General features: G+C 40.5%; 1 protein-coding gene across 1 annotated transcript; it reads left to right on the top strand.

Moving 5' to 3' along the window:
* Window positions 1-32,503: 32,503 nt before the first annotated feature.
* TRIB2 (tribbles pseudokinase 2) lies at window positions 32,504-51,902 on the top strand. The gene is made up of 3 exons (XM_088527195.1): window positions 32,504-32,924; window positions 36,986-37,278; window positions 50,203-51,902. The coding sequence occupies exons 1-3, from the start codon at window positions 32,655-32,657 to the stop codon at window positions 50,669-50,671; spliced, it is 1,032 nt and encodes a 343-aa protein (XP_088383321.1). The 5' UTR covers window positions 32,504-32,654; the 3' UTR covers window positions 50,672-51,902.
* The last annotated feature ends 20,187 nt before the right edge of the window (window positions 51,903-72,089 follow it).

Here is a 72,089-nt window from a genome sequence, read left to right as displayed (position 1 = left end):
GAAATCTTAGACCCACCAAGATGAGACTTCTAACCTCTTTCCCTCTTGATGAGTAGTCTGACTTGAAGGTGCTGGGCAGAGGAGACTGAGGTGCCTCTGCACAGCTCTGATGCCTGCCCTTTAGCAAACCGTGAGCCAAAGGGCCGATTTCTCTGAGTTCTGTAGCTCAGCTAAGCTCTATAGCTCACTGCATGACGGCTTTTGAGGACAAACACCTGGAGCACTGTGCAGGCAGTCCTGCAGACACTTCTTAAAACATCTGCTCTCCCCTACTAAATTTCTTTGTTACTTAACTTTTCAGGGTTACAATCAAATCTAAGACCAACCCGGGCTGCTCTTCTAACTAGTATCAGAGCCCTTTCCCATTTTATTCTGGAAGATCTTCCAGAAGTACCTGCTCTTAGGATGGCCAGGTTTTTAACAGTGTTAGCTATTTTAAGCTAATGAGGGCTGGCTCTATGTAAAGGAACATTACACCTGCTGGTATTTAAAGTAACACTGTCACTAAAAAAAAGAAATGAAGCACTCACACACGCCTCTGCTGATCTGATCTCACGTGCACATAGGCTACTTAACATCTCTTTATGACATAGCAAGCAAGAGCAGCTAACCAAAAGGAGCTGATCATCAGTCGTGCTCAAACAAAATTGCTTTTAACATTGCACAAAACTGGTCAGTCAGCAAAGTTTGTGGACAGCAGTTCATATTTCTGTTATAGTACTTTCCTGGGTCTGGATTCCATCTCTTCATATTCTTGGTCTATTTGGTTTAACTGAGCCCAGTTACATAACTGTTCTTTTAGTCAGTAAACTTAAAGGTCAGTCTAACATAACATCAAAATCAGGATTATATCATGTGAAATAATAGCAAAACAAACTGAAGTATTTTGAACTGTTGAGCCCATGTGATGCAGCTGAATGGTTTCTCCTCACTTCCCATCTATAAATGCCCTGTGACTTACTTCTTGGGAAGCGGAGAAGGATTTGTGCCACTATTCAGAGTTAATGCTTAGAGCTGCCTTTAGCTTCCTGAGAAAGGAATGGTTTTCAGATTACTGGAAACTGGGGGGACAGAATATGCAAAAAAATACAAGAGAAAAAACAAGGAACAATGGTTGCTAGGAAATTGAATAGATTCAACAGGCATGGTCATGCTCTTTCAACTCTCAAAAATTTATCTGAATGAAGTATTGGACCACTTCCAAACTAAAGTAACAGTAATAAAGTAATACAATCATGTGCCTCCTATACATTGCAGGGATCATTTCCACTACACACATTCCAGGATGCCTACATTTACAGGAACACTATATTCACCTTAATTTTGGCACATGCTTTTCAGGCTTCTTAGATTTACCTATATGCTTAAATACTTTGCAGTATAAGGAAATAAGGCATGTTAATCTAGAGAGACATTATTTCTTTCTATGAGTCTTGTAGTTCTAGACTTATGGACCATGTGTCACATGCTCTAGGTGTCCCTGCTTGAGCAAGGCGTATTGGACTAGATGATCTCTAGAGATCCCTTCCAACCTCAACCATTCTGTGATTCTGTGAGAACTTACTTGTTCATTTGCCAATGAAATTTTAGAGATGGCTGTGAGCAATCACAAGCACAGGAAAATAAGACAGAGACATATAGCTTCAACAGAAGAATGGAGAAAAGACCTTAAATAGAGAGAACTGTAGAGATAAACTCAATCACCGTCATTGCTACTGGTTCTGATACAAATGTGAAGCACATTTTCCACATGCGATGCAACATTCATCTCCCAGCATAGGCCAAACACTGTTACATTATGCTCTCAAAATCACTGATGTTAATCTAGATTAACATTACATTTATTTCTTTTTTTTCATGGACATAGAAGTTTGTTACTTTTTCACATTAGTTCATAATCCAAACATGCTTAATATCACATTGTATTAAGGACAAATTCATATCACCTGAGATCCTGTTTTAACTTCCTGTATGATGAGGGTCAGAATTTCAGTTACCCCATGGCAGGGATAGAGTTTTGGATGACTGTGATTTTCAAGCACTTGACTTAAAGTTGAGAAAAAACATCTGATGGTAGGTCTGCTTTGTCATTTGTTTTGATAAACAATAGAATATTTTATTAAACTAATGATTTGAAAAACCTATAATGCATTGTCTACATGTGAGATTTTTAATGATTCAGCTACAGATCATAGCTATTGTTTTTGTTCCATCTTATCAAGAAAGAGATGCACTTAATGGAGGAAGATGATGACAATGAGCACTCTAGAACATACCAAACTGGGTGATTCAGCACAGCGTCTCCACACACTGTAATTAAAAGGCAGGCAGACACATATTTTCAGTAATGTGAAGGAAAGTGTTTTCTAATTACTGCTTTTTTTTTTCCAGTTGGAATACACTTGTTTAACCTAAAGTGCAATCTATCCCTTCCTACCATGATGTGTCATCAGTGAATTTGAAGGTTTATTCATGCTCTGCTACACTCCCCCGGCTATTTCATACTGAGAGTTCTGCATTCTGCAGAATTGCCTCAGCCAGTATATTGAGATATTTTCAGTATCTTCTCTGGAAAAAAAAAAAAAAAAGGATGGACACATGGACACATTCATTTGAAATTAGGTCTGAGAGAGGTTAATGATCAGCTCCCCTGTGGAGTATATGCATGATCTTCCTCTATTGACACCTCTCTATGTAGGTGAAGTGGTTTGTTCTCATATACCCTTGCAACGATACATTTACATACAGAGCCTACTCACCATCCATATCAACTCCGAAGCATTTGGCACCATGTCTCATTATATTTAATGCTAACACTTACGTTATAGCAGGATATACCAGGAATACAGAGCAGTAGTGTAAGAAAGATCATTGCTTGCTTCTACTTTCTCTCCATTTCTAGCTTTCTGTCACTATATTATTCAGTGGCATACAACATTTACTTTTATTACCTTTTAACTTCTATTTCTACACAACATATTTAAGCTTTTTTTTCTCTGCTTTTATTTCACCATTTCCCATTGTACCAGTTGCTGTTTAGTCCTGGGAAGGTATCGTTACTGAGATAAAGTTTTTTCTTTGACTAGTATTTGTATCACATGAATACATTAAGGGTTGGATTCAGACTTATTTCTCAGAGCTGCATCTTTCATGACGGAGGGCCCTAAACTCTGCAGAAACTTTTATTCACTAGATTTATTGAAGAATCCCTTTACTACTGCTAATTCAGGGGATCTTGAATTTGCAGCCTGTTTCCAGCGTGGGATGAGAAGGCCCATGAAATACTTTCTAGACTGGGATTAGGACCCAAAATTAAATTCAAGAAAGGGCAGTCAGCACAAAGAGAAGTATACCAATTTAGTGATTATTTTCTTCCCCCAAGTGTAAAATGACTGTTCCTTTTAAGCTAGGGGGATTCTCTCTGCTGTAGTTTAAAACATGTAGAATAATAAGACATAGTCAAAAAAGAGAAAGGATGAAGAATTTTCTGAAGAGGAGGGGAGTTCAATATTGACATTCTAACCTCTATTGATAGCACTGAAGTTTTAGCAATGGCCTAATAAAGACTTTAATTTTTGGAATACTTCGCTTAAAAATGATTTTACTGAGGAATGCATAGTGGAACTTAAAGTCTTAGTAAAGATAATTCCCATTATTAAATACTTTTCCTGTCATCAGTGAGACTGAATAAAGCCTTAGGTTGCAGATGAGCCTGCACAGATGAAAATTTTCTTGCAGCTTATTTTGCTTCTAATTAATGATAGACTAAGAGAGCTCCTCTGTTTGATGAGTCCACATAGCGATGTTTAGGTCAGAGTTTTTGTTGAAAAAGCCCCAGGCCATGGAGTTGTAGCACGTAGATGAGGTGAACAGACCTCTGCTGACTTCTTGTGCCTATGATGTTTACAGTCAGCAATAAATATTAAAAGTTATCCTGACAGGTCCACAGACAGCCCCAGATCTTATCTGCAGTGGGGATTTGTTCTCATTGCGGCCATGGGTAACCACCCTGAGGAGCTGCCACACGGGCGCTGTCTGCAGAGCCCATAGAGGAGGCTGGAGGATGCATGAAGGTGAACAGAGACTGGATGAAGGTGGACGGAGGCTGGCTGAATGTGACACAGATGCACAGAGGTAAATGGAAGAGAAAAAACACACACGAACAAGGACAGAGGTCCAAACTGAATCTCTCTCTTTCCACAGACATAGATTTACCTCTTGATTCATGATTTTTCCTGACAATTTCCCTCCAGATCTTTGAAACACTGCAAGTACCTAGCTCTGAAAGCAGGCTTAGTCCTGCTGCTAGTGAAATCATTAGAAATGTTGCCACTAACACTGATAGGTGCAGGACTGGGCCTGTAGCTGACATGCATCATGTTTCCTGAAATATTAGCTGGACCATTAGTTGCAGAACACCGGAGTCCCTGCCAATCCCCATTCCTCCTGAAGCTGTTTACGCACAAAAGCAACCAGCCTGGCACTTCTGATTTGCTTCAGCTTATCAGCAGTTAAGGGTCTTCACAGGCTTTAGTTGAATGAAGTCCATAAATAATTGTTGTTTCTCACACTCAGAATTAAGAGCTGAGTGGAACGGATTTTGTTTTTGTTTTTTAATTATAATTACCTTATTCCTGTCTTCTTTAAAGAATGATGGAAGTGAAAAGTTGAAAGATTTTACATTGATTTTTAAATCATAGTAGTATTTGACAGCTCTTGGCCTTCTTTTATGGATAGAGAAGAATCTACTGATGGTCTCTCTGCTAACTGTGTGTTAGCTCCTACCATTTAACAGCTAAAGGCTCAACATACCAAGGGGCTTTCTTTCTCCAAAGGGCTACTGAAAGAAAATAGAACTGAAGAAGAACACCAAAAGGCTAAGAAGTAAAAATCCTGCCTACTACCCTTTCCTTCCTTAAGTCCCTAAACAGTCTATTTTTGTTCATCTCTCCTGTGAGCAAGTTAGGTGGAATAAATGTGTCTGTGCAATGATAATACAGACAGCACCATGTATCATTTCATCCCAAGGGAATGAGCATCTGGTGCATCACAGATTTGTCAGGAATTAGGTTGGAAGTCAGAGCACTATGTTTTTTCATCTTGTTTGACTTAAAACTCTGTTTTGTAATCAGTGTAACAGAAAGGCACCACGGAGATGATGAGATTAGCCATAGACAGGAAAAACAATAGTACACATGGTTCTTTGATGTATTTCTATTTGAATTAGAAAGTGTCACTTTAACCATTCAGAGGTCTGCGTATAACATCTAGACTTAGCAATCATATCGGCCAGCACTTGAACTTCTAAACCAAACAAAAGTAAACTCTGAACAATTTAGAAAAGAAATAAAGGATTCATCATGTTGTAAATCACAAGAAACATGGATCATATTAGGGCTATCAATCACGTCAAGCATATGAACGAAAAGGAACAGTTAGTAACAAAAAAGAAATGTTTAAAAGAAGATGTCTAATGAAAGTGTGCCTGCTATTTAATTAGAGTGAGTGGAAGTGAATCAAGGCAAATACTACATACGACTTTACACTTTCCTGTTTTGTGATTTCTTGAATCCTGGCTTATGAACACAGAAGATCATGGAGATCTTCAGTCTGTGGAACATAAACTGGGATGTATCACCCTAGAGGAACTGCCACTGTAGAAATGCTTGTTTCGACATTGTTAAAAGCTGAAAGTATTTGGCAGTGGAGTAAAGCATTAGGAATTCTTTAAAACCCATCTTTTGATCCAAACTTGTGTTGTAAATAACACAGCAGCTGCAAAGGATTTTGAATTTCCACCATTAACTTAGTAGGCAGAGATTTTTCCTTCTGTAAGTATGTTTAAAAGTAGCTGAGTTGGTTTCACAGAGTTTATATATATCCCCAAAGAAAATTAAAGCTAAATATACGTTTTTCCTTCTTTTAATTTTGTATGGGCTTGCTCCTACGCACATTGCACTAGGAAATTCTTAAATAATTAAATTTTTGCAAGAATGAGTTACAGAATGAGGGTTAAGGTTACACTGAATTGTTCCTTTCTATTGACAGTTTAATGTCATGTTATCAGAATTCCATAGGGAAAAACAAAAGGAGTTTAATTTGGAATTTTACAAGTTTTATATTAAGGAAACATTACAGATCAAAATTATACTCTAATTCACTTACTGCTACCTAAACTCTGAGAGATCAGATGGTCTATTAGAGAAAAGAGATAATACTCCTCATTCTGGAAAAAAAAAATGCTTTAGGCTGCATCAGAAAGAAAGATCTGGAAGTTTAATTTAGACAGAAATCCTAAGGCTGTACACCCTAAAGGCATGAGCCAGGGATGAGCTGAGCTTTTGCCAGTTCTGTTTCTATCCATGCTCAGATGCTTTTTCTCTCAGTGCTAAGAAACTCAATACCTGGCTCATGATTAAGCCCACTAAGATAAACAGCCTAGAGAAATTCTTTTTTGTCTCCTAAGGGATTTCTCTATTAGTTCAAACATTCTCCTAGCAAAGGCAGAGCCTTTACTTTTACTCAGTGGCTTAGTGTTCAACTCAACAAGTAAAGTTCCTTTGCTTATGGGAAGGAATTAAGGCCTAAGTCACCCCTTACTTGGGACAGGACACTCACCACCAAATTGTAGATTGTGGTAGTGTGGTTGCATAGCAGACTTATCTCCCGTTTGGTCTGCTGCTCCAAGAGTATCAAAAAATAACTCTGAAAGCAAGCAAGAGTGAGTTACCCTCTAGCCCCAGCACCTACAAGTAACTGCTAGTATAGAGACCTCACCATAGCTTTTATTACAAGAATGTTAAATAAATAGTCCCTGGAGCAAAGATTATAACCCAGGCCTTCCTCATTCTCTCAGGGACCAAGACCGTTGATTCAGACACACCTGAAGAAGGTGACTCCTCTGAACATTAGAGATCTCTCTTCTTTTTCATGGTCAGGTGGTGATCAAGGCTGAAATACTTCATGGTCCATTGAAACCTTCAGGAATAGACTGTTTGAGACATTAAATGTTTCCCCTCTCTTAACTCAAGTTCACTTATCCATCAGGAACAACAAATTACCTCACAAGACATAAGCTTTGCGGTACAACACCTCCAGCTACTCCATTGGTAAAGCTTAGCTCTTTCCATGTCCAAAAATGAAGAGAGACAGGTACAAAAATGTGATGAAGCTGTACAGGAAATGTAATTGCTGTTGTCAAAGTTTTACTTTGATCCTACAGCAATCAGAGATTAAATAGATCCTTTTTTTCTTCCTCAAAAATTGAAAAAAAAAAGTCTTCAGGAAGAGAAGGCTGGGTTTCAGTAGGGTGCTAAACTCAAGAGTGGAGAACTGTGAACCTGAGAAGAAATATAAAAGATGGAGTTTTATTTTCCTGTTTTCTGAGATTCATGGATCAAAGTTCTCAGTTCTCAGTATGGTATATTTAGGACAACAAATAATAAGGTTTTTTTTTCCCTTTGCTCTGAAGATTTTGTCACAAAAACCTGTTTTGTGATACCCAGCTCCTTGCCCTTCTCTAAATTTGCCAACGCATCATCACACTCTTTAGTCTAATTCTGGCTTTTATGATTTTACTCTGACTTACACTACAAAGCAAAAATTCCCCTGTTACATTACACTTCCTTTTCCTTTTCCCTTTCCTTTCCTTTCCTTTCCTTTCCTTTCCTTTCCTTTCCTTTCCTTTTCCTTTCCTTTCCTTTCCTTTCCTTTCCTTTCCTTTCCTTTCCTTTCCTTTCCTTTCCTTTCCTTTCCTTTCCTTTCCTTTCCTTTCCTTTCCTTTCCTTTCCTTTCCTTTCCTTTCCCACTGAAAGCACTTAGACACGCACCTTGCTAACTGCATCAACTATTGAGATAGTTGTGATGGTTAGCTTAGATCACTGATATAAAAGGTTGGAGGTATTGGGTGTCTAAGTTGTTTCAGGTCCATTCTGACCATAAGAAAAAAGTAAGTATTACTTGGAAACTTACCTAAAATAAATACATGCCTAGATCTGAACGAGGACCACACAACAAAAAACACTTTTTGTCAGAAGGAAGTACTAGATATGGGGCATAAGCTTTTCTGGTTACTGTTAGTGGATGGAGTAAAGGTGTAATTTGAAGCACATCAGTGGAACCAGATTAGGAGGTAGCCTTATTTCTTGTTATATTTTGCCAATTAAAAACAAGCTCCACAACATCGTTGTAGATAGATTATGATTCAAGAGCACTGCATTCCATTGGAAAGAAAAGCAAATGCAAGGGAGATATAACCTGTTTAAATCTTGAATTGCCATAACATTTATCCCTTGACCTTTCTGATTCTCAGCTGAGAATCAAAAAGGTCGCAATCCTCTTTACCTTTATTTTAAGGTAAAGTCAATAAGGCTATGCCAATTTTTGCTTGATGGGTATCTGGCTCACTGAATATGAGCCTAATGGTTTCAGAAAACACTTCAGTCTTGGCAGTGCTAGTAAATACTGTTGCATGTTAGTTATGTATACCTCACACACTTAGCTCTAACTTACTGTAAATAGAATGAAGAGTGCCTTGTTGCTGAATAATTTATTACATGTTAAATATGGCCCAAGGCAATAGGATTTTCAGGTTCCACAAAGGCCTTATATATTTCCTGCTGTTATAATTATGCAAGGGAAATACTGACAGTCTGAATTATGAAATATAGATTATCCATTCAGCAGCAATTCGAAGATATATTGTGCATGAGGGCAGTGAGAAAAGACAGAGGATTTCAAACATTATTTGCGCTCTTATGCCAGGTATACAGTATCCATTGTAAAGCCTTTTTCATAGCAAAGTTACTGAACATAAAGAAGCCTTCATTTACTCCAACAAGTGTACATGGCTGACACTACTCACTCCTATGCCCTTTACAACCACATTTTTTTTTCACTTTCAACTTTATTTTGTTTCCTAGTCTCAATTTTGTCTTCTTTTAGCACTTTTCATCCAAGTAGTTCAAAGAATACCCTATAACCACTAAGGACTCATAATACCTCTCTGATGTAGGCAATAGATATTTGGAGATTTTTTACCAGCCAGAATGTATGTGTGTATCTGAGGTGGAAGGTAGCTTCTGAGAGGCAACATACCTCAAGATTGCTCTGAAAATTCATGTTACATTGATCCAAATCTGCAAAGTGCTGAGTGACAGATTCTCAGTCCAGAAAAAAAAATAGTGCTTGTGCTCAAATTAGATGTGTGGATTTATTGGAGCTACTCATTCTTAAAATTATGGGTGGATTAAATGTTTCAATTTGCACCTCAAAGAAACAACTTTTTAGGATCATTTGTTCCTGAGGTCTCAGTGAGACCACAAGAATATACCTTCAATAGGCATTATAGGTATTCAATAGGCATTATAAAATTTAAAAATACATTATGTAACAAATGAAGAAATTATGAATAAAAGGTGATCTGATTTCCAAAGTAAACTAATAAGGTGCCAGCAGGAAAACATTGCAGGCCTCTTGATTCTTACCTTAAATACTGGGTCATTCTCCTCATATATATGTTTTAAGAGATTTATTTGCTCCTTTTTATATCAAAGTAAAACCCTCGATTTTAACGTTGGAAAAAAATGAACTATCAGTCTGGAGACAGATGTGATTTTCAAACATGCAGATTATAAACATGCAGATTTTAATATATTTTCCTCTTGATTACTCAAGAATGACTCTGTGTGTGTGTGTATATGCTTGTTTTACAACAGGTAGTTAATTTAAGGCTTTCAGAATACCTTTGGTAGGAAGTTTGCTAACTTTGCCAGATCCTCTAAAAACATTCCTGGGCAAGTGGAATTATGAAACTTTCCTGTGATATTTTTCAGTGATGTTTCATGATATCTATGGAGATGATGTATCATCAGATTTCTATATTTCAGAAAGATGGAAAAAGAAATGGTTTGACAATCAATGACATGCCAACATTTTAACACAAAAACTACTTGTGCTGAGTGACATTCATTATCTGTATGCCAGATCAAGTGCACTTTGTTCTATAGATGGCATATATGTGCTCTTAGTCATGCAGCCATAGAACTTCATCCTCGCTATAGCACTGTACGAAAGGGGAACAGGCTGCAAAAGCATTTCTAGCAGTTATAATGAGGGCAGGTTTGATTAAGTGTAATTGAATCAGAAGTGCACTATAGTTACGGATAGGAAAGAGTCAGAGCAGCCATTCTTGGCACCTGCAAAAAAACAGTGAAACAAGTGTCATTTGAATAAATGGCAGATTTAGGGAAGGGGGCTTGATTGCCCCATACAATCTCTCCATTATTCCTTGTTCATATGCATTATGATTCAGTATTTAATTATATTGATCATTTTCCTTTTTCTTTTTTCTTTTTTTTTTAATTTTGCAGAATCACTGTCTCATTTAGTGGGTGGTGCTCAATAAACAAGGCAGCTGCTCAATATTCCTTTTTATCTAGTTTATTCATTGTGTGTGGTCTCATGCCTTATTTAGTTTGCACAATCCCAAATCGGCCCTGGGTCTGGAATTATTCACCAAATAGTATGTGATTATGCAATTAAAGACTGTATCAAAACACACAAAAGGGTAGAATTAGGCCTGCATGCAGTTACAATCATGTTTATTGGATCCCCCACATTTTGAGTGAATGATTTTTTCACCTTTGTGATTTTCTTTCACGAGTTTTGTTTCTACTTTTACTAAAATTGTGAGGAAAACCTTTGCACGTCTCAGTGACTAGAACTGAAAAGCTGTGGCCGGACTTGTGAAAGGTTTGCTGTGTGAGGCTAAAAAGCCTCAATTCTCCACACATGCCTCAAGACTTGCTTCGCTGGGTCACCGCCGGATGCAGCAGGATCATTCTTTCCAATGCCATTCTTCTCACGGCGCCTCCCGAGGAACAACATCACCTTTGCTGAAGGAGTAAAAGAGGCTCCTTGTGGCGCCTACCTAATATAACTTTGCTCCTTACGCAAGGAAAGCCACAGGGGTCTGGACAGCGGTGACACATCCCATTGAGCTCCCGCTGCCAGCTGGGGGTACCACGAGTGCGATGGATCCAAGATCACAGGTTGGGGGCTGTGGGTTTCCTGTGACATCCCAGCTTCCTCACTTGGCAAGTGAAGGGTATAATCTGCCCCACAGTACCAGAGATAAAAGCTGAATCCTGTTACCTATTTCATTTCCCCTGTGGTTTTCACACGTTTTCGCCTTATTCCAATACATAAGAGATCACACTGTTAGTAAGGCTGTTTTTCATGCTGATTTTTTCCCCTTCATTTAATCCAAGTCTAATTATACTCAAGAATGTCTAATTATATCCCCTAATAGCAGGCTAAATAATTTCCAACCCTCCTTGGCTTTTACCCTGTTCAAATATTTAAAACCAGGGCCAGGATCTCCTCTCATTTCTACAAGTCTCTGCCAGCGAATAAAATTTAGCTCAGATCAATGGAGCTGCAGACTCACGCTAGCAGCGGCGTGGTGAGAGAAGAGGGCAGGGTCTCCTGCGCGTGGATAAACCTAGCGTACACTCACCTCGGTTATTCACAACTGAGTCGGTTCAGTTTGGCAATCCTCCACAACCCAGATTTCTTCAGCCTTGTGGGGCCTGGGAGGGGGAGCAGGAGGATTAACTCCTCAAACGGTAAACTGATTATTTTGAATTTCACGTATAGAGGCCTCGGTGAATGAATGCACAGAGTGCTCCAAACGCATGCCTCGGAGCACTGTGTTGTGGGCACTACAAAGGGCTAATTGTCAATGAAATATTATCACATTTGTTGCATGGACTGTTAACCCACAATTTCTCTTGCACTGGGGTACAGCTGGAAATATCACCCTTGTTCTTGCTTTACATGACCTGGTGCAAGACACAGATGAACATTCATCTGACTTGTGTGGAGCAGCCTGTGTGCTGGCTGCCGCTTGCATTTTTTTTTCTCTTTATGTTGGCTGTCTTCCTGCATGCATTGCACAATCCAGTGTCCTCTGCTTACTGCCACTGCCTCCTCTTCCTCCTACTGTACCTCCAGCCATGAATAAAGAATGACAGCTGGAGTTCCCCTGTCACTTTTCTCATTTAACAACTGCATATCTTCACCCCAAACCCACTCACCCAACACTCCTTGCTAACAGCCTAGACTTGGTCCACAGGAAAAAAAAAAAAAAAGTAATCTCATTGACCTGACATTACTAGGAAGGACTGCAATATCTAATACCAAAGCTGAAAAGAAATGCTAACGCTAAAGGAGGCTTTTGCTGAATTAGAACTAAAGACCCTGCTCTGAAGCAAACTCTGCAGTAAGTTCTTACATTTGCCGCTGTTTGTTGGAGAGGGGAGGGTTATTCCAAAAATTGAATCACATAGGAATCACCAGCGGAACAGGGTGTGGAGGAGAAAAAAAAAAAAAAAAAAAAGGTTAATATGATGAGATTTCTAGAGCAATCACAGGAGTTCCTTCCAGGTTTCTGGTCCTCAAGCATGAATGCAACCATATTGCTGCAGGTTGGGTCAAGTCTGCAAGAGCAATTCTCCCAGATTTTTCCCCTTCTCTGATGCTCCCTTTTCAGTGGGCCCCTTAGAGACAGGTCCTAATAAACCCAAACATATCACCTCTGATTAAACAACCCCTGAAACACAAATACTAGAAACCGAGAAAGTATGGTGGCAAAATACCACAATACATTTGTGGTACTCTGATATACTCTCCTGTACTTCTGCTCTTGGCCATTACTAGAGGTAGAACACCAGCCTATACCTCTTTCTGGTGTGACCTGGAGCAGCTTTTTTCACCATTTTTGTTTAATTGTATGACAAATGAATTTCCGGAGGAAGGTGTGTGGCTTGCACAGGGGGGAAGGGTGCACACCTACTGCTGTGTACAACTAAAACCCTCAACTCTCCTGAGATTCTCTCTCTCAAAAGCATTTCAAGCAAGGGAAGAGGAGGAAGCAGGAACTGAGTGACTTCTTTGTTATTGTTGTTATTAGCATTGCTATTACTAATGTCTATTTCTTTTTTTTCTTTTTACATTATGCAGTCCCACAGTTGACTTGTTCTTTCACAGAGAATCCCATGAATAACTTCCTTCTTTTAAATTAGTTGTTCTCTCCCATTGCTTTCGAAGGGAAAGAGGTTGCAGTGCTGACGTTACCAAATGTTATGCTTGCAAATGCTTTAATCCCCATCACCAGTCTCCTGAAAAAAACTTACTTATGAGAAATTTGCTAGTCCAAATATGTAAATATATAGAAATGTGCCACTATGGCATCTAAGTATCATGGAATTTGCCACATGAAGAAAAAAATAACTGATGTGCTTTTAAAAATAAGTTACACTTACTTTGAACTACAAACATCACTACATTCTTATCCTAATTGTATTGCATTTCTTTATGCCGTTGCAAGGCAAAGCCCAGGGTATTGGGCACACTGCCAATCTTAACTTGGTTAGATGCCTTTCATGTTAACTTCACCTCTGATTTTCCTCTGTAGTAAGGTTTGGGTTTGGAATACTTGCTATGTGTTTGCTGTTCTGTTTGTTTGTGTATATTGAACTTCAATCTAACATCATGCAGATGTTCTCCTGGAATTTCTAGAGAATCCTGTAATTCTTTTAGCTACTTAGCATGCCCTGAACATAGATTTCCAAGTAAAAGTCTGGAGTGACTCCTCTCTTAAAGGTCTGCTTTTGGTTCTACAGCATTTCCAAAGCCTGCAAAGGCTAAAACAGATGCTTTAGTCTTCAAGGCAAATCTCTGCAGGTCTGCAGGCTAAGTTAGTGACAGCTGATGAACTCCTGATATATCCAATAGTTTTATATGTGGATCACAATAAAGCTTCCAGCAACAGAATATCCAAAACTTCGAACCCTGTATTAACTTTGCACGGCTTTCTTTTCCAAAAAAAAATATTTCTTGTATTCATTCTGCTCATCATTTTTCTGGTTGGCATGGTAACTGCCTAAAAATGTGCTAGAGACATTACAGCTCTAAGCTTTTCTTGTAGCCTATGATGCTTAATCAAAAAGTTTGCAATACATCCCAGTGCTGTAAGTGGTGAAGCTAAAAATATTGCTCTCTTCAGAGCATAAACAACTGCAACATGCTTTCAAAAAGAGTCTGTGCTTATGGTGAAACAGAAAAACACCGATGTTTACCCCCTTATCCATTTGTTCATCTTAGGAGCATGCAGTAATCCTGGAAATGTTAATGTCTGGTATTGAATAACTTTTTCCTTTACAGCACTATATACTTTTAAGACTAAGGTAAGTAAGTCTGTTGGCTGAAAGAGTTTTCTCTCTTTAATACATGACTTAGTATTTAAATTTGTTATTTAAAGATGTGATACTGCAAAAGCAAAGCTACATAAAGATGAACAGTAATACAGCAGTGGAAACTTCTATGTTCGAAGAGCTACAGAATTTGGTCCTAGCCATTGTAACTTATTTGGATGACAATGTATTCTCTTAAAAAATTACCAGTATTGTAAATATTCATTACTTCTAAGGAGACACAGATGGAGGCTTGAAGTCAGAAGATGGGATCTATGAAGCCATGACCACAGTATTTGATACAGAAACAAGTTGTGCTAATGAATGGCTTAATTGCACAAAGCTGTCTTTCAGAAATATCCATGCCTCTCTAAGAGATGGTACTGAACCTAGAGATATCATAAGCATAAATTGTATGAATATGGAACATAAGCCCATTCCCCTTACTTGCTTGAGTGAATTCCTTGCATTAGTAAGATGCACAGAGTGGTTCTAGCCTTTGCTGCAGGACATAGGAGCAAACTCTGTATAGCCCTCACATGGTCCTTTTATTTATGCAATGATTCTGAGAACTGCACTAGTAGCAAATACATTAGTTTGGAATACTATTAAATATGGGTCTGTAAAATCAGATATTGCGCCACAGCTTTCCTAAAAGATGGTGATAGCCCATATTCCTACATCCTGAGCTGGTGCTATGCACTCAGTGTAAGGCCAGGCTTCACATGAAGCTTGCCAACAGGCAAGCAGAGATGTGCACTTTTAGACCGTGTGTACTTTATTTATAGAATTATGCTGTGATGGCCCGATCATGCATCGCCTATCAAACAGCAAAAGTGCTACAAGTATTTCCAATGTGTTTCTCTTCTCCTAAAACATTGGTTTTTTTTCTCTTCTGAGATATGAGATTAGCTATCCCCACTGAGAGTAAGAGAGCAAAACAGAAATGTGTCAATCATTATAAAAAAATCGCTATGAATTTGTCTTTGTCATTACTAAAAGATTTATTTCACAGCTGTAGCTTCCTGCCTGTGTGGTTTCACTGAACTCTAGCAAGAGCCAAGCTAATGCTGAATTTTTAATATAATTCAACTGAAAAAAATGCCTGAATTTACTGATGATGAGACACATATCTAGGATAGCTTACTTTCAGTTCACAGAGAGTTCACTTAATTTTGTCTCTCTTGAATTGTCCATAAACTGATAAGAACTTCCTAAGATTTTCTTTGTTGCTTCAGTTGCTAGAGATTATTCCATAGATAATTGATCTTTTTAAAGATTCTGAACATAGGTCCAATTTGATTTCTAAAAGTCTATCTACAACAAATTTCTGTTCCCTAATCATGATGGACATTATTCTAGGGATTCTGGCCTCTCTGCAAAGCATGCACTGGAAAAAAAAAAATCAATGGCTAAGCACCCCTCTTGCTCTGAGCACCACTCCAGTGAAGGGTATGAGTGAACTCAGACTTCAACTACCTGATCTCTGCTGCTTGTGAAACCATTCAGCAGAAGAACTGCAGAAGGGGAACTTCCAAAATCCAAGAGAGCAAGAGAGCATCCTACAGAGAAAGACAGCATTTAAATTTAGAGGGAAGAATTTAGAAGGTTGCCCTTTTTTTTTTTTTTTAGATCTTGTCCAATTCATTTCATAACTTCAAAGACATACATTTAGAGTGAACTACTTTTGACTCTTAAGATGAAAGATATTACATTTTAACTGCTGGTCAATACCAGGAAGCCATTAAAATTATTTCAAGCCATGTATTAGAGTGCTCTAGGCTGTGGCCTTACCTACCTCGAATAGGGATGTATTCTTAGTTCTTACTTTGTTCTTAGGTATTTTTCCATCCCTTGCTCTATGTGGTTTTTATTTCGTGAAAATGAACCATATTAAACAACTCTGAGCAGAGGAGTTTCCACATGGGCACATGACTAGAACATTTGAAATGGCTGAAATTCAAGGTGGTGGATTCTCTGAGTCAAACAAGGCAAAATGGGAGCTCTTGGGAAAAAAAAAAAAAAAAAGGATGGCAGATCCTCCTTTCCCAGTCTCTGAGTGATCAGATTCATCCGGCGTAATAAAAGCTTTGGGATGACAGCTCTTTATATCCAGCGCATTTCACTTACATTGACCTAAAATACTGATTACAGATTTTCTAAAGAATTCACTGTTACACTTGTGAATATATGTTAGTCATTTTAGATATAACTTTATACTAGGTAGTTGTTGTAAGAGAGCTTCAGAAATGCTTCATGGAATACTCTGTCAAGGGAATTGCAGAGGTTATTTTAGCATACTCCTTACTTTGCAACTTGTCAATATTCAACTCAGTGTATTGTCTGCCACATTCAGCTTCTTCAACACATAAGGACTGCAGGAGAATTGCTTTCTGTTAAATGTTATTTGTGCCAGGTCAGCTAGGAAAGTCTCTTTCCTTCAATAGGTCTGACTGCTGCAAGAGAAACTCAGATGTACAAGGCCCAAGATCTTGCAAGGTCTAACCTTAATAACATCAATGTGCAGTTACATACGTGAGTAAAATATGTGGATCCAGGCCAGAGTAACATCTAAGGATGTTTGCCAGATCCTAATTGAGCAATAACAGAGGGTGTAGGCTCTAGGCACATGCTTTGGTATGTTGCTAGGCAAAGGGCAGCACTTCACACTATCACTCAACAAGGTGTGCTGCCCTTGCACAATAACTCCCTCCTGTGCACCATGGTGATTGCAGAGTACTAGTCTCCATGCGTATAGCTTGTTTTATTTATATGTATTTTATTCTGCTGACATGCAGGGAGGCAGTAACTGCTTTGTTAATTCCATGAAATAATAAATACATGGCCTATTTTTAGAGAGACATTAACGTGAAAAGTGCTTTTGTCTACGGAGCACTATAGGTGTGCATAGTCTTACATATGAAGGCCAGATGAAAGGCTTGAAGGTAAAACCGATGCTCTGTTCCCACAATAAGTTGTAGACAGGCACAATACTATCTACTTCTGCCACTGAGGAGAGGAGTCCAGTGATTTGCTCTCTCTGACACAAGAAAATGAAACAAAACAAACAAACAAAAAGCAAAACAAAACAAAAAGCATTTTGTTAGGAAATCCAGGATATGTAAAAAGACAATACTGCTCCTTGGAAAACAATTTCTCATAGGAACTAGCATGAAAATGTTTTTTGCTTCACAGTTATCTTGTTTGTTTTGTTAGTCCTCACAAAGATTAATAAAGGAATGATGAGACAACTGCAAACTGTAAGCACAGGAAGCGACTATTGCCTAAAGCATCTGGATACGATTACATAAACACGATGTAATAAGAAAGCCGAGAGATATAACTTTCGAAATCTCTTTTATTCTCTCCTAAAAAACACCCTCTCAGAATATCTTTACCTTGTTGCCCCAAGTATCCTGAGAGTTGTTAAAGTACTGCAATTTTCACTGCAAGTTCTGTGTTACTATTGATAAACCTGCTTTAGATTTACTCTTTTATCCAGACTTTTCCCATCATGTATTCTGGTATCCGACCCTTTAATTTGAGAGAGAGGTAATTGTAGTTTGAAGGGGCCATTTTGCATCTAACTGCTATACATACTACTTTTCTTCCTACCTGCTGGTTAGTATAATCAATACTTCAAACAATTATTTCTTACTATGACTTCTTTTTTTTCCTGTCACTGAAACAGTGACACCCTTTTTAAGATGAACATTATTCACAGTGAGACAGGCTAGTCACTTCAAGTGACAACTTTTCTACTCATGAGGTTCTATCTAACTTTTTAAAATATCGTTCTATTGTATATTAATTTTAATATTCATTCACAAAGAGTTAGTTTGTAGCTTTTCCTTTGTTCAGCAGTTCTATTTTGTACGCTGGATGGTAGGTTTTTTGTCCTCTTTATTCAAAGTATGTACTCCAGTTTTATTAACAAATCACATTAAGTATGTACTTTGTATAAAGTATATACTAATTTTGTTGTGACCTGTGTTTGTCTTTCCATAGCTTAAAGCACTTGTCTTCATAAGGCTTCTGGGAGATTCTATGGCACTGTTAGTCCTACTTTCTGTCAACTGATGCAAAGACACTTGATAATGCCTAAATTTGGTCCTTTATTCCAGTTAAGTGATTCAGGTAATCCAAGTCAACGGAAAGGGTTTTGCATCTCCTAAAGCTAAGCCAAAAAGACTTACACACAAAAGGAAGCTGTCCAGAGCTAGGTAGTAGGAACTCTCATCCATCGTCAACCTAAGGAACATTGTTGCAGGAGCTAGAGGTACACACCAAGCACTTCTTCATAACTCAGCCTTACATTTTTAAGTCCTTATTTCAGAGAAGGCCATATGTAGCAATTGAAATGGTGGCATTTGTTAGTGTTTCTGTAGCAATCTACTGGTTTGGACATGTGCTGAGGAAGGGGGAAAACTAGGTTCATTCTGAACACATGAAAGCCGAAAGCTGTGTAGCCAAGGTCAGCGCCTTGCCCAGTCATACACAGTACAGCTCATTCTGTACATTCTCTTAAAGCCAGGCTGCTATAAAACCCGGGATGCAAGATACATTGGCAAAGATGGAGAGAAAGGACTATGGCTCTGCAGTTGAGGCACTTCACTGAAGCAAGAGAAATATGCGCTTTTTCTCTCATTTTATAGCCAATAATAGTCTAATGTGAACTACATGGACTGTCCACAAGGGAGGAGTTGACTCATGTCTGTCACTTCTATAGCATTGATAGGAATGCATAGTAAATCCCACTTAGCCTGTAGCTCTTGACAGAGCACGGTCATTTCAGACGGCCTCTTCACTGAACTTGAGTCTCATCCCTGCTGAGCAGGGGCAAAAGAAGTTAGTTTTGGTAGTAAGAGCTTAATAATTTGGCCAGACACAGGCAGTTTTTCATTGGACCACCAAAACAAATTCCCTGGCAGTGGGACAAACACCCCTCATCCTCCAGCTTGTGCTTTTTAAGCACAGTGATGCAAAAGACTACCAATGAAACATATGAGGCCAAGCATATTTTCCTTTGCTTTTTCTTTTTGATTCTAAAACAATGTTAGCTGAAATTTTCCAAAAGAAAACATAAGAAGAGTCTGAGAAAGATGTCTGGCAGGGACATTTTAAATTCAGCTGATTAGAGGTTGATAAGGTTATAAACAACTAAACTCCAGGGTCCTCCTAACTAACTGTGTTAGTCAACCTTAAAAACAGATAGCAAACTAACTTTGCTCAGAAACTACTGAATGTCAGAGTACTGCCGTTTTGACCATAATATTAAGTTATAATAGAAAATTACAAGTATCAAGATGAGTGGAAGTTTCTTCTAGTTAGTTTAGCCCATTCATTTTTCTTTATTTGGCAAGACTCCAAAAATGTTAGAAATGAATAGTCATTCATTATATAAAGCAGCAGCTGAGTGGTAGGTGACAGAATAGTTGTTTGGTCTTACTCCCAAGCAAACATACATACATTTTCACTTTTAAAATTCTTTCTCATTTTATTTTGATTGAAAAAAAAAAAGTGATATCTAATCACATGGAGTTTCTACTGGTAAATCTGCTTTACAGGTTTTCTTGTTTAATCTCTGAAAGCTGATGCATCTTATGCCAATTGCCCACAGCATCAGCTTTATTCTCTTGAAAGAGCTTCCTCTCCTTCTAGTTTTCCCTTCATGTTTTGAATCTTTACTAGAAGAGGTAATCTTCTTAAGGTGTTGGCAGGAGCCGTAAAACTTACCAAAAACCAAACTAGTGTCTAACCAAGTACTCCATGCTAAGGACCACCCAAGAGATCTAGGTGTGTCATAGACACAGCATGCTCCATAACATGATTTTTTAAGTTTAAGAGGAAAACAAAATTTGGGTACTGATTAGTCAGGTGAGGAAAGGATTAAGAAGATCACTTCATATAACATAAAAAAATATAGTCTTGTAGTTTTGGAGCAAAAACATTTCGTTATCATTAACATTTAACATTAACATTTTTGCTTATCAGTGTTATCTCACTTCATGCAGACATCCTTGCAATGGGTCCAATATTTTGCATTGGAAACTTTGACTTGGTTATGTGTCACTGGGTGTCCCCTCTCTCAGGGGGAAGCCACCACGCAGGAGCTGCGAGGTGCTGCTGCACTATTCTGCTCTTAACTTCCTCCCTGCACCACAGCTTGGTGACTGCCACAACATGTCGTCTGCACTGAGTCACTGAGACATGCGAGTAGCTACTCCAGGATGGTGCAGAAGAGGGCAGGTCATTCTCCAGAGAGACTTCCCAGCTTTCCCTGTCCTCCAGTGAAATCAGGTGTGCCTGGAGAGGAAGTGTGAGATTCAGTTTCACTGTTTATTTCTCTTCTTGCGGGGAAGCGAAACCCCAAAATGAGGATGAGCCTGGAAACTCTGAGGCATTTTGATTGTTTTTGCCCAGGTTGGGAGTTGCCACTGTGGCACCTATTGAAAAAAACAGTGATTTGCATCACATGAGCAGGATGAGACATAGTGATACTTGAGCTAAGCCACTACCACTTCCCAGCACAGTTCAAGGTGATGACTAGTAGGGTAGCTGGCATCTCACCGTAAGAAAGATCACTTCTTTCACTGTCTCATAGCATAGTGATTACAATCTGCTAGATCAATCTTTCCTTTCCTGGAGTTGAAATCTGTAACTGACAGAAGATCATATTTGGAGGCTCCACAGTTCTGAAACTGGCTTATTCTGGAAATCTGCCAGGGTCACAGCTTGGCAAAGTATTGGAATCAGAATTGCACTTGGATATTCCGTCAGTCCTACCAGCCATTGCATCACTATTGCAGGATGTTACAAGGTCTTGGGTTTAAGGGACACTTTATTTTTAAGTTAGGATTGTTTCCATTAATTTTCACATACTTACTTAAAAAATGAAAAATATATACATATACATTTTGCAATTCTTTTCATGTTGAAAACAAAGATTGACATAACTTCTCTGTTTCTCTGCCCATCTTTGCTGAGGAAACTAGGGAAATAAGTAATGTGAACTCATGCAAGTAGCAACTTGAGATCAGCCTAGGAGGAACAGATGACAAAAATTATCCACTCATGTCTTCTGAGACAGAAATAAAACCACTTTATGTTCATTTCCTCCCCACACCTCCACACTTTTCTAAGGTTAACAGAAAGGATTCCTGTAGTACATGAGTTTATTTTAAGATCTAGAACAACTTACACATCTAACAACATCTTTTTCCATGTGTATAAATAAACCCACCTGTTGCAGTATCATGTATATGTGATCATTAAAATAGATGCAAGTAAAAAATAGTTGTATGCTACATTTCAATCTAAAAATGATTCTAAGAACAAAGCACAGATAAGAGATACAGACTTGTCTGTATTTCAAAAAAGATGAAAGGGATTCTCCAGTTGGAGGTGGATTTTCTGGTGGCAAAAACACATCATACACACTCTTCAACATTTTAAAAGTTTGAAAATTGGTAAAAATAGAAGCTTTCCTTGGTCAAGTTGGTGAAGATCACAGGCAGTGTTGTGTCATTAAGCGTAGCAAGGATTGTGAAAGTGCTGCCAGGGATGGCTCAAATGTGACTCAGCTTCACAGATTCATGTGTACCCTTTCACTGTTACATCTGAAACCATCACAGCTCTGCAGACGTTAATGAAATGCTCTTTCCCCATTTTGCAATGGGGCTCTGGGACACAAACTTAGAAAGCACAAAGACACTTCATGAAAAAAGTAGGGAAAATACCACATCTGTTGCAAACTGTTTGCAATCTGATCCTAAGTATGCACTGACCTAGAGCATTGCACCATGCAACAGCCATGTTCCAGATAAGAAAGAGATCAGAGACCAAACCTCCCGCATTTTTTTTCCCAGGGAGCTAAAAAAAATACCAAAAAAAAAAAAAAAAAAAAAGCAAGAGTGGTTATTTTTAAAGTGATAATTTTTCTTCTTCATTTGGTGGTCATATCTCATCTTCAGCACCTAGAAATCCTCTGCTCGTGACAGCGCCTCCGTGAAATGCTGCCACTGACGTAACAATTACCTGCTCACCCCGGCACTTTCAAGTTATGACTTAATGTTGAGAAAGCTGTGGGCTAAGTGAGTGAAATAACTTCAGTACCTTCAAAGGATGTGGTTAGAACAGTCTGTGGGGGTGGGAAGAGACTTTTTCCCTTGCAGTTAGTAGAGAAGCAACAGTGCCGTGGCTTTTCAATCACTTCTGCATTGCAGCTCAAGGCTTTTAGCCCCTCTCTGCTGCACCCACACACGGTCTGGCATTTTCATTTAAAACGCATATAGCAACCTTTCAGCTCAAGGAGTCCTTTCAAAGCAAGCTTCAGTCACCCAGGAGGCCTACAATCTGTAGGGGCTGCTTTATCTATCACTGAGATACAGTATTGCATTGCATATGGCTCTGCTGCACTGGGACCACCCGATGCCCATGGAGGAGAAATAGGATTTGCTTTTCATTAATTCTGTTACTATAAAAAATTCCTGTAGGATATTCTGTAGCTAGAGCACTGAATCATTTCTGAAACTTCCTATTCAAATATTTATTTTATATGGCAATGGTATTAGTAATGTGCAAGTTTTATGCACTGCTATTTCCTCCCACACCCACTGAAAACTAACAAGAGCCAGCCTGTCAAAATAAGCATGTGAATTATAGATCAGCTATAACATGCTTCAAATAGCCAGTGTTCCTGCCTAGGTGATACCATATAACTCTGCATTCCCTGTGCTTGTAAAACTGCACAGCCTGCAATTCACTAAACGAGCCTACAAACCAAAGTCTGGATTTATCCCACCTCATGGTAGGCACCTAAATCAGGCAACTAAAAATAGAGAATTTTCTCCTGCGGTAGATGGAAAGAGACAGAAAACTCATGTTAGCCCACCATGGATTTTTGTCCTTAAAGAAGTACTTTCCTTTTCTATTGACTACTGATGGAGTCAGGAGAGAGAAAAAGGAACCAAGGGTGTCTCTGAAGGTCAAAAAGGCCTGCAAGAAGGCAGCATTCTTTCTTCCAGCACAGTTTCTTTTTTGCAGACTGCATCTCTGCAGTGTCGAAAAAAGTTGAATTATGCTGAAGTGCCAGGTGCTGCCCATACTGAACATCTAGCAAATATATTGTCCTGTAAAGTACTCCATAATGATCAGGAAACGGGAGCAAAAAATGGGTTTGCAGGGGATGTTTGTGTGGTGTAATAAAAATGAACACCAACTTGGAAGAGTTGCAAAGAGACCTTATGCTGCAGAATGACTGGGTGATAAAAGGGTAGAGGAAATTCAGTGCTGATAAATGCAAAGCAGTTCACATGGGAGAAAAAATAACCTTAACTACATAGCCCAGCCAAGGGCTCTGCTCTGGTCATAATCACCCAGGGGACCGATCTCAGAGTTATGACATACAGCCATAGCCACAGACTGTAGCAAACAGCTGAGCAATTAGCAACAGTCAGAAAAGCAAATCAATATCAACAACTATTAGAAAGATATAGAGAATAAGTAACTTCCAACACTATGTCACCATGCACATCCATGCTGCTGCTGTATGCTGAAGACGGCATGGGATTCTGGTTTCCCATCCCAGAGGATATAGTAGAAGTAGAAAAGGAACAGTAAAATGAGATATTCTATAAAAGGAATTGCTAAATAGACTGAGATTCTTCAGCTGGGAAAACAGATGGGATTTAATACAGGGTCTATAAAATAATGAATGACATGGAGAAAGTAAGTACAGAATTACTGTTTTCTGTCTTCCCTAATGCAGTAATAAGGGGTTATCAAATGAAAATTCAAGGAGGCTTGAATGACACAGGTTCGAACAAAGAGTTGCTTTTTCATAAATAGAATTAAAATTATGGAATGCTTGACCACAGGATGCTGTGGTTGCTGAAAGTGTGTGAAAGCTAAAAGAAAAATCAGAAAAATTCACATAAGAAAAAGTTCATTGATGAGCATCAAATACAACAGTGTTGCCACTGGCCCAGTAGGTGCCTGGGCTGCACATCACCGGGAGAGGGGCCTGAGAGACTTCTATGAGGGAGGACCATTACATGCTTGTATAGTTCTGATATTCTTCCATGGACATTTGCTATTTCCCCGTGTCAGAGATGAGACCCTGGCCTAGATGGACTTTTGGTCTGACTTTGTATGGTTATTCTTACATCTTAGCATGCCTAAAAAATCTCTCTTTAAAGATGATGAAAGACCATTTTAAAGTCCTGTACCTTTCTGTGTGGTTGCTATTACCACTTAAGCAAGTGGATGGTAAAAAAAATGCCCATGGAAACCCAAAGAGGAAACACTTTACAAACAAACAGACACATATCCGTGCTTGCAGAGCTACTCTTTATGCTCTGTGTGACCTGAAGGAGATCTCTGCCACCTGCAACTAGAGCACAGATGCCAAGGGACAACAAAATGATCTTTTTTATTTCTTTGTTTGCCTGTTTTGGTTTTATTTGTTCCTTTTTTGTTGTTACTTGTTTGGTTTTTTTTTTTTTCAAAATTATGGCAGATGTTGTGCTTATTATCTGAAAGCTAGGACACACCCAGACAGTAGCAGTGCACAGCAGCGAGTGAGAACCACAATAGACAGAAACCTTCTCTTGGTAATACCTTCTGATGAAACCCAGGCCAGCACTCAAGGAAGACTCTCTTTTTTAGTGCTTTCATGGACTTCAGTCTTCAATGTCAGCAGCTTGGTAAGCACTGAGAGTGCAACGCGAAGCAAGACAATGTTCCAGCCAAGACAGACTTGGTTCACTTAGCCAGCCCTACCTCTGCGTGTAGCGTGACCTTCCAGATTAGCCTTTTAAAAGCCTTTCACTATATATGGCACTTTCAGTCTTGGCACGATGAATTTGAAGGGAGAGCAAAGGGATGTCTCATGATGCAAGTACTAAAACATTCTTGGATTTTCAAGAAAAAATACACAAAACAACTTCCTGACTCAAAAAGAGCTGTATCTGGCATGGGAAACTTCTGCATTAGACCTCATCCTGACAGAGAAATATTAATCACAAAATTTAAAGTTTGTTTAGGTGGAAGTGATAATGACTTGGTTTTATGTTTTATGTGTTTTTTTAAAACGTGTTACATGTTTTACATGTAAGCAGGACAAAGCCCCAGCCAGTAAAATTTATACTTAATGCTTTTAAGGATCCAATTCCATAAAGCTGAAAACAATTAAGAAATGTATCAGCCAGCCTGGAAAAGAAAATTTAAACCAACAAAAATGTGGAAAATATTTTAGAACAACTGAGAAAAATTTCACTAGATCTTCAAAAAGCCACAATTAAGAAAGAAGCCCACACTGGTTAAAAACAATCACTCTTGCTGAGAAAGGACGGGAAGAAAGTTAATATTTTGCTAATACTTCCACAGACAAAGTGGGACAATCGAGTAATTATAGACTTGTCAGCTTGATGTCTCTTCCAGGCAAAGTGATGGAGTTGCTGATAGGAAAGTCAATTAATAAAGAATTAAAACAGTGTTATTTAATTAATGACAATCAGCACAGATTAATGGAAGAAAGATCTTATCAAATTAATGTGCTATTTTTATGGCACTACAAATTCAGTGAATAAAAGAAATTGTGGTATATTGTATATTTTGACTTTAGAGGCATTTGACATACAATATTACAAGAGATTCAGACAGAAATCAGAACTAGTTTGATGTATATTCATGGCCAACTCAGTTGTTTTAAAGATGGTTAATGTTTAGGTCTAACAGGTTAATGTAACATGGGCATTATAAGAGACTGCATTCTGCAGGGACTTCTTATCAGTCTTGTGCTGTTTAATAGTGTTATCAGAAATGCAGGGGAAAGCTGTGCCATTGCTAATAATATTTCCAAATGATCCAAATACTGAAAATGGGCAGTTTTTGATCGAAGCATTTCAGGTATTGCTTGAGGAAAAGACACAAAAGAAACAACAGCCATTTCATGTGTAACCTAAATGTTTAGGAACAAACATCTCAGGCATTACCTGCAGGAAAAGGGATCTCTTTGGGAAGCTGAGATTGAAAAATAAGGTGGGGGTCTTGGTGGAGAACTAGTTGCGCCTCAGCATCTTCTGAAGTGGAGTTGCCTAAAGGGCTAGTGCAAGCCTTTTCCATGCACTGAGGATAGCATCAAGGGAGAGCGAAGAGGCTGCACTACTTCAGTGTTTGGCACTGGTAAAGCTACCAGAACAATGCGAGTTCTGATGTCAGCAGCTCCAAAAGGATGCTGGCAAATTGCAGGTAGTTCAGAGAAGAACCACAAGAGCATGAATGAAAAAAAAAAAAAAAAAAAAAAAAAAGCTGTAAAATGGAGTGAGTCCACAGGGTAAGTCTATTTAGATTGAGTGTATCAAAGGAAAGGCTGAGGAATAACTTGATTATGGTCTGTAAGTGCTTTCATGTAGAGCAGACACTGTCTAGTAGGAGACTTTTCACTCTGATAGACAAATATGCAGGGCAATCAGTGGAAGGCTGAAGGCAAATAATTTTACTTACTTTAAGGATAAGCAACTACTGGAACCTTTTACCAAGCATTGCAAGAAATATGTAACTTGGATGTCTTTTCTAAAAGTCCTGCTCTAGTTCAAACAGGAATTAATTCAAGGTAATCTAATGGCCTGTGCTGAAGGGTCAAAAATAGTCACAAGATAGCTTATGCAATGTGTAAATGCAACAGTGCAAACTAGATCAACTTAAATTTTTAAATAATAAAATAAAGATGTTTCTGAGTAAAGATGACACATTTGGCTAATGATAGTTTCTTGTGTATGTTAAAGTGCTCCGTGATCAATGTGGGGGTGGTGGGAGCTGCGATTCTAGCTCTGTTTTGGGAACCTCCTCATTTTTCAATGCTACGCAAGAAGCAACAATAAAAGATTGTGATGAAGTTTTGAAGACTTCTCATATCCAATTCCAACAGCTTCATGTTGGTGAGTGGAACTGAGGTAGCAAAACCTGGCCTAAGAAATGTCTGGCTCAGGCTGTACAACTGCCTGGAAAATAGCATCCCAAGGGGACTTATTCCTAAGATGCAAAACGTCCAGTCACAGCATGCTAAAATAAAAGAGGTCTTAATGGCAACTAGGAGTTTATTAGAGTCTGTTTGACCCAAAAAGGTTAGGAATTGCTACTGAAAATATTTCCTTATATTTGCATATAAAGAAGGTTTCCATGGAATGTGCTAACATGGCATTTCTCATCTTACATGCCAGGGTGTGCTGCACTCGCTCAGCCAGTTACAGAAGAAATAATCCCCATCTTTTTTATTTTTGTACCAATAATAGTATGATTTAAAAGAAAGCAAAGGCGCACCACTGTTACATATGACCAGGGAGGGAACTCTTTTCCTGCAAGTAATTTCATACAGCTGAAAGAGGGGTCTGGAAACCCTGCAGAAAGCAGAGGCCATTCAGAAGAGAAGTCCATCCCGTACGGTTGATTTCAGCTAGGGAGGGATAACACTGATATGCGTATACATAACACAACCTCTTTTTTTTTTTTTTTTTTCCCTTCTGGGAATGGTGCCATGTGCCAATAATCAGAGCTAGCGGTAACAGAGAAATGTAAGGTCTGGCTGGCGTAGGCAGCAGCCCGCAGCCTTGAGGGTCTGATTTGGAGGGCAGGGCCGTGACTTGGAAGGTTGATTTACTTGTGCTAAGGCTACTTGGGACCCACGAGCAAGCATATTTTAAACTAGCTACTTTGATTAATTTTGCTGGAATGAGACTGTCTTCTATATGACTCTATATGACAGTTCTCAACACTTAATAGTTGTTTTAATGTTCCCAATAGGCTCAGCACTGCACTTTGTAAATCAGCAAAAAGTAAAATGAAGATCTTTATTTTACCACTTCTAAAATTATTATCCTTTTTGTTCTGGCTTGTGTTTGCATGCTGATAATATATTCTCTGTAACAGGACAAGGAGCAGACTGACCTGGAAAAGGAAGATTTTTTTTTTACGTAGCACTCTTTGATCACTCACAAGACTTGTGCTCTGATCTCAGCTCATTGACATCAATGAAAGAAAGACGGCTATTGGAGGGAGAAGGTTGGCTCATGTCCACACAGAGTCCATATACGCAAAAGCAGATGCTAAAGATAAAACATATTAAAAGACAGAGTTCCTGAAAAGATATTTCTTTGCCTTTCCACAAGCTTAGACTTATAATGTAATCAGATATCTTTTGTTGTTGTTGTTGTTGCTATTTTTTTATTGTCCCTGGAACAGGAAATTCCATTTTCTACATCTATTGTAGCTGTTTAGCTAGAGATAAACCTTGCATACAGGAAAAAAAAAAAAAAAAAAAGAGAGAGAGAGAGCTTGGTGAATGTTTTCTCTCGTATGAAAATGGAACGGCTCCTGCGTAGATGCTCCTGGACTGCTGAAGAATAGGAAAAGGGAAAACAAGGCTCTAGGGGATAACTCTCTGGAATCATTCCAGAGAGGGAAGCTCAGCACTTTCATGATGTCATCAAAGTAATGAATAATAGCAGAGTCCATTTGAAAGATAAAGAAATTTCTAATGAGACTCTCACCCTGAGTGACTGTTTCCAGACAAGGTAGATCAGCACAATGAAACCCATAGATGCAAAGTCAGTGAACAGACCTAAAAGGAATCCTCCCCAGCTCACTGGAGGGCAAGAAGGACAATCTTCATTCTGACTTACTGAGAGCACATTATCTTCAGGGGTTGGTCATGATAGTTTCATCACAGGCCATAAAACTGGTTAGTTCTTTGGCGCTATTGTTTCTGAAGTTGTGTTTTATATTCAATATTCAGAACATTTCTGTCACTGAGTTGAATGAGAATATATAATGAAATAATACTTGACACTGACAAGAGAGTTCCTTTAAGACAAGAGTCTACGACAGTTGCTAGTGTGACATTTGAGCTCAGAGTAGCCCACTGTGCCTTTTTAGCACGGATACTCTGGCCAGTGCCTGTCCTCTCCAGCTAGCCGAGCATCTCTGCCCATCTGGTTATGCCTCTTACGTAAACACTACAGCAATGTAAAGCAGGCAGCACTTCAGGAAAACTTCACTGTTGGTCTTCAGGCTTTAATCAGACTATTAGAACTCAATTCGTGTTGATATCCCACAAGTTATATTCTGACCTTTTTCACCTGACTGACACAGACTTGCACCAATAAAAATAGACACAGGATTATCTACATCTCATATCTCAGTAAGACATATAAAGACTTGTTAATTCAGCGCTTGTTCTTTTAACACTGGACTGAAATGGTAGTTTTATTCACTGAGAGCAGAAGCAAGGTTTATGAAGTGTTACGTTTGGGTAAAGATGCCATAGAAACAGAGGGTACCATAATTAAAATATCCTGGAAAAGCCAAATTCACCCGATACACAGGTACATGTGCTGTGCCTAGTCACATTAGCTAGATCCCTCCGTACCTCCTAGGTAGGTTTAAGCCCACAGACTGAAATTATCTTCATCACTTTTCCTTCCAAAATCAAATATTTAGCATTCTAGCAACATCTAGATGTAAACTTAGAGTACATCCCATTCTACATCAAATCTTCAGATTCTACTTAAAATCAAGAATTTACAGATAAAGATTTGGAGCAAAGTAGATTTTTCATCCCTTTCTCCCTCTGAGTTGTACTTGGAGGCCCTTTATAGCCTTTTCAGTGCTTCTAGGTGCTGTGGCTCCAGCTAATCCTGGTGACTCAGAAAGTTAAACAGAACACACTGGTCCAGAGAGCAGAGGTTGGTGCAAGAGCCTGGCTCTCTCATGCTTTGTCATAGTCAGAAGAAGCATGCAGGAGGAGAGGGAGGGAGAAATTGTGTAAAAAGCCATCTACTAAGAAAAGAATGTTTGATTTGGATCACAGGATGTGAGACTGGAGAATGTATTGCATAACTTTATGGCTTGTCCTTATTTGCAATGATTCAGTATCCGGCACTGCTCATCCCATTTCTAAAAATGGTATTGAAGTAATACAGAGTGTTCAGAGGTGATGGGAATGGCTGGGGAATGGGAGGAAGGTACCTTTCCATTTCATGGCTGAGGGCAAAAACTGGGTCTGCAGGTCACCCTGCAGATCTTTGGTTCATCCTTCCCCACTACCTAAGGAATATTTACCGGGCCCAAATCCCACTAAGTCTCAGATGTCAGAGGCTCATCTACTCCTTGCTAAGCTTAACCGAAGGCCAAGATGAGCCCTTCTTAGTGCGATCCTTCCTGCTGCAGTTCCTTCCTTAGAACTGCATTCTGGGCATGTACAGCTCCTGGCATGGAGGAGGAGCACAGAGGTGGGTGCAATGTTGCTAGGTGGGAGCAAGAGCCCTTGGCACACCAGCTCTAAGGATGCCCCAGCTGAGACCAACCCTGATGAAGGCAGCCCTGCAGCATCTTTGGTCTTCTCTATCAGGTTCATTTCATTAGCAGGCTAAGGACATCTTTTTCTCTATTCCTGAAAAATAAACTTCATCCAAACCCACAGGTCCTCACCCTCAAAAAGTTTCTGCACCCTCAAAATGATCCACATCCCTTCCTGTTCCTCCCCTTTCCAGAGATGGGAAAAGGGGTAGCAGGGTTTGGCCAGGGCCTCTGTCCCAGCAGGTTGCTGCTCCGTGTGACATCTGTGTTTGGGCTTTCCTTTTCTTTTTCTGCTTTAAAACTAACACCTAGCAGCAAAACTCAAGGGAGCAAATGCCAACACAAGGAAACTGCTCATTAAACTATCCATCCTAATTCCTGTTATTAAAAGAAAAGGGGTGTGTGTGTGCATTTTTTTTTCTTATATTATTTTTTTTAAAGAGCCCCCAGTGCTGGGCAGGAACCTGCAGGCCTCATCCATGGCTTTCTGTGCCCTTCTCCCCCCCAGCCCCCTTTAAAGTCTGGGGCAGACTGAGGCAGACCTGGAGAGGGGAGATCTCCTCCCACCTGCCTGCCCTGGAAGCCAGTGCTGCTGCTGCTGTAAATAACCCACGGAGGAGGTGCCTCCACCCGCCGTGCCTGGAAAAAACTATTTCCTCACTGAGGAAGAAGAAGAAGAAAGAAAGAAAAAGAAAAAAAAAGAAAGAAAGAAAAAATAAGAAGAGAAGAGAGGAAAGAGAGAGAGAAAGAAAAAAAAAGAGAAGAAAAAAAAGAGAAAAAAATAAAAAAAAAAGAAAAGAAAAAAGAAGGAGAAAAAAGCGCAGCCTCTCGGCACTGTCGTGCTACCACATACAGCCCCCGTGCCCCGGGGTGGGCTCCCGGTTTAGGCGTTTTTAACTGAGACCTGCTCAAAGGAGCTAATTACCCCCAGCCCCACGGCGCGGCTCCCCCCAGGGCTGCGGGGCCGGGGGTCCCGTCCCGCTGCACCGCGCTCACCCCGAGCGGCGGCCGCGGGGCGGGCCCGGGGCGGGCCCGGGGCGGGCGGCGGGGCCGGGCCGGGCCGGGCCACGCCGGGGCGGGCGGCGCGGGGCAGTCGCCTGCGCGCTGGGCACCGTGCGGGCGTGCGGCGGCGGCACCGGGCAGGCAGCAGCGAGGCAGCCAGCGTCCCCGCCACGTAAGTAGCGACCGATGCCCGCGGGAAGGGGAGCGGCGCGGACATCCTTCTGCTGCCCCCGAGGCGGGGGGCGGGTAATCTGCTCCCTGCGTTATTATTTTTTTTTAAGCGATTGCAATTTATGTCCCTTTAACTTCTTGAACCTCGAGAGCCTGCGGTGGGAAACCAGCCCGCTCTCAGCATTTGTGTTCTTTGTCTGTGAACTACATCAAAATGCCGCGAAGGAGACAAAAAAGCATGCCCCCCCCCAAAGAAAAAAAAAAAAAAAAAAAAAAAACACAAAAATCCCGCCGCGCACCGGCACCGCGAAAGCGCTGGTTCCCCCTTGTCCTTGCTTGCACTTTTTGTTTGGCTCCATCAGCCGCCGCCAGCACCAAGCCCCTCTCGGCCGTGCGCATGGCGCTCTGCATTCCTCCCTTTTCGTTATTATTATTATTGCCGTCGTTGCTGCGGCGGGGCGAGCAGCGCCGCGCGCTCCTTTGTCGGCGCCGCCGCCGCGCGCGCCCCGATCCCGCTGCCGCCTCCGCGGGGCTCCCTCGGGCCGCGCTCGCTGCGCGCCGCGGGGCTCCCGCGCCCTCTGCAGGCGGCCGCGGGAGGGAGGGAAGGCGGGAGGCGGGAGGCAGGGGAGGGAAGGGAAGGAGGGAGGACAGTGCCCTCCTGCGCGCAGCGGCGCCGAGCCCTTTGTTCGCGCTCCGCGCTCCGCGCAAGGAGCCGCCGCTCAGCGCTCTCTCCCTGTGCCCAGGACGCGGCGCTGAGGCCGCTCCCGCCGCTCCGCCCGCGCCGCCGCCGCCGCACAAAGGCAGCCGCAGCTGGACGGCTCTGAGCGCAGGGGCTTCGGCGCGCCGTTCCCGTTGGGCTTCTCCATACTCATGAACATACAAAGGTCAACCCCTATCGCGATAGCACGATATGGGAGACCGCGGAATAAAACCCAGGATTTTGAAGAGCTCTCCTCCATACGCTCCATCGAGCCGAGCCAGAGTTTTAGCCCGAATCTAGGCTCCCCGAGCCCGCCGGAGACTCCGAACTTGTCGCATTGCGTTTCTTGCATCGGGAAGTACTTATTGTTGGAGCCTCTCGAGGGAGACCACGTTTTCCGAGCCGTACATCTGCACAGCGGCGAGGAGCTCGTCTGCAAGGTAAAGCTCGTGTTCTTATTAAATCCTGTGTAGCGTGCTGCAGCCTATCGATTTCCCGAGCCTTGCAGCGGGGCCGGCTGCAGCCGTGAATGTAGTTCGATTATTAAGCACTTTAAAAGACAAAAGGCAGTGGGAAATGCAAAGGTGCATCCTGTAACTTTTCCCTCTCTCCAGACAATGGCCGCGTTATAGCGGGGCCGAGAGCCCGCGCAGCCTCTCGCCCCGGGGATGTTGTGCTGGAAAGAGCCGTCCTTTAAGGGGGTTCTTAAGGCGAGTTTAGATCCCGAGGAATCCTCATCTTGCCCACTCTCACTTTTCAAAATGGAGTAGGGAATCCCCGGGTAATTTTAAGGTGTTGGGACCCGCTGGCTTCTTGTATTGTGGCGCCTTCTTCTTTGTGAGTTGGGGTAGGGAAGGGGGTGACGGGGAAGAGGGAGGCTGCCATCAGCTTTGTCCTCAAAGTGATTAAAAAATCCACAAAGAACTAAGCAGCCGGGGCTCCCTTGCCGAGGATGTTGTTTGCAAACAGCATCCTCCCCCATTGCACAATTGAGCAAGATTCAAACCTGCACACCTACGTTTTTCGGAGGAGCAGACAAAATAGCTAATCCCGCTCTTTGTAGCTTGCCTGCTTCCCAGTGCCTCCTCCCCATTTGCTGCTGCTGCTCAAAGGTGAGCTGTGGGAAAAAGAAACCCACGTGTATGCCCCTCTGTCCAGGGGTGTTTTTCTCTTTTTGGGCTGAGGGAATATTTTTCCTTTGTTCCTAAATTGCAGTTTTCATTGTCTGTACTGAGCTAGACTTATGCCCAGCAAACCGAAGCAGTTCCAAGTAGTAGTTTTTAGAACTACGTAGCACATTGCAACATTGCAGCACACGCTTCAGTGTCTGTATTGTTCCCCCCAAAATGGAATAATGCCATTCCACTATCTTGAGCAAAATTCTGTCGTTGAATTTACTGCCTGTAAACGGAAAAGTAGACAAAATATTTGCATTCGGGGGATTAATGAGTGCATTGTTGACAATTTCATACTTCAGTACTTAATTCATAAGAAGTTATGAACTAACGTGTGGCTGGGAAAGTTAAAATTAATTTGGCTATTTATAAAGCTCTGAGTTCAGAAGGTGATTTAAATATACTCTCCGATTGAGTTATAAAACCTGATGTTAAGACAGCTTTGGACTTTAAGTGATTATTTAGAGGGGAAAAAAGGGCTCCTGACTTTGCAGAGGACCAATATTGCATGCTGAAGTGAATGCTTTGTTACCAAACTGACACAGAACATGAGAATTTCTAGAATGAAAGCCCTGCTCATGGCAGTAGTACCGTGCTGCACTCTAGGACATTGGCATCTTTTCATGAAACAAACGGCTCCCACAAAGCTGCTACTCTGCATGAAATTATAGGTAAACTTCTACTATAGAAAGTAAAAACTTGGGGGCTGTGCTCTTCTTTGTTTCTCCTTGGATTTGCAGGAGTGCTGTTCTAATAACAATATGAGTGGCATTCACAAAGAGTGGACTTTTATTTTTTTTTTCCTCCCTTTAAGCGGTATGTGTTTAAACTGATCCTGATGTTTGAGTTATATCAGATTTTCCATGTACACATGAGGCACTGCTTCTAGCTGAGCTTCAAAATACAATCTTAGCCTGAATTGCTAGTTTGTGAGCACACAGTTGTCAGTCCTAAACTCAATTTAATGCACGCTTTAAAATGCCTGCAGTATCCTGGCTACTATTTGTCAGGTAGCCTTCCAGCTAAGAGACCTACTATCTGGTGTCTTATTGAAGATGCTCTTAGAGATTGCTTGCACAAACATTGGTTTGGATAACAGACACATGCTGACGAGTCTCAAGATCCATTTGGCTGCACCCACTGCCTGTACAGATGCTGTTATTTGCTTCAAGGCTCTGTGGCATCCAAACAATGGTAACATCTCACTTGCAATTCCTAGCAAGAACTAAATCAAGCTGCAGCTTATTGGACATTTGCTGAATTGAGGCCAGGGACCTCAAACACTGGCACACAAAGAAACCCTTTTTAAAAGGTATTTGAGACTGTAGCAATATGATAGTGCTTCCCATCTCCCCCCCTTCTAAACCTTGTTGCTGATACATATCAGACCTACTTACTTAACACAGTGTGAAAAACACGAAATCTAACTAATAACTAATTTATATCAGAATAATCTAGTTAAAATTGTGGTAAGTTTTTTTTTTTTTTTTGGATGAGGGTTTGAGCTAGGTGGATGTTCTTTCTGAAATTTTATTTTATAGCAGCCGCTTGGTTGAGGAGCCATTCACTTACTTACAGTGCAGTAGTGAACGAGTTCTGAGATGCAAACGTGAATGAATTTTCCCCTGGAATGAATCACACAGCAGGGATGGCAGCAGCACCCCCTCCCACCCCGACACTGTGTCCGAGGTTCACTGTGTCACCAGAATGTGCCTCCGTGCTAATGTGCTCTTTGCAAAATGCATTGGCTCAGGCTGGCAACCTGCCTTTAAGGTTGCTTTTGCCAGAGCTGGAGTATAGCAGCACAGGTAGGAGGGATGGAGAGAGGTGTGAGAGGGAGGCGAAAAGTGGATGCTGCGGTCTCTTGTTTTTTGTATCCTTTTCTGAGAAGGGGCTTTGTTAGGATTATGTGCTGAAGCATTAAATGACTCACGTTTTGGAGCTTCAGGTAAATTCTGATTGAACCATGTCATGCACTTCCAGTTTTGGAAGCATTTGAAAGCTTTAGAGAAAGCAACAAAGATTACTTCTTGGAAAGGATATAAATACCTAATGCTAGAATACAAATTCTAGAATAGAAAATGTAAAAAAAAAAACAAAACAAAGAAACAAAGCAAAAAAAGCACTTGCAATTTAAACCATCTAGTTTAAGACCTATACCGGTTCTTCATTTTTATGTCGACTGTTTGCTAGGCTGAGGCATGGCTACCTTAAATTCTTTTTACCAAAGTAACAATGCACCCAAGAGTATGTTACATATTAATAGAGTTTTTATGCTGGTGGGAATGCTAATCCCTTGCTTTGGAGTACAGCTGGAGCAGGTATAATTGAAGTAAAAATCACGTCTATCAATACGGGGTTTATATTCCCTTCCAGCACACTGACTTCAGTTATTCTCAATGAAGCCTTTCTTCTTCAAATGTGGGCATTTCTCAATTGACTCAAACACCGATTCATTCGTCATCACTAGATTATAGTAACTTTTTATATTTGGGTTTCCCAGCAGCCTTTTTAATTCTTACAGCTCATTCATAAGCGTGGTGATAGCATGCCTGCTATTAAAGGGACACTTGGCTTTTAGTGGAGCACCCGATTGAGACGCCGCGACTTGGGAGGGAGGGGAGTTTGTCCTGCCCTTTTGGAGGCTGTGGAGGGCAGGGAGATTTCCCGCTTGTCCTTCCGAGCTCATAAACAGCCATTGTAATGCCGGGCTCCGAAAGTGAAACCGGCTCTGCCGTCCGCCAGAGATGAGAGAAATGCAGGAAGTAAATACGAGCTGTGACAGAGGGCATTTTAAACCTGAAAGTACTTAAAGTTTTAATGAGTTAATAACAGAGCGCAGGAGAGATTTGTGGGTCAGAGTGGGTTTAATTTGACCGTTTCTCTCAATAGAAGCTGCTGGCTGTATTCTCATGAATTTGTTTGGGTTTCCTTAAAACAGCAGGTTTCCTTAAAACAGCAGATAGGCAAGTTTCCCTGTGAGGACTGCTGTCTGCTTCTATGTGTCTGTCCCCAGTCTCTTGATATGAATTCAGATTGCATTCTGAATTCGATCAGCTATTAGCTACTGAAAATACAACATAGTAAAGTATGCATAGCTACAGATTTTGAAGGCTAGCTTGGGTTACACATATCTTCTGTGTGGAGCTGTATTGTCTGCGTTGTCTTGTCCCTAGTGCTGTGGACTTACGGCATCCTCTTCGCCTCAGTGCAACTTCAGCAAACAGTATAAGGCTGCTTAGAGAGGGTTGTGCTAACATAGGTATATCAGGATATGGATGCCCCTCATGTCGCTAACCCTGGCTTCACTGTTGTTGCTCCTGCAGGTGTTCGATATTGGCTGCTACCAGGAGTTACTAGCACCATGTTTTTGTCTGCCTGCACATAAAAATATCAACCAAATTACTGAAATAATTCTTGGGGAGACAAAAGCGTATGTGTTCTTTGAAAGGAGCTATGGGGACATGCATTCGTTTGTTCGTACCTGCAAGAAGCTCAAGGAGGAGGAGGCAGCCAAGCTCTTCTATCAAATAGCTTCTGCTGTTGCACACTGCCATGACGGTGGACTGGTACTGCGAGATCTCAAGCTGCGAAAGTTCATTTTCAAGGACGAAGAAAGGTAAGAGTCTCTCTTACTTTACAGGCGAGGGTATCAGATTCAGGGTTACAGCACACTGTGTCCTTCTGTGTGTCACCCTACTGCTCTCTGGGAGTTTGTGGTAACCAAGTGTTTTTATTTGCCTTACTCTCCTCTACACCTGGATCATGGGGAAGATATGCTGTTTTATCATCTGGCTTAGGCTTTGGAATAAAGTAAGTATAGAGCACAGTGTGTATCCACGCCTGGGCTCTGCATCTTCATGCAGAGGAGGAGCACCTCGTCCCTCATGAGGCTGTGTCTCCTGCAGGAGAGGCCACCTCTACATAGGTTTCTGGTACAAGAGCTCTGTTAACATAAATACAGGTGATGTTTAAAGCAGGGAGAGTGGGAAGGGTTTGCAGGTTGCTTTTAAATGTTATATGTGGCCAGTAATCATAATAAAGCTAGAATCTGCACTGCTATGTGGGCAGTGTGTTTTTAGTATCAGAGACTTGTTGTGGTACTGGGAGAACTCCTTGTTTTTTTCTTTTTTTTTCCTTTTTCCCATTTCCTCCCGACACGTACCTTTCTCAATCATTGGTGGTAAATGATGTGGGGAGGACAGGGAAAGGAGTAACACTTGGTGCTCTAAGCAAGCTACTGAGGTGCTCTTCCTGATGCTGTTGAAGCTGTGGAAACTTCACATCTTTTTCCTTGTGGTTACCAGTTGTCATTAATTATCTTACACCATGTATTCACTTGCAACTTCCATGTACAGCACCGGAGTAATGAACACTGCTGGAATAATGTCAGGCTTCCACAGAGGGATTAAATTGGAAGATGACCTCCAGAAAAAAAAATGAAATGGGGGCATAGCCTGCCTTTTTGCCTATTCATAGCTTGGTAAAGGATGGGGAACTGTTTTTCCTTTTAGTTAAATCCTATAAATTGTCTGAAAGCTGGTTTAAACTGCTGCAGGGTGAAATTGATGTTCTGGAGAGCTTCGTTTAAAAATAACTGAAGCATTTTAATTCCATTTTGGGACTGTTTGGGGAAGCCATAAGCAACAGCAGAGGCACATCAGTTGTCTAGAGGCTCAGTAAGTCCATGAGAATGTAAGAATTGTATTTGTATCCCTGAGAATATAGAAAGCTAACACACCATTCATTAAAGGGACACTTCTGACCTTACAATAAAAGTGACAGCCATCTAGCTGTTTGAAATATTGTGTGTTTAAATTTTGTTCAAAGTTCAAAATGAACTTCTCCTTTCAATCTCCCTTCAAACTGTAAAATAAAATACAAGCTTTTCAATGCTTAATTCAGTTCAGACAGTTATCTGCATGACAAATAGCTATTCCTTATTTTTCTACTGCAGACTCAAAATAATATGACTATTTGTTCCTCCTCCTCAAATAAAAGAGCCCAAAATGAAACTGGTTACTTATCCATTCAGAGAAATGAAAAGCAGAAATATGTAAGCTGAACTTTCACAACTTTTACTCAGAGTTTAATAATTAAACACCATTATAGCTTCTTTGGTGTGGGTGACGAGGGAACTTGTTGAGGGAGGGATTGTTTTGTTGTAGTTGATAAATGTCCTAATTGCTACATGTCAAGATGCATTTTTCACGGGAATGTATTTAAACTTTGGTGGTTTTGTATGAAGGGCAGGACTTTAAAAAAAAAAAAAAAAGCAATAGGGGAAGGGCAGGACTTGAAAAAGCACTAGGGATCACCCTGGCTTTCTGCTCTAAGCGTGAGTTCAGAGCACTGTTATGAGAAGAAATGTGGGCGTTTGAACTCCCACTTGGTGCATACGCAAAACTTGTGAGGTCAAGAGCCTTTAGCCACCCAAGAAGAGTTGTAGGTACCATAATAGCACTGTTTACTTCCATGGATGTTTTCAAGATGAACTGTACTCTGCAAAATCACACAGTTACTTTTGGACAGTGCTTCTAATTATAAAATACTACACCTTAAAGGTCAAGTATGATTCGCAGGTTATTTTTAGGATGGTCATAATGTGGTTTTCTTCTGGGGGTGATGCTGATCAGTGTGTAGGAAGGTATTGTAGTCACTTTTCCGATAAGTAAATGGCGATGCGCTCAAGGTGAGCCAGCGCGGGATGGAAATGGAAGAGCCAAGCAGTGACTGTCTCTGTTGCCTGCTCTGCCCTTCAGACTGTAACCAGTCATCGCTTCCAATCTACTGCTGTATTTATATTGCAGACCCTTTCTGATGCTTCGGGCCTTGCAGAGGGGTCTCTGCATAGCTGCACCCCTCCGAGCCCGCCACACTCCTGAAACCGGAGCCTCACTGCACCCCGGTTTGAAACGTTCTCCTTTTGAAGCCTACCCCAGTTTTATCTTGCTAGCAGAAAAGACTGGAAATCCAGCATGCAGGCAATACACCAGGAAAAGCATTATTTTATTTTATTTATTTGATTTGATTTTTAATTGTCTGCCCTTAGCTGAGAGCAGCATCACTTACTGCAGGAGCCACAGAGAATATAAAAAATATACGGAACCATTTCCATTTTAATTCTTTGTTATTAAAAAAAAAAGTTATCTCACATTCCTATATTTGAACTTAATAGCATCCTGGTAGCCTATTGTGAAGTTACGGCACCTGGAATTTTACACACAGGTACACTTTTTACGCGTTCTGTGCTTTACAAACTCTTATACAATTTTACATGCTCTGGAAGCTCTTTTTTACCTTATTTCTATTATCAATAACTATAGCTGTAATATATAGAGATTCAAGATTTTGATCTAGGAGTATCATGAGTGCTTTTTGCTCCTATTAATGTCACTGCTAAGAATACATGCTATATATCAGCATATAAAATGAATGCATTTTAGATGTGGCAAATTGCAGTGCCTTCATCTGTAATGAGCTAGAAAGTACAAAGGTGATTAGAAAAGTAATGTTGGAGGATGGTGGTGCTGAGCCTTTCATAGAGGTCCTAATCTTACTAATGACATTCTCTTCATATGATGAATCAAAGCTAAACTGCAGTAGTGTGTTGTATTTTACTATTGCCTGTGTGTAAACATATCAGTGCTTAAAATGAAATCAGCTTCCAATCCTAAATTTCACAGCGTGGAAACAAGCACACAGAAAATCCATCTGACCTGTAAGGTACCTGAACTGCATAAATTTTGAAGGTAGTGTAAATTGCATTTTATAAAATAGATGTATGTTGCTGCCAAGTAGCTTAGGTTTATAGTAACTTTCTGTTTTATATAGAAGTTGGATAGTTGTGTTTTTGAGGGATTTTGTGTCTTGCTTTTTTTCTTTTTGTAAACCACAAGTAAAATAGTTGGTGCTTTGGTAGTGAAATTTCAAAATTAAGCTTTTTAAAGCTGTACCTGATCCTGACGAAGGAGAACTTACAGTGTGTTAAGGCATGGCAGGAAATGTCTTGTGAGACTGAGTTAGCAAGCAGTACCACAAGTGAGTGAGGAAAGTGTCTTTCAGACTATTTGGAAAACAGCTTAATTGCCATGCCTGGTCTCCACCGACTTTTAAAGGGACCTGTAAGATTCTTGAATATTTAGAAGATGAGTCCTCAAACTTCTAAATAAAATGGAATCCAAAGCATTGGAGATAGCTCAGATAGAAAACATGCAAAAGCTAGTGTTTTGTATGCACAGCATACATAAAGTGCACATCACTTTTTCTTTTGGCCTGGATGTTAAGCCAGGTCAGTGTTGTGCCTGTTCGCGGGGCTCTTGGCTTTGATTATTTTTACTGCGTTCATGTCATATGGTATTTACAGTTTTCCTTGCACAGCGTGTCCACATAATAGGCCCTTGGGCAGAGCAACTGTGCCCTTCTAGCTGGTGTCCCATAACAATGTTGCAGAATGGGCAGGGTTTTTGGGCTGTGATAAAAATAGCAGTGCACACTGTTACTAATAAAGCAATTCATCAGTCTGATATATAGCAGATGCTTTGAGAAGGAGCCACCTCCAAGATCTCAGAATTAAATCAAGCATTTCTGTGTTGCTTGTTGCAGTGGCTTTCTTTAATACAAGCACATCTCTGCTGTCAGGGAATTATTAATTTCTTTAGTGCATTTTTAAGCCTTTAATTATATTAAAATATTAGCTGTCGCAAAATTTGAAGCTTAAAGACCTAGTACATTCATCATACTTGTTGAAGGGAAAATTAAAATAATTTTGGTATCTTAGATATTATACGTCTCCCTTATTCTTTAAGTAGATATTAGAAATAGAAGGCAGGTGGGAGTCAATAAAAATAAATATAATTTGACACTTTTTACTGTGCGCCAGGGGAATGCAGCCAGTGCAATCCACTAATTTAGAAAATCTGTGTTAGCATGACATATTTATTTGATGCTCTTGATGCTCTTGGAATCTTTTTTTTTTTTTTTTTCCCCTTCTTCTAGATTTTCTCAGCTTTGAATGGATGATGCTTAAAAGTGACCTAGTTATGCTGTTTGGAATTGCGGTGATACAAACCTGATCCCACAGAAAAACACCGAATACATATACTGACCTGTTTCCAAGTAGACATTTTCTCTTCTTTTAGTTAGTAGTAGGTTTTCTCCCCTATGCATTTGTCAAATTATGTAACAGTCAGCTGACTTTTCCCATGGTGTTAGAACTTGCTGCTTTACTTAAGATTCAGTAGAGAGCAGAGACATAAGTTAATGTTTTTCCTATTCCCCAAATTCTAGAGAGTCCTAAAAGTGAAAGGAAGTTAAATAAAACAGGACTGCTCTTAAAATATTAAAAGATGAATAAAGCCAGTCATTTGATGTGTCATTCCCTCTGAGACTGGATGGGGAGGAAAGATGACACAGTATCAAGTAGCTTAAATTTAACAGTGGCCAATCTAAACATAAATTAGGTTTCAACACAGGAATTATTATTATTTTGTGTTTTACTAGAATATGAGGAGGAAGGGGAGTTTCTTTCCAGGCAGCAAACCTCTGATGTCAAACTTCAGATAGAAAATGAAACGGTTACACGACTGTTTTCTGCAGAAAGGTTTGTGCTCCCTTTTGCCTTCATGTGGTTTGCTTGCTAAGTCTGCTTTTTGATGGCAGCGTTCCAGGGAGCGATACACCGTGTTCGTTACAGATGCGGTCCCCTTCCCAGCGGAGCCTGGGAGGCGAGCTGCAGATGTGGAGCATCACGCCATCTCTGTGATGAAGTGCTTAAATCCCCTCCTGAGGGCAGATGTAGTCATGGAGGTTAAGCGAGCCAAAGGTTGTAAAAGAAAGCAGAAGCTGAGGGAAGAGGTTGTTGGGTGGTGAGCTGGTCCCAGGAGCTCCGGAGAGACCTGGAGTCAGATCTAGGCCTTTCAGGAAGATCGTGAGTGGGAAGAGCCCTTGCCCTAGCACCATTTAAGGGTGTCTGGAGTTTTCAAGACGTTCTGCCTTGGACCCTGCTGTCTTTTGGCCAAAAGACATAGTTTGAGGCTTTACGCTGACTACTGTAGCTGCAGTGCCCCGTTGGCCTCCCTGGGCCAGGCTGGCCTCCCTTGCAGCGTGCAGAGGTGGTTTGTGTAGGCAGGCGCCCAACGAGCGCTGCACTTCTGACGGCTGCTCAGCACTTTGTTTGAATTGGAGCCGGTCACGTTCTTACAGTCGCCAGCTTTCTGGCAGGCTCTTTTTGCGGCGGTTGTCACATTTTTCTCTCTGTTGACCGCATGCGCGCTTTTTGGGCTCTTATATGACTTTTGGAAGAGCGCCCCTGAATGCCATGCGTTACGTGCTGGCCAGGTGTGATTCGCATGTGTGGAGGCCCGTCATGGGATGCCCATCATGGATTGATGGATACTCTGCAGTCTCTGGAAGCTGACGTCTCACAAGACATCTTGTACTAGGTGCTCAACAACTAATCATTTTGAAGACTTAAAAATGTCCTGCTGTAGAGTTGGTGCAAAGATACAGCATGTTTATTTTTGAGCTGAAACTGAGGAACTCTGCTTAATTCTTAATTATGAGTTGAGGGACCAGGAAAGCAAATCCAGCAAGCCTGAATAGCAGCTGCAAAGGATCTTCAGGGTGAGCTTTGCTCTCCCTCTGTTGCCTCTTCTTTTAATTGTCCTCATTATCAACCTGGGAGATTACTTCAGGCTTGGGAGGGAAAGGGAAGAAGGAGAGTCTGTAAACAGGAGCCAACCTGGGGCATATTTAGTTTTAAGCACCTGCTTTTTAGTAGATGTTTATTGCTTGGAGACAGGCTATAGGCATCTAAACCGAAGGTTTCTAGGTTGGGTTGTGAAACAAGGGGCCTTCTTTATCTTCAAGGTGCTGAGAATCCACTGTAGGCTGCTTGCTTAGTAGTCATACCCAGCACCTGACTCAGAAAGTGTAAGGCTTGGGTTTTTTCCTGGTGTATGCAGTTACATTAACAAAGCCAAACCTTAGCCTCCTTTCCCAGGGGAGCTTTACAATGCATCAAATGAAAAGATCTAGTGAGCAAGGTGAACAGTCTCTATAGAGCTATGGCTGATAGTAGCCTTTTGAAACTGTGACTTTTAATGTGATCTGGAAAGATAAAAGTGAGGGGAAGTAGCATCTGTGAGCCTGATGCTTATCAAATAATGGACTTCTCACAGCATTGTAACCAAGACCTTCAGTTAAAGGGTCTTTGGGGATTTGATAGTCCTTGTCCTCCCCCCACACTGCACATACTTCTTGGAACATGCCATGTCCTTAAGCAATAAAGGCACGGAGGAAATTACGTAGTGTGCAGGATGGGCTGTTCCCGGCCATCCTGTTCAAGTGTTGTAAGGCTTTGGGTCTTTGTATCCCAGCCCTACCTGGAGGTGTATGAAGTGTTTTTTTTTGTTGTTGTTTTGTTTTGTTTCTTGGTGCATTTCTTAGTGGAAGTCTGTAGAAACATCTTGCCAACTCAAAGCAAGTTCAAGGCCTGAAGCTCCTGGGTCGTGCCTGGAGGAGGTAGCACGGGAAGGCATAGCGGGATCCTTTCTGAGGAAGGGTGGGAACACATAATTTTTACAGGCTTCCTCATTCCACGGAAGTAGCAGTGAGGGAATCTTCCCTTAGGAGCAAGGTTCATCCTGTGAACCTTTGCTGCCTGAAAGTCCCAGTTGCCTTTTGAAACATATCCTTGTGTTGTGCAAGAGGCTGTTTGTCTGGCAGCCTTTGTGCGGGTTTTTTTCTCTCGAGTTGCGTGGGCTGTTGTACAGTGAACTCCCAGCCTGTGCACTCTTACTGGCTGGAAGGGATCCTATGGGGCTGGAATTGATGACACAACATTTTTCCTCTGATCTTCCACACCTCCCCCTCCCCAGAGGAGACAGGGGAGCCCCGAGTTCAGAAGGATCCTCCTCACCATATTACAAATCATCCGCAAGGGATTTCATGAGCAGACTTCACTGTTTCACTGTTTCCGTGAAGGCAGCATACTTCTGCATTATTTAGGAGAAATTCCCCTAGGTAAAATAATCAATGAGCAAAAGAGGATCATCTCGGATGTTGAGCTTCCCCCCCCCCGCCCCTTTTTTTTCTCCTTTCCCTCCTCCTAAGTCCGATGGCATAATTGCATTTGTGCTTGTCTTGCCTTTATGAAAGGTGCTAGTCAGTGACCTTGATTAAATGACCTGCAAGTTATGAGCCACACAGGAGCAATCGCTAATCTCTTTGGTAGCAACAGTTCTTGCTGATGGCTTGAGTGCCTCCACCTAGGGAAAGGCTATCGTGTCCTCAGTCAGCAGGATGCTGAAACATGAAATAATGCTGCTTGGGTGCCTCCGTACTGATGTGTGGGCGAACTCAGAGGGGAATTCTGCAAGGCACCTCTTCCCTTTAGAAGTTGCCATGTCATGTTTGCTTGCAGGCATGTCAGTGAAATGACAATTTGGATGACAAAGTTTTTTTCTGGTCTTTGGAGATAGGGGGCCCCAATGTAAAATCTGCAAATCCAAATGATCCCATTCAGACACCACCGGAGCAGCAAGTGAGGAGTGTACCTGGAGCAGGATGGCTCCTCTTGACTTTTCATGGAGCAACTGGGGTCACTGTTGCAGTCTGCAGCTGAAGCCTTCCCCAAGCCATAACAGCATCTCTGCTGCAGTGCAGGTGTTATTTTTTGTACAGAAGGCTATGGGGACAGACTCAAACCAACTGCTTAAGTTCAAGGTGAGGCTCCTCTGTTTATTCAGAGCAGTGGAGATGTTTTCCTCTGAAACATCCAAGCTTCAGTCAGTATTTCTGCTTTAAAAGTTCCATTTTTATTCTCTTCCCCCCCTCCAACTGCCCCATCTTTCCCTGCCTCATGGTAAGAATGAGCTTAGTGCCCTCTCAGTAATTCTACTGATTCAGGTATGGAAACTGTGTTTGCTTTTGGAGAGCAAGAGTGGTGCTGGGCTGTGAAGCAGGGGGTCCTGGGGGGCTGCCTTCTGTGGCAAAAGGCAGCCCAGTGATTTGCCGGGAACCCCTAAGCCTGGCAGGCAGGAATAACATGAATCACTCCAAGAAAAAAAAATAAATAAGTAGGATATGCAGGAAAGGAACGTCTGCCAGGAACGAGTGCTGCTAACGCAGGAGGTTACATTGAAGAATCTTCCAGAAGATATTTAATTGATTAGGTTTTGTTACATGACTGAAGAGCAAAGTCTGAATGCAGTCAAGTAATGAATGGCATATTGATAAGAAATTCAGAGTCGTATTGTTTTTCATGGGTTTCCCTGACGGTTTCTATGGGGACAAAGACGCATTTCCCGTCTGAGTGCTGCTGCTGCCCTCTGATTGCACTTCTGTGGTTTCATTCACCAGTAATGGGAAAGCATTCACAGGCAGAATAGCTTCCCCTTTTTAAATAGCCATGATTCAGGGTTGTGTCTTTTCTTTTTTTTTTCCTGCATTAGACTAATGCAGTGTTTTATCAATGATCTGATAGATGCATAATGCTCTTTTTCCAAGTGCTTATTCAGTGTCTGCATTAAAACTTGAAATTATGTACTGTAATTACGTAAGCCTCGACAAAAGTCTTTGTTGCGCTGCAGTTTGTGTACAAAGTGAGTCTCATCCGGCTTTGGCAGCCGCTTACATTTGAACTTTAGGGATTAATTTTGTTGCAACCATTTGAATGATAGAGCTGAAATGCTGATGCTTTTGGAAAGCTTTTCTCTTGTGGAGGTCCTTCAGTTGAGTGATGGGCATTCATTTGTCAGAAATTCAGAGGTTTTTAGAAATGTGACTTTAAAAAAAAAAGATTGATTTTTTGTTTGTCCTCTTTCTGCTTTGTGATGGGAAGCATTTCAAAGCCGATTGTGATTCCACGTTTCAGTGTTTGGTTTCGAGTCTGTCCCTTGCCTGTGTGTGCTGAATTTAGGGTTGTCTGTTTACTCTGTGATTGGTCGCGCTTCCCACCCTTTGCTGCAGAGGTTCAGTATTTTCAGAAGTTACTTGCAATTTTGGAGGTCTGTTTGTTGTCTGTGGTTTTCGGGTGACTTTTTTTTTTTCTCTTCCCTGTGGCAATTAAACTTCAGTGCTCCCTGCAAGGGAGGGAGTCTAGAGATTGCTTTACTTCCAGCATGTCTTTGTGTATTTAGGCCTCCTTCTTTCCTGTTCCTCCTGCCCCTAAAAACAAAACAAACAACCAAAAAAGCAAAGTCTTCGCCAGACATACTGAAAACAGAGCTCCTTTAAGCAATGCTTGAAATGCAGGGGGAAGGAAAGCTGGCGGGAGCAGGAGGCCAGGGATAGCTATTCCTTGCAGTGATGAAGAGCTGTGTACAGGAATGTAGCAGCTCCTGAGCCAGGCTACTCCTTCCAGGTTGCCTGTAAAACATCACAAAAAAAAAAGCATGCTTTATAATAAAATAATAATATAATATTAAAATAATGGCAAAATAAAGGCAGAGATGTGCAGTTTAAAATGGCACACTGCACTGGAAACGGTGTTCAGTATACAGATTGCAATCTGTATATAAGTGAGATGTTTAAAGGCAGCTGTCACTTAAGGGAAGGTGGACCGGAATGAGTCTCCTCTAATGCCCCGGTCTTGGTCATGGATGGAGAAGGCCACAGGGAAGACTGAGCAATGGCCTCTGTTTGTCGAAGCTGAACGACAGGGCTGCTCATCCTTTCACGCTGAAAATCTGTGCTATTGCAGAGCAGCCCAATGTTAAAAAAGCAAAGTCAAACATCTGAGTTGCTAGTGGTGTGCAGAAAAAGTCCCAGGACATGGGTGACGTACCTGGCAGGTGAGTGCTGAAGAGAGGGAAATGCATCTGCTGCGAGCAGCATGTCCAGCAGTCACACCTGCACTGGGGCCTTTGCTCCCACCTACTGCTAAAAGGTGTTGGGCTGGCAAGAAGGAGGGCTGAAGGTTGTGTCTTTCATATCCTTTGGGAGCTTTTGTTTCCTCAGTCCTGTCAGCAGGATGGCAAACCTGGTTGAGTGGTTGCTTCCTATGGAGCAGCGGCCGCTGCCACCAGCTGCTCTTGCATCTACTGGTTTAACTACCCTTGTCGCATGCAGGGGGGCTGCAAGCTGCTACATTTCTTGTGTGGGAGAGAAGGATGAGCACTGAGCATTTTTTTATTTTAGACAAGAACAGGCTTTGCAGATTGCCTTTTCAGTTTTGTAACCACATGGGCATTCAAATAAAATTCTGCAGCAGCTCTTGGAAATACAAAAGGAAAAATTAAAAAAGGGTAGATGCATAAGCAGCATTTCCCTGTGCTGTTGACATGCGAATGGTAAGAGAGCATGTGCGGGGGTGAATTCCCTCCTGTAAGCTGTTTATAAATAGCATCCTCTTCCCCGTTCCCGGTGTGTGTGTTCCACTTCTCGCTAGCTTGAGGGAGTCGATGCCTTCCTGTCTGGCAGTTTAGTGACTTAATGCGTGTTTGAGTAGCTGGCCTCGCTGGTTTATTGCTACACATAGTTCTGTGTGGAAAAACTGAGGTGGGTGATGCAAATGGCACTGCGGCTCATGCCTCTGCCTTCCCTCTCGCTTCCACCTCGCTCTCCTTGGTGAGCACTTCTCTGTGCAGTGCAGGCACGGGGAGCTGTCTGAGCTGAGCATCGCAGACGGCTGTCCTGGGGCTGTCCCTCAATTCAACCTGCGATGCAGGCAGAAGGAAATTGCTGTGATCTCCGTAATTGCAGCGGGTTTCTCCTTGCAGCTGGCTTCCTGCGTGAGGCATTGCTGCTGCAAAGTACCACTTGAATGCCCATGGCTGGGAGAAGGGCTGTTAGTCTGGCAATGGTTAATTAATGAGGAAGCAGGTGTGCTGCACAAACCGCAGCAGCATCCGCACGGGAGGAGAGAACACAGGCCTGTTTAACGAGCGAGCGAGCTGCCTGGACGCGCGGGACGTGGAAGCCAGGTATCCCGAATCCTGCGTTTATGACTTCCTGTTTGCAGGCGAGTTGCCAAAGGGGCTTTCACCTCTGCTGGTAAATGTCTTGAGTTGCTGAAAAAGTCCAAGTGTCATTATGAGAGTTTATGGCACAGTTGCCTTTGGAGTACTCCATGGAGTAAAGTGCTCTTCTGTTGGAAGAAGATAGTGCTGAGCTGCCCTGGAACCTTGGCTGAAGCCAGGGCTGGTCCAGCTGTCTTTTGCAGCTCAAGCTCAAGCAATGTTGTCTTCAGTAAACATTTAAGAAACAGGGCTCTCCTTGTCTGTTTTAATGCCTGTTAAATGATGGGCTTTAGTTGAGAGCCATGAGTTCCGCTTTCTGTGTTGAAATTCAGTCCCTGGCTAAGAAAGTCTGCACTTTCAGAATATGGCCGTGACACAGGGCTAAGAAACCATGTAGCCCAATGAGGCTATGAGACTAGAGCAGTAATGGCCAAAGTTATGATCCCCTGAGTTTCTGGCCTCAAAAGGGAAGTGCGCTGCTGCTAGGTCATGCTTCATCCAGATGCACTGGACAAATTCAGTTGCACCCTACTGATTCTGCTCTTAAAGCCAACCATTTCTGGCAAACAGTTTAACTAGTTGGTCATCCTTTCAGATGCCTTCAGAAGGGTCAGATTTTTAAATACTAGTTACTGGTGCTTGCAGTCAGAATTAAAAGGAAAGAAAGGTAATGTTAATGCTGTGCCTATGGCAAGGAACTTTTTCTTTGGTAGGTTTGTTTGTTTGTTTTCTCTCTATTGTGTGAATTTGCAATCTAGATAAGACATCCCTGTCAGCACACTGCAAGCCTTTTTCTAGCCTTTCTGATCATTACAACGCAGAGTTATTCTGATTCCTCTAGATAGACAAACTTGTCATTAATCTCACAGTGTGTTTCACATGATCTCCCTTACCCCAGAAGTCTGCTTAGGAAGATCTCTTAAACTTACTCTTCCTGAATATGCTGTGATAAATAAACAAGTTGGCAGATCACAGCTTTCATATAGGGTCAGAGTGATAATTTTATTCCTCTTGAACTTTGTGGAATTACAGGTGCAAATAAGTGCTCACCATCATGAATTTGTCAAAATAGCTTCCTCTAATTAGGCTTAGACTTGGATTTGGACATGAGACCTAAACACATACATAAGAGGGCAGCTAGCAAATCGTCTTGAGGTTTGCATCTTCTTTTGTAAGTCACGTCCACGTGAACTTTACCAAACACATGAAAATTCTCCATTCCGAAGCTGCATTGGCAGTAAAGAACTGTTTAGATTCTTCTACTGTTCAGGAGGGCCTGTACAGACTCCCAGTAAAATGATTATTTACCCTCTGCAGGCAAAATGCTGCCATAACCCATATAAAAAGTATTGATATTGAAATGAGAAGGATCAGCTTATTCCCTATATGTTCATCTCAATGTGTCTTAACTGGCAATGTTCGATATTTATTCCCACTCCCACGAGTGGGAATTTCCACTGAGGTAGTTCTACAGTTGTTGAATTTAATAGGATTTTGTTATTATGATCATGTAACTGTATTGGCCTGGAATTTGTGTTTTAATGTTCACTTACCCTGTTATTACTTTCTTTTGACCACAGGACTAGAGTGAAATTGGAAAGCCTAGAAGATGCTTATATTTTAAGAGGAAATGATGACTCTCTTTCTGATAAGCATGGATGCCCAGCCTATGTGAGTCCAGAGATCTTGAACACAAATGGCAGCTACTCTGGCAAAGCAGCGGACGTATGGAGTCTAGGTGTCATGCTTTATACCATGCTTGTTGGACGCTATCCTTTCCATGACATTGAGCCTAGTTCCCTCTTCAGCAAGATCCGTCGTGGGCAATTTAACATTCCAGAAACTCTGTCCCCCAAGGCAAAATGCCTCATACGTAGCATACTGCGTCGGGAGCCATCAGAAAGGCTGACTTCACAGGAAATTCTGGACCATCCATGGTTTTCTACAGATTTTAATGTATCGAATTCAGGATATGGTGCTAAGGAAGTATCAGATCAGCTGGTGCCTGATGTCAACATGGAAGAAGACTTGGACCCATTCTTTAACTGAGCACAAAGACTGGTGTTCAGAAGGTACACAACCTGGAGATGGACACATGAAGGAGCCCTTCCTGACCGTGTTAAATCACATCCTGCATCAGCCTAGCTTGGTAGCAAAAGACACTTGGAGATCCTTGGATTGAGAAGGAATCTCCACAAGGAGCTAATATAACAAATGTAGCATGGGGACAGATTGGGGGGGAGGGAGGGGAGCTTGCTATCAGGTTAGATTGATTTGGAGGAAAAAAAAGGCAGCATGGAGCAATTGTAGCTTCTCACCTTTCTGGAGCCAAGGAGACTGCACATGCCAATTCTGGTGCAGCTATGTCACTCCTGTTTCTGTTCCATTAAAAACAGTTGTAATTCACAACAAATAGAAACTTCTTTGCCTCAACTCACATCTTGGCATCGCACTGTTAGATATTTAACTTCAGCCATTATTCAGGGAAAGTACAATTGGCTAACATTTTTTTAATCGGAGGTCTAATAATTAATGGGTTTAATTTAAGGAAAAATTAGGTGCACAAAACGGACATGAAAAGTGGGTGCTAAAAATAAAGAAAATTTCAGTTCATGTCTCTTGATAGCTATTTTCAACTCATTTCTTCTAAATAAACTACTTAATATTCTTGTCAGGAAATGACATTTTAATGCTTTGTTCCCTTAAGGGGAAGTAACTGTCATTTAACAAGCTGTTCTGTTTTGTGTCAAATGGTTTGTTGCAGGAAGCTATTATAACTCAAACTTCCAGATGCATTACTGCTATAATAGAAAAAAAGAAAAAAAATTATATAATTTTTTTTTAAGATACAAGATACTGGCTTCCATATCTGCCATGCTGCACGTATATGACTAGAGAGGGCAGAAAGCCCTTAATCATGTCTTTATCTGAGAACCGATCTCTTCTTTAACTGACTTGCCCACATGTAAATAGAGGGCTCTTTATTATTGAAGAAGAGTATTGTATTTTTTTTCTTTGAATTCCTCTCAACTTGGGAAAAGAATTGTTTGGATTTGATTTTTGTTTATGTCCAGAATAAGAAATAAGAGGGTATTAATAAGCTGAACATTTATATTACAGATATTCCTCTTGAAACATACACAGTAATATGCACCTTTTGTATTGTCAAGACTTATTCTATTTATTGAAGAAAATGTCACAGTAGTGATGTATTAAGCCAGTACTTCAATTACGGGTTGACTTGGGATGACATGTTACATGCTGTAGTTAACACACTTCTTTTCTGTTCAGGTATTTCTGTCCCTAAATAACTTTTTATTTAGCTTTTTTTTTTTTTTCTAGATAGCTTTATTTGATTTAGACTGGCAAATGTTTTTATTACTGCTTTTATATTGCTGTATGATATTGAAATCTCTTGGCATAAATATTTGTGTTTCCAGTACCTCAGTTGTTCTGATATTACTGCCTGTATACGTTTTGTGAAGTGGTCATGTTTTTTGGGTAGGTACACGTGGACTCTGTAGTATGTAAATGTTACTTGAATTTGTGCTTAATTATAGTATGTGGCATGTGCGTACAGCTACTTGGCATTTGACGTATGGATGCTATTTGCCTGCTCTGCAGGAAAGTTATGGTCCCACTCTCAAGAGGATGTTTCACAGTTCTTTATCAAGAGACAAAGCTAGCTGCAGCTGACCTGCCTTGGTTCTATTTTGGTAACTAAGAATAAAAAGGAGTAATGTTTTTACACTCTGAAGATGGTGCTGTGTCAAGAAGGACTTTTTTTTTTTTTTTTTTTTAAAGAAAAAGTACCTTATAGGAGGAAAGATTGGTGATGTGCATGGTGGGGTTTTACTGCCTCTGGTGCTTTGTCATGTATTTGGTTTAATGTTTTTGTCCTAATCTCTTCAATAAATAAAATTGTGCATATTTAACTAAATTTCAGTTGTGAACAATGTTCTTTGGAAGGTCTGAGGTGCTGTAGGAGTTTTCTCCTTTAGGAACATTCATCTCTGTACTGCTCACAAGCCAGACCTATGAACTAAGAAAACTTAGGACTTTATAAATATAAGTCACACTGTGAGTCTTTTCATCTAAATTTTCACAATATTGTACAAATGAAACTGGCTTCTGTTTTATTTCCTTTTGATGTGACACTATCAGACCTATTTTCTTTTTTATTGGAGTATATTCAAATGTGTTGAGAACTATATCTTTCTCAGACTCTTCTATTGATGTAAAGTGATACAAAAGCAGAACAAGATGGTATTTACATTTTTTTCAAAGTACAAGAGAAGTGTGAATTTTGCATTTATTCCTCCATTCCAGAAAAGGTGGATCTGAAATAGTCCCTCCCAATTAGATATCTTATTTAAGCCTGGAGTTTGTTACTGTCATTTGTCTTGAATCATAATTAATAGATTTGCCTCAAGTGAGATCACCTAGAAGAGAGTGTGAAATAGTAAGGTGCTCTGCCAACATGAGTCAAGACAGATGGCCCTTTGTCCAGTTAAAAAGGACTCTTTGAATGGGATTAAATATGAACCAGGATGTAATCTACTTTTGTCAGTTCTGTGGCATTAAAAAAAGCCTTAGTAGCCAATGACCAACCCTAAACAAACACATGCCCCAGCTTCTCCACTTCAAAATAACCAAAGATTCTGCTAAAAATGCTAGCACTGGATTTACTCCAGACTGGCTAATGTTGTAGTACATGGTTTCATCCTAGGTTGATTCTTGGCATGTGTTGAATATTTTTGTTGGTAAATTGAGAATTCTTACTTACAAGACCAACCAAAATTGTCATTAATATGTGGAAACACTTCAAGATTAGTTTTTAAATGATCTGTGTGCCTGCAGCCAAAGTTTAAATTACTTGAAACTCTTTCAAATCAAACTCCCACAATAAATGTGCTCTATAGAAGAAAGCAGATTGTAATCAGTCGTAGAGAGAAGGGGAGGGAGGAGCGCCGATAGGATTTCCCTCTCCCCCACTGAAACTTATGTGAGCGGCTTCTGTTCTGTTTGGGTGGAAGTAGTTAGACCTTATTTTACAGCAACCTGCACACTTGCTTTTTCACTGCCAGTAATTACATGAAAAATGTGGCTGACTAATGATTGCTCATTTACAGTGAATTTTATATATTGAAGGCAAAAACTTCCTTGGTGTGACTGTAGAGGAATCCTTTGGCAGCTGAAGGAAGCTGCTTTATGAAATGCTGAGGGGGCTTTCTGACTCTCCTAGTCCTTGAAGTGAAGCTTGGAAAAGGGAATGTGTGATTCGAGCAGCTTGTTTCTGGCTCTTTCTAATTATTCCTTTATGGACGCTTCTAGTGGAGTACTTGTAGGGGACCGTGTGCTGTGGAGATGCCTCAGCAGCTTCCTTAACACCCTCTCTTTGGGTAGCAACTGCAGTCAGATTTATGATCCCGCCGAGTGGAGATGGCCAGAGGGGTCCAGTGGCCTCCAGGTTTTGTGGATTGGGCTGGCGATATAAAAAAAAATGAGGACAGAAAGCTGTGTCCATAAATGAAACCCCTTGGTACACCATGCCTCCAGTTCTAGAGTGCAAAACTGCTCTCCCCAACCCTCTCTTTCTCCTCTACCTCATCCACCTTCCAAAAAAACCCACAGTATTTCATTATTTACAATGACCTTTTTTTTTTTTTCAGTGCAGTACCATGACGTTATATAACCTGATCCCTTACTGAGGTGTCAATGTTTTATGGAAATAAACAAGTCAATTAAAAGTAGATTCTCTTAGACAAGAAAGAAAAAAAAAACTTAGAAAACCTGTGTTTCTAAAAAAGAATAAGTAATAATAATAAAAAACCCAAAACACCAAACCACACTTTCCTGGCAGGCAGAAAGGAAGGGTGTGAAATGCGATGCCAAAGAAAAATTACTGGGAAAGGGAAAAAAGTAGTACTCCTCATCCTGAAATGATTATGTTAAAATTTGGAAATGTATGAGTGAGCACTGTGACTAATAGCATAATGAATACCAAAAGAATTAGTAATGATCAGTTCTTTATTCTTTTACTTTTCTCTAAAGTTTCTATGAAAAACTTGCTAATTTAATAAGTGACAGTACAACTAACAACTTAACTACTTGTAGCTTTCCACAAGAAGCAAATGTTGAAAATTGGTAACATGATGAGATAAACTGAAGTCAAAGAATCAAAGTGTAGGTAAAGCAGGGTATAAACGAGCTATAATGTGGTGTAATTCCACTGGAACAAGAAAAATGATGGAGAAGAATTTAATTCAAAAAAAAAAAGCTTAAGATAGGTTAATTCTGACTTTGACTTTCGCCTTTCCCGTAGCCCTTGTTAGTTACATTCTCAGTATTGGTTTCCACATCCCTGTTTCTGCTTTTTCTGACTTCTGATTTGAGCTAATTTAGCCCATATGCCTGAAATTTTGAGCCTCTTGAAATGAGATTTTTTCTCCAGGGACTTCTATAAGATTGCAAAACTTTAGGCAATATTTGCCTTGCTAGTGTATGTATATGTGAGGAAAATTGCATTTAGAGTGATAGTGGTGTAAATCTGGAGAAATTCATTTGGCATTATTTGTGTGGATGTAAATGAGCCTGGAAATGACTTCTTGAGGGCCTAAATAAGCCTGACTTGTATGCTTAGAGATGCCTTTTATTCTAGTTATTGTTCAATTTAAATTAATTTAAACTCCTCAGTAAAAGTGGCTCAGCCCAGCTTTCGTATGGGAGTAGATCACACTGTTCTGGCTCTCCTGCCGCCTTAGCACAACATCCATAGCCTGCAGGGAAAAAATAAAATAATCTTGGTGTGGCAGCTTGTGGAAAGTAATAGGTTAGTTGCTGCATTTATTTCTGCTCAAGAGATTAAAGTGCAATTGCAAAGCTGGTGCTGACATCATTCTAAGCACACAAATACAGCTGACGTCAGTTATACAGTGTATTGCAAGGTGTTTATCTCCATCTGATTAGGCTAGCAAAATGCATACTGCAAAGCCAGCACACAAGGAAGAAAATGGTGTATTTGCTCATGCTTCTCATTTGTCCTCTGACAGGGTAATCGGTCCTAGAAAAGACAAAAACATTTTGCACTTTGTAAGAGTTTTGTAAGGATCTGTGGAGCTCCCATTGGACTTGACATTTTCCCATGTTTACACTGATGCCTTAACATCAGTGTTAAGGTGTACACTTTGTTTGACTTAGATGATGGTCAGCCCCTCCTTGCAGGGAAGTCCACACCTGACCTTCTGGTCCATCTGAAGTGATAAGCTAGAAAGGTACATCATAACATAACAGTGCAAACTGTTATTTTAAGAGTTGTTTGTTTATTTAAGGGCGTTTAAAGTTTGTTTATTAGCTTGTTTATTTAAGTGTGCATGATAGGACAGCAAGGAAGCCAAGAGGGAGGCAGCCAACTGGCTGTTAGCGTGAGTGGTGCTACAGCCTCAGCACGTAACCGGGGGAAGCGAGCAGTAATGGGTGCTGCCAAAGGGGTTGGAGTTATGATTCTTTAGTTTTCCTGCTGTGCAGGCACTTACCTGAGATGTGGAAGAGAGCAACAGAAAGTCAAGTGTTTCTTCTTTCCTGACAAGATACCACTGTGCCTTAAGGTATCTTCAAAAAGTCACTTCTGCCTGTAATAGTAAATATCTGCACTAAGAAGGTTGTGTGGATCATTCCTATTATAGAATCAAGCTACAGTTTTTCAAGGTGTGGGGCAGAGTAGACAAATGTCTGACTGCTGCTCATACTGCCTCTAGGAAGCCAAGTCAATAACTACGTGTTGCATGAGAACGGAAATAAATTTATACTTATGTCTGGACAATTCCCTGTGAGTATGTGACTTGGACACCTCTGCTTCTACAAGAGGAATCCCATTGGTGCATGTGGACCTCTAGATGCAAGTATTGACTAGTTGAATGTTGCAATCCAATGTTCATTTCAATCTTATTTTTTTCTTTCAAGTTGGTTGCAGCCAGTGTTTCTCTTGTAAAAGCTTATGGTTAAAATTTGATCTAATTCTAGATATCAGGATGAAATTTAGGTATACGTTTAATTCAGAATTGAAATATCATGGGCCTAAATGTTTAAGTTCCACTTTATACTGTAACCACTTCATTTTGGAAGTTCATTATCAACCTTCTAGAAAGAATGGAATTCATGTGTGCTGGTCACCAAAGTGCTAATCGACCTGCTGTTACTTCATATTTTGTTGTAAGCTATTCCTTCTTATATGTAATCACTGTAAGCACAGATGATCTATACTTCCTAAGTGTTTATAAGTGCTGATTAAGAGTGTTAGCTTTCACATTAGAAAGAAATGTGCCTAAACCTTGTGAATAGCCTTTAGAATAGTTATAAGATTAAATGTCTTTATAGGTAAAAGTTGCAGCTCTTTGGGGTACAGTTACTTACAGGGTGCCAGCTGCATTAGGGTAAAAGGGTTATAAAAACCTTTTATTAGATTATCTCTTATTTTAAAAAATTACATAACATATCTGTTCTCTTTGGTAACCCTAGTCAAGACAAATCAAGTTAGTACGCTCAGGATGAACAAGAACATGCATATTTTACCAGGTGTTACGTTTTACAAACTCTATAATTCAGCAATCAAAAGAACAGACCTTAGAAGAGCAATAGCATGATTGCAACAGAGACTTTATGGCTGAGAAGTAAAAAAAAAAAAAAAAAAAAATCTCTCTTTTCAAAGTGATGAACAATGTTGACAAATCCTTTTCCTTGGTACCGTGTAGAATACCAAACCCTTGCTCTGAGTGCTCTGAGAAGCTGCTAACATGAATAACCAGTGATCTCATGTAACTTCAGGACAGCAGTGAGATTTGTCAGAAAGTTAGCAATGTGCTGTCTTTAATTTAAAAAAGTACCATCAGACAGCATGAAATGCATGATTCAGAGACATCCATGGACATTTTGCTATTGACTGCGGTTAACGAAACTGGAGAAGTCAAAATCTTCTAACTTGGTCTACCGATTGATCAGGTCATGAATATAACCAGAATGCAGGATGAATTTTACTGGAAGATATTTAGCTGTGTGGAGGGAGCTTGCACACGAGGTTGCACTTACGTTTCTCAGAGTATAGGAGACGAAGAGTGATGAAGTCTTTCCTGTCTCTCCCTTTTTTTGTTTTTACTTTCAAAGTAGTCTATAACCATAACTAAAGGTAAGGATAATATGTCTTGTAGAGGAGAAATGCTGCTAGGACATTCCCAAATGATTCTGCATACTGACTTGGCCTGCAAAGAGCTAAATTGTATTTTGAACTCTTTGCTAGATGACAAGGGGAATTTTGAGCTTCATTTTTCTTCCACCAGTTAAGCTGGGACTGTGGGATTTTGCAAAGGGCTCTGAAATCTACTGATAACATAAGCTATGACTAAACAAGCATATTGTTCTGTTCCTTATTCTGCAGATCTCTTTCAGCACCTTCATCAAACTTATGTATTCGAAATACTTAGACTATAGTTTTGGGATTTTGGTCAGTAACATCTAGGTAAGCCACAAAGACAATACAAGCAGCAGATACATCTAGGTAAGCCACAAAGACAATACAAGCAGCAGATACATGATATGCAACCAATCAACAGCTTTTGATAATCTGTTTTCCTAAGATGCAGAAGAAAGAAAGACAGCCTTTGATCATTTTGCTTAAACAATTTCATTTCCCGACTTTCTCTACGCTGCCAATACACTTTGCTTTTGTTTAAGACAACAGCAATTTTAAGTGACGCTTGTTACCTTGGGGTTTATACTGCCAGGTCACTCCGAGTGCATTCAGAGGCCATGGTGAGCACACCATAAAAGTAGGGGAAAGAACATATACTAAGGGGAAAGAAAAAGGGCTATCTCAGAAGCACAAGATTTTTCAGAGGAGTAGAAGGCTCCTCATCTATGATTCTATGATTCTATGATTCTATGATTCTATGATCTTCTTTCTAATCATGCGTGGAACTAAAAGACTCTGAATATTACTGTTTCCATCCTCAAGTAATATTTCTAACATGGTAGCTGTTGGATGTCTATTGTTGAAAGCGGGAAAAAAAGTGTCTAGACCATATATTTCAATATCTCATCACAACTTCTTGACATCATCAATTTACTGTGTGCTCCAATCAATTGAATCAATAAGAGATATAACCCCCAGTGACCCAGGAAATAACTTCTCTAGTGAGGTTAGTAGATAGGCTATAGGCTTCACTGTCTGAGGTGAAATCACTGTGTTTTTGCTGCAGTTCAAGACTGAAGACTGTGATATTTTTAGGGTAGTTTCAAAGTTTGCTCCAAGAGTATTTTCCCAATAAAGATTACCCTGTCAGAGCCCGGCAGGGGAGGCTGACCACAGCTCCGGAGTCAGCGTAGACAAGCATGAGCTTTGTTCTGCCTCTAATCTCTTAAATCAAGCTCCATGCAGTGGCAGAGCAACCCAACTGTATATACACAAGGAGGAAGAGCAAAAGATTCAGACCATCTAATTCTACTCAAGCTAGGACTTATGGCTTAACCGAGTGGAATTCAGGATTTTATTTAGCCAATTTATCTGGCTAAGCATAGTTCTCTGTCAGTAAACGGGGTTCATTGTGACTAGCTCAGATATAGGTGTCTACAGTTAGATGGGATTAACTGACCCTGAAATCCAAGGTCGCAAGTCATTTGCATGTACATAAATGTACAGGACCTTTTAAGACGCTCCAGATATTCAATAACTCTACACAAGGCTCGCAGACATTGCACAGGCCCCATGGAAGAAGGACCCCCTTGTGAAGAGGCAGCTGGCTATCCAGTGAGGGGCCTTTGGGCACTGCAGAAGGCGTGAGGTGATATGGGCACCTACCTACCCTGTATTCACTGGACATATCATAACTTCTGGAGATCTAAAGTTTACAAAGCTATTAAATTAAATAAAATTAATTATGGAAATTGTTAGCAAAATTAAATAAAAGATGGACATCAAAATGCCTTTATCTACTTTTTATAGCTTGTCATTACTTTGTTTTCCTCTTGTTACACCTCAGTGTAGTGTATACACCTAGTGAAATTGCAAATTACTGCCTGCTAAGTAGAGAAATCAAAAGCCTTAGAAGAGTATTTCCCATTCCTCTCCTCAAGTGTCCAGCAGAGGATGTGTTCTCTGGCTGCAGAAGCTGCTGGTATAACTCAAACAGCTCTTAAAGGTGTCCATGATCCATCCTTTCTATTGCAGGCATGGCACTTCAACTTGTTTGCTCACAAACCTTCCCTCAACAACTGCAAAAACAAGTAACTTTTTATCTGAGAGAAAAATGTATGTGCACAGCACAATAAACATGCCTCTTGCAAATCTTTTCAGTTTTAGGCAGCAGGAAACACAGCTCTTAGCATTTGCTAATACTTCTCCAGACAAGTGTGCAACAATGTTAGTATTTTTCTTTTCTTAAAAGCCAAGCTATGGTACGAGTCAGCCTTGCGTTCAGCAGTTGCTCACTGAGTAAAAATCCTATGGCAACCAATAAGGCAAAAAATGTTGCAATATTATTTTAGAGGACTCATCTGCTTATTTTTACAGTTAGCCTTGCATAACCTTCTGTATTTTTGGACTCAGCTACCTTATGTAGAATATTTCTTAAAGTTTCCACTTATTTCAATTGTGCACTGCACATTAGGAACGTTCACAAATGACTCACCAATACTTTCCTTTTATGATGCTATTCTGCCCTTCTATAACCCATTTATGTATTATCTTTATATAGTATTTATTTAGTGTTACAGTTTTGCTGAAGATCTAACACCACTTTTTCAGCCTGCAAAGCAAAGATGAAAATAGTAGTTCTAGGGTATCTTGCAATGCATCTGCCTCCTGGGATTTAAACAAGTGGATGCAAAAAGTGCAAAGTGGGTCTCTCAGATGACAATCAGAGCTAGGTTTGTGGCTTGAAACATCCTGTATTTATTACGAATGGGTGCAGAGATCTGTGTTGGGTCTCTTTCACTTTCCTTGCTGTTGGAAGAAACATGTTTGTAAAGCAGCAACGAAACGTCTAATGATAGATTTAAAATGGCACATAAAAATTCCATTTCACATCAGCGCAGCTCAGGTGTTTGACATACGCCCATCTCTGTATTGCACAGACACTATTAACTTTTGTCTTCGTCAGGGTATCAGAGGTTACATCTGTGGAATTCGGTCTCGATACTGACATGATGTCTGAGCAATGACATATTTCATTCTCTCGCCCCACAAAAGAAAAAACAAAATTCTGACAGTCTGTTCATCCTCAGCCAGCAGTATTGCAATACATGAACTGCTTCAAGCCAGTTCTCTATAGATTGACTGTTCCATGTCTGATTTTGCAATCCCATCACCCATGACGAATTATACATGTAACTATTGCAAAACAGTATTCTGAATAAACAAAAGGCTCAGGATTTCCCTTTCTCTCTCTCTCTCTCTCTTTCTCTCTCCCTCCTTCCCTCCTTCCCTCCTTCCTTCCTTCCTTCCCTCCTTCCTTCCTTCCCTCCTTCCTTCCTTCCTTCCTTCCTTCCTTCCTTCCTTCCTTCCTTCCTTCCTTCCTTCCTTCCTTCCTTCCTTCCTTCCTTCCTTCCTTCCTTCCTTCCTTCCTTCCTTCCTTCCTTCCTTCCTTCCTTCCTTCCTTCCTCCCTTCCTCCCTTCCTCCCTTCCTCCCTTCCTCCCTTCCTCCCTTCCTCCCTTCCTCCCTTCCTTCCTTCCTTCCTTCCTTCCGCAAAAAAGCTGGGGATGGATGAGTTTGCACACGGGCATGTGTGCTCCGGTGTGTGAGGCACATGGGCACATGTATAAATGAACAAATCTGAATTAGAGAGGGAGTGGGAACTGTACAGCTTTACTTACCACCTATCTCTGCACCAAGCTATGTAAGAGACTGGAGATGGAAATAGTGACGTGTTCCTCAGTTGCTTCAGAATAAGTTCTCTTACTAAAGGCCTGTGTTACCTTTTGTCTGTGTAACCCAGTACAGGGACCCTATCAGCTCAGTCTCTTGATTCCATCAATATCTTGGATGGGATTAATCACCCTTAGCTTTAGGTTGCTGCGGGAAGTGTCTTGGTTCCTGGTGGACGCTAGTCAGCACAACCTGTGGAGTCTGCAGAGTGAATAATCTCATCCTAAAGTAGAAACAGATACTCAAGTACTCCAGATTCACTGACTGGGAAATAATTTTTTATTTTTTAACAAGAACCTAGACATCTTGCTCAATTATAGTTACAGTGTAGACATCTGGAATTCAGCATGCTGTATCCATTTCTAGCCTGACACAGAGTCTAGAAAAGTTGATATAATAATTTCCATTCCTGCTGGGTTATGTGGGCCTTAAATGAGGACCTTAAGCACAAGAAATGTAGGAAATACATAGAGACATTATACATATATATATATATATATGTATTTTCATACAATAATATAAAGTATAAGTTTTCATATAATAATTCTATTAAAATCAGTGCTTAGATTGAAAGTTCTTTGGGACTAGGACATGAATTTTGCTCTATTTTTGTTTATACCAGCATAATGAAATCTGGACACGCTTAGTACGAGATACCCTTCTGACTATCGAAGTAAAACTGAGATATGAGAATGGCTGAATAATTTTAGGATCAGCTGTAATATGTCCCATCTGATGACATCGGTAGTCCATCTATTTTTTCAAAAATGCATCTGCTCTGTTCTTATAATTGATTTTCTTTTCTTTGCACACAGGGAATAAATTTTATTATGAACTTTAGCTGCAGCTGACTTAATATTGCAAAACCCATTTCTCACAAAACCTAAGCAGGTTTTAACCCAGCTTTTGAAAGGAAAACAAAATATAATAATCTACTTCAGCAACTGTATTCAGAAAATAATATATTAAGGATAAATGAAAACAATAGAATAATTTTCTTTTTATGGCCTTTCTCTGAGAAAAGGTCGTATAAAAATCCCATAAACTGAGATCATGTTTGTCATTTTAGATGTTCCCAATATGCCTTAAAATATCAGTGCAAGAGATAGAATACAATATATTTCCTGAAGATCTTTTAAAGCAATAGCTTTGTGATATTTTTAATAGCATATACAATGTTATATTGCATTGCATATTATATTACTATATTAATGAGCAAATAATCATCTTCAGAGATATGAGAAAAGAAAGAGAAATAACAATATTTTAAGAAGTTACTAGTTTAATAAATATAGTTCATCGGTTTAGAAAACTGAGCAAGGTGTGATAGCTTCAACAGCAATCCTTTTGGATATAACTTGATGTTTTGCGAAGTTCTGTCAGGCCTCCTGCTGCGTTTTTGTTGTTAATATCCTCATTTAACCTAATTTCTGGCTGGTGGTGGAAATCCTGCCAAGAACAATGTTTTTGTCATGATGGTCATGAAAGGATTCCAGAGCTTTGCACAGCTTGGCTGCAAAAGGGCTTGCTGGTTCTTTCTTAAAGATCTGCCCATGTGGATTCACATCTAAGGTGTGGATCCACCTGTGGGTCCTGCTGGCTACCACCAGCCTGCACAGCTTCTGCAGGTGCTCTCAAAGAATCTTTTCAGCTGTAAGCAGAGCTGGCAGAGCCAGGTGGACCTCCAATGAATGGAGGTCTCCATATCTGCTCTCAGACTGAGTGTGCGCAAGGATGCTCAGTTTAGGAGGGCCCTGAACAGCAGTGCTGCAGTGGAGCTTAATATGGCAATATGTTCAATTCAGCCTTTAAACAGGTCCATGCGAAAGAAATTTGAGGAGGCCATACTTAAAGTTTTCTAGAAAATGTATGCCACCCTCCCACTGATAAACCAGTATGGTGTTTCTTGTAAAAGGAAATGATATTGTAGAGGATTTTTATTGCATATTCCCTGCATTTAGCGCTTTCTGGTAGTTAATGTAATACAGATTTCCTGATATACTAATTACGGTAGACTGATAACTCTGTATATATATCTGTAGAAGTTGCTGGGGCTTCTGAGGTTTCCTTCACATTTTTGCTGTGAAAGAGCATCCTTCATGAATGAATTCATGATAATTATGCTAGAAATAGCAGAGATAGCTTTATAAAAAACATATATTTTTTACTTTAAAATAAAATGTGAAATTAGAGGATAGAATCCTCTAATCTCTCCTCCTCTCTCACAGCTGCCTATATGCCACTGTTCCAGCTTTTTGTTGTTACGGTGTCACTTCTCCCACCTCTCAAAGCAATGTACGACTGTGGTGAACGCTTGCAAGAGTTTCATAGATATATTCATGACATTTATCCAGCTTGCACTGCTGTGTTATCTCATCTTTAATTAAAAGCTTTATATATATATATATATATATTTTTTTGTTTTCTTAAGACATTAATTTCTGGATTTTTTGTTGTTCTTGTTGTTTTTGTCTCAGGATTAAATTTATATTCTGTGTCTTATGATTCTAAAGCAAGCTAAAATGACAGAAAAAGCGCAAGAGGTCCTCATGTGTTTAACTTTTTAAAAATTCACAGTTTTCAAACAACATGTATGTGTTGGGAGTACTCTCATCTCCTCACCTGCACCCTAAATGGGATACACCACCATCTCCTATTTCCTCCTGCCTGCTCCCCTCCCCCCTCCAAAAAGTTTGAGGATTCACATAACTGAAGACAATTTTTAATTTTTTTTTTGTAACTGCCTCAAATCAGTAAAGGCCTTCTGCTATACCACAACCAGTAGGTTGATTTTTTTATTATAATCCCTCAAACTTGAATGTGCTCAAGCAGAACTTCCTTTAAGTTTTGTAAGACTTGATCTTTTCAAATCAGCATAACTTACAATGTTCCGGTCAACAGCTTGTCCAGCAGACAGCAAGTCTCTTGATTTTGCTTTAGTATGTCTCAATCTGTGAAACAATAAGGCTTTTCTTTTCTAAAGTAGTACTGGTGTGCATGAAGTAAGAATAAGCTCATTCTAACAGTCTTGCTTTGTTTTGTCTTGTTCGTTTGTTTTCTATAGCAAGTGATATTTCGCAAATAAAAAATATTAACATGTGAACTAGGCAGCTCGAAGAGTTGACCCAAACAACTCAACCAAAATCTAATATGATCAAAACTAACAGGAAATTTTGGGATTTTTGTTTTCCAGTGTACTGTTTCATTGCTGCTTGTTTCTAAGAAAGACTGAAAACAGGAAAAATGCTGTTTGAAAGAGAATTCTTATGATATTTTATCATCTGAGCATATGCCAGAAAGCTTGCAAGCTTGTTTGTGTCTTTCCTGGCCAATATGTACATTGAAAACCTGGTTAAATACAAACTTTTTACTGTGGTCATCTAAATCAATTTTTGCTAATTACAAATCACCATCAGGAAATGACTTAAACATGAAGATGTACATACCCAAAATAGATTTCAGCTGACATTATCTTTTTATATTTTGATTTTCTTATTTTTATTTCAAGATCTTCTGGACTAGATACTATAATGAAATATACTGTTTAAAACAGAAAATATTTTTGACAGCAAGCTTCTTTCTTAAATGAAGATCTGGATATCTCAAGTATTCCAGATTAAAATCAGACCAAATGCTCTATTTTTAGAAGTATTCTCTGTGATTTTACTCTTTTGTATGTATGGCGTACAGTAATATGGCACTTAAGAAAAGCAACTTGCTAATATAAGCCATATGTAGACGGTTTCCCTCTTATCCTTATTTAATTCTAACAGGTTAGATATTTTCTGAAAACTAAAGACTGTTTTGTTTCATTATTGTAAGTGAATATTCCCAAGCACTGACTAATATTACAAAAACTGAAACAGAATCTGTCTTCTAAACGTTACAAGGACTTCTGAAAATTTCTGCAGTTAAAAACTTGGGCCTCTTGAAATGAGTAAGAGTCTGCTTGTTGGCACTGGGACCAGAATTTCATGTTGGATGCTCTATATCTAAAGAATGAACTGATTGATATTTTGTATTTTTCAATACCAAAATAAAAGGAAGGTAAAAACATTTAGACTCTTTGTTCTTCATTAAAAGCAATGACCATCTGCTCTCTCAGAACTTAGGTTCCCATTGATCAATTCTTCATATTCAGTGTAAGAAAGATTTGCTTTCAATTACTGTTTCCTCACACTCTTAATCATACCCGTTTGGCATAAACTGAATGTTTGCAAACCAAGTCCCCTGGTTTGGAGTTTCTTCATCCATTTCTTGTTGTTTGTTCATTTTTGTAAGAGGAAGATGAATGGAAGAATGGTCCTGTTCTCTTATTTGTCAATTCTGAAGAAAATTAGATAATAGCAATGGCGTTACATTATATCCTTCCTTTCTGTCTTGCTTTTTTAGTCATCTTTTTCTTGTTCCTGTCATTCTTAGTTCCTGTACTCTGAGTACGATAAATATTATTATTCATTAGGAGAATGAGTTGTCAAGTCATCAACAATCATCTAGGCAATTGCCTGAAGCCCTTTTCTATTTTCTTCATGGACATAACTGTAATATTTATTCATACGAATAATTCTTACACACCTAAGTAGACCTGTTGACAACAGTGGTGAATTGAGTGGAAAAAAACAATATTCCATGTCAATGTCTTGTAAACCTAAGACTGAAGTTCTAGCTTTCACAAACCTTTGGCTGACAGTATGCATTCATTTCACCACCATATGCCCTCTTTTCTTTTTAATAAGGGGCATAGAAGAAATCAATTTGAGAAGTGGAAAACTGTTATGCAAGTAATTTCATAGCAAGGAATAATGTGGTTAGGGCAGCATCAGGTAGAAGCACTTAAAACATTTTAGAATTGTTATTAAAAATGTAAAAGTGGATCTGTCTAAAGCTATTAGCCTCTCAGTGAGTGTTGATCTCTTTTGGAAGCATGTACTAGTAAACAGAAATCTTTCTCCCACTTGATACAGCAAACCCCAGACCTGAGACTATGAAAGACAGACATGAAAAAACTGACAATGTTCACATTGTCTAAAGATGAGGAAGACAGCTAAAAAGTAAAAGCTAGTAATTAAAAAACAATACAATGAAAGGCAATATTATGCTTCTTGCGTAAGAGGAACAAGCATTATTATTCATTTGCTCAATAACAACACTAGAAACATTAGCAATAAATTTTGTTTACAATGTTTTTTAAGCAAAGTATTCTAGGCATCTCAAAATCAAACTAAAGAGCAGGGAAAAACACTTCAAAATTGCTTGAAGTTGAACTTTTAGGCAATAATTACATCTTTTGTAATGCAACAAGATCACAGCAGGGGAATTATCAGCATCAAGTACCTGGTATCTGGGAAGTTTTATGGGCTGACTGCAGAATACACTTTTGTGAAGGCTTGTCTGTCTCTTGGCACACAGCCTTATGTAACTGTCATTGCACAGGCTGCCTCCTCATCTTCTCTGACATGGTATGTTCCCCTTCTCCTGCTGCCTCTTGGCTACAGGGACCTTTTTTGGAGACATCCAGGAACAATCTCACCCAGGGTGATATTCAGTTGCTTAAACGTAAGCGTCTGGTGCTATATGGAACAACTTGGGCTACCTTGCCTCACCTCCAGCTGCTGGTTGAGAAAATGCTGGTGTTCTGTAAGGTCTATACTGTATCTTTCACACCCGTACGTCTCAAATAACATAAGAGTATATATTTAGGAGACTGAATTAAGCATTGGGTTAACATAGTGTAGGTGTCAACACATGAGCATGTAGGCTACTATTGCATTTATCAGAGTCTGAAGAGCTGTTCATCTCATCCTGGATACCTCCAAGAGGTCAGATGAATTGCACCTTAAACATCACCAGCTTCTTTATCTTTCTTGACTACTTTGGGACAGCACTGACCTGCTGGAAAGCAGCTCCCCAGAGAGGGATTTTTGGGAGTTGACAAGAAGTTAACCCTTAGTCAGCAATGTGCCCTTGTGGCCAAGAAGGCCAATGGGATTCTGGCCTGCATCGGGAGGAGCGTTGCCAGCAGGTCAAGGGAGAGGATCCTGCCCTTCTACTCAGCTCTGGTCAGGCTGTACCTGAGGTATTGTGTGCAGTTCTGGGCTCCCCAGTACAAAAGGGATGTAGAACTTCTAGAGAGGGTCCAGAGTAGAGTGATAAAGATGATTAAGCAACTGGGACAACTATCTTATGAGGAAAGACTAAGTGAGCTGGGCCTGTTTAGTCTAGAGAAGAGGCGACTGAGAGGAGATCTGATCAATATGTACCTGAGGGGAGAATGTAGGCAGATGAGGCCAAACTCTTCTTGGTGGTGCCCAGTGACAGGACAAGGGGTAATGGGTACAAACTGAAGCACAGGAAGTTCCATCTCCATGTGAGAAAGAATTTCTTTCCTGTGAGGGTGACAGAGCCCTGGAACAGGCTGCCCAGAGAGGTTGTGGAGTCTCCTTCTCCGGAGATCTTCCAAACCTGCCTAGACGCCACCCTGTGCCACGTGCTCTAGGTGTCCCTGCTTGTGCGGGGGAGTTGGAATAGACGATCTCTAGAGGTCCCTTCCAACCTCAAACATTCTGTGTGATTCTATGATTCTGTGGGAGCTTGGAAATCTAGGTCCCCTGTAGATGTATTGTAGGCAGCAAAAGTTGGTGAGCTGATTCCCAGCTGCTCCATTCCTCCATGCTCTCTCTGCCTTTTTGATGTAAAGCCAGAACCCCTCATCTGCTTTTTGTGAGTCATTTTCATTAGAGATACTGTAAGAGGTCTGTAGGGTAACAAAAACTATATGAACTAAGACAACATGTTTCCCGTAAGTTATCTCAACATTTCCTCATCTTGTTGTTTAGCTTTGGTGTGTTCTCAGGAAGATATTTCTTCTTCTTCTAGCAACTGGAACTGGTAGCTACTTCTCATAGATGGGCTCCTTTTTCCCTTTACATCCTCTTTCAATATGACTTATAATAACATATAGTATGATAAGAACAATTATTTGTTCATGATACATGTGAACAATATGATATCAATAACTAATTTCATTTATTTTTTAAAATTAAAATTGGGAAAGAATACTATCACTAAAGCTTTATTCTTTTTTTTCCATAGTGGAAACTGTGAATTATTTATACCCGTAGTTTGATTATGTTAAAAAGCACAATCCGGAGTCTGCAGTACATTACTGGCTCCATTCCTTGCCTAAAAACAGGCATGTTTATATTTTTCCTCAGTAAATATGTGATAATTAAATGCAAATAGACCATATTTTTCAAACGAATTCCCAACCCTGGAAACTTGGATGATGATAATCTTGCCTAATAAATGCACAACGGCAAGTGAAATCAAAGTTTACTGAAGCAGAACATTCTTAGCAGTCAGTAGCAGTCTCCAGTTAGTAAAAAAATAAAATCTGGATTCATACAGACACCTCACTGAAAAATGGATAGCCCCAAGCTATTTTATAATCATGGTATATACCTAAGTATTAATTGAAACCACTGTGCACTCTTTATGGAATGTTCTCTGCTAATCCATTCCTGCAAATTATTAGTGTATATTGAAGACATGCCTAAGGCTGTCATCAGTTCTCTTGCATGTTCCCCATTGTGTGTGTTATTCCTGTTTCCAGGTCAGCTCTTCAGCCTTCTCCCTTCCACTTGTGAAAACAAGCAGTCTCTTTTCTGTATATTTTCTTTCTGAAGAAAGATTCTCCTCCTCTAATATTTCTTGGCTGACAATACCTGCGGTTCTCCTGCTCCCTTACAACCTCAGGTCCTAGATTGTTTGTCAGTGAAGGGTAATGGGTGGCCTTCACTTGCCTTGACTCCTTGCATCCCAGGGAGTGGCTCAGTTTTCTGATGGATAGATGGTCCATAGCAAGGCCAGCTTGCTATGAGAAACTGAAACCTCCTCTCCATGCTCCCCATCCTCACTTCCTTCATCCTGTCTTGCTTCTCCCAGCATGCACCTCTACTAGCTGTTTTCTACTCTCTGGGAATAAATACACTTATCACATGTCCTTAAGAAGGGCCTGAAAGTACAGAATCACTTTTGTTACAATTCTGGGATACTGGCAAGAATCCAAGCATTGTCTCTGTGTTACCTGGCTGGCTGCCCTCCCTGTCCTAATAACTCAGCTTTCCTTGCTTTATTCCTGTGGCCACACCCCCAAGACCATATTCGTGAGATGTTTGGAGAGCAGACTAAAAATATCTTTCCTTCCTTACCCATGACTTCCTACAAAAAGTGTTTTTTTTTTTTTTCTCTTTCTTTCCCTTTGCAGATTAGAGGAAGAGGCTGCATTTCGTTCACTCTTAAAGACCTTATGAATGGAGAATAATATTGTAAGGCCAAGAGGAAGCACATATTTAAGGTCTGATGTCTATTCCTTGTGCAGTTCTTGCCTTTTTATGTTGATGTTTTCTTGCTTGAACCTGGAGAAAGAGAGCAATTGTGGGGGAGGAAAAGGCAGTTTCCTGGAAGAAGGAGTAGCTGACAGGATGTTGCTTTTGTTGGACAAGATCCGTCCTGTTGACAACAGGGAGGACCAAATAAGACGGAGAGTTAGCTACCAACCAAGCAGCATGCTGCCAATCAGAGCTAGGAGGCCAAATTTTCATTTTTCCTGCCAAGAAAAGGCATTTAAATAGGGACTGAAGTATGATTCCAATTTCATTCCAGTTTAATGCAGACAGCAGAAAAATACAGTGACTCACAATACATTTTTTTCCCCCTACAATAAATGAAATTTCCTCTCAGAAGTCTGCAGTCTTGCTTTGGTACAGAGGTAATCACAGGACTTGGTCCTATAAGGTACACAACACACCAGCTGGGTTTTCATTCTTTGAAAGGCCCCAAAATAAACATGTTGGAAGCCTAAGAGAAGGCTGCAACTCAGATGAATATTCTTTATTCTTTTTTTTCTTCTTTTTTCCGTCAAGGCATGGAAATAAGTACTTCTTATCAAAATATTAAAAGGGCAAGAGCTAATCCTGTTCCCACAGCTATAAATCTTAAATCAAACAGCATCCTCCCCAAATCAGCCACCTTTCTACCCCTGTATCTCATTTCTCCAGGGTGTGTAGTCAGAAGAGAAAGTTAAGGGGAACACATGAATGAAGGAGTCACAAGCAAGTTTGTAAAACTGAAGTTCCCCTGTAAACTGCAAGTTTACTTCACAGTTGTTGCTACAATGATAGGTAGGGGAGATTTTTTCTTTCTCTGTCCTTCTAGGCTTATGACCTTAATGTCTGCTTAACTTCTCTCTCAGATATCTAGATCTGGACGACCCCCAAAACGTTGGCCAATATTTTGGCCGGTGGCATGGTTCGTTCTTTTTCTGCCTCAGAAGGTGACCAGGAGATATGAGTGACAGTTTAATCTGGGGTTGGAGATGCAAGCCTGAGGTTTTTACTTTACGTAATGCTTTCTGAAATGTCCTGAAAAGAACTGAAGAGTTAGGCTGAAGTCCAGGAAAGGAAATGAATGACAGAAATGATACAAAATCTCCCCTGACATCCTGTTAATATGGGCTTGTGCTTAGCCTATGAGCTCTGCCTCACATGGCTGGCAGGGCCAACAACCTTCTGCTGACAGGGGTATGTCCTGGCCCTGTCCCGACTCCCTTGGCCGCATCCCGTGATCCCAGGTCCTGCCCTGAGGCCAGGCTGGGGATCCATGCCCAGCACCTCACGTCCCCTTCTCTAACACCGACTCCCTCTGCTTTGGCACTCAGCGGCCTGGGCTGGCACAGATTCAGGTAATATTGGCTCGTCCCTTTTCTCAAACATTTAGAGCTTCATTCAAAGTCCACTAAATGCAAAGGAAAGATTTTAACTGACGTCAGGAAGTTTTGATCAAGCCCTTGGGGGAAGAGCTCTGCTGAAGGACGTGAAGTACAGTTTAATGTTTTTTTTTTTCAAATTATTATTTATTTATGAATATATTTATTGACTCCTTTGATGTTTTAATCATTGTGGAAACACCCCTAGCAACTTGATGGATCTCTATTAACATACATTTAAATAAAAAAGGGACCGTTTATTTTTCAGCAGTTTACGCACCTGCAATTCACATTAACTGCAGCTGGAATTCTGTGCGCTCAGCAAATTAAACCTTCAGCAAACGTTATAACAGTATCAACTTTAAGATGAAATCATAAATGCATGAACACAGAATGAAGCCTATAGCTATATGCAACTATATTCAATCTGTTTTGTCTCTTGGCCCTGAAATAGAAGGTTGGAAAAGATCTCAGCTGCAGTGAGTTAGCTCTGCTCTGTAGCAGTACCACCTGAGAAGATAAGAGCTGGGACTATGCTTATATTAAAAACCAACCCAAAATTGTCATGTCAAAGGAGTATTAACATTTTTATTACAATACCTGAACCAGATTCAACTCAGAGCTGAATCGGTATGATTTGCTGAGTCCTGTAGGCCACTGCTTTCTCGTTGATATGTGGAGACTAATGCTTTTCCCTTTCTGACAGGGAGCATCCAGAGGGCATGAATTTATGTGACCTCAATGAATGTTACTTCTCATTTCCCAGAGATTCCTATTGGTAGTCTTT

This window comes from Tinamus guttatus, unplaced genomic scaffold, assembly GCF_059628265.1.
Source record: "Tinamus guttatus ecotype Peru unplaced genomic scaffold, ASM5962826v1 Tinamus_guttatus_pri_ptg000263l, whole genome shotgun sequence".
In the NCBI taxonomy this organism is placed as follows: domain Eukaryota; kingdom Metazoa; phylum Chordata; class Aves; order Tinamiformes; family Tinamidae; genus Tinamus; species Tinamus guttatus.
This window is presented reverse-complemented; position numbering and strand designations above follow the sequence as displayed.

What these genes read in the sequence shown, in the direction of transcription:
- TRIB2 (XM_088527195.1), top strand. Translation starts at nt 32,655, where the DNA reads ATGAACATACAAAGGTCAACCCCTATCGCGATAGCACGATATGGGAGA. An exon ending in GCGAGGAGCTCGTCTGCAAG is followed by an intron (nt 32,925 to 36,985) that starts GTAAAGCTCGTG and finishes TTGCTCCTGCAG; the next exon opens with GTGTTCGATATTGGCTGCTA. An exon ending in ATTTTCAAGGACGAAGAAAG is followed by an intron (nt 37,279 to 50,202) that starts GTAAGAGTCTCT and finishes TTTTGACCACAG; the next exon opens with GACTAGAGTGAAATTGGAAA.